This window comes from Liolophura sinensis, chromosome 8 (genome assembly GCF_032854445.1).
Source record: "Liolophura sinensis isolate JHLJ2023 chromosome 8, CUHK_Ljap_v2, whole genome shotgun sequence".
Lineage (NCBI taxonomy): Eukaryota > Metazoa > Mollusca > Polyplacophora > Chitonida > Chitonidae > Liolophura > Liolophura sinensis.
Genome location: NC_088302.1, coordinates 48,968,530 through 49,040,057, shown reverse-complemented (window position 1 = coordinate 49,040,057; position 71,528 = coordinate 48,968,530). Strand labels below are relative to the sequence as shown.

The window sequence follows — 71,528 nt, the reverse complement described above, 5'->3', positions numbered from 1 at the left end:
ACACTCACAAATTCCACACCAACCCATATAGCCTAAGAAAAAAAAATTAATGCCACACAGGCGAAGGGCGAAATAAGGAAGCGGGACGATCTGGGTAGCCCACTTCCTCTCGACGTCAGGGTTGCTAGTCAAGATTGATCGATCCATATCTGTGGATTTCAGCAGACATCCCAGAGAATGACCGGGCAATCTACCCCCAGGCTACAGCTCTTCATCGACCATCATTAGGGCTTCTTTACATCATCTAAAAACCACCCGGTTTACTTCGCCCGAGGTTCAGACCGGTACTCAGAACGGGTCAGTATTGGCATACTCCAAAATAACTGCGTTTCAGTGAGCGATAACTCAGTAATGGCGAAAGTTGCTTTGCGGAACGACAAAGAGCCATATTTTTTTCATTCTCCGGCCGTGGACGATAGCCGATAAAACGAACTAAACTGAAAGAACGATATGCGTCTATAGAACCTGGTTCCAAATATTAGATCTTTGAAAAGCTTATAGCTGCGTGTGAATTACATTATATGATTTTAACCGATAGTTTACGGTAAACCGGAAAGGTTACAAACCCTAGGTATAGCTGTTCTGAGATATATTTATATCTTATGCATGTATGCAATATCTATTAGTCTTTTTGCGCGAAATTTGTACAGAAATGACTTGGCTTGTTCAGGAAATGACGCCTGTAAAAACGTTTTCCTATGTTTTCAGAAGGCAATGATGTTATATCTGGCGCCTTCTCATCATAAAAACGCTACACATGTACGTACCAGCTGCTTGGGAATCGGAAACGATCGAATGTTTTCTTTACGAGTTGCATTACCAAATAGGCAAGTTTGAAAAGTTCCTTTCTGACACAACCCTTTACCAGTTTGTTACTGTTGTTTTTGTTGTGACAGTGCTATATGCCCTCGAAAGCGCGTGTGTGTTGGGTATGTGCTGGATGTGAATATCGTCTTTCCGGTGTTGGCCAAGCACAGCGACACCTTCTTCCGGTATGCATACTATATTTTTGTATGGGTGAGCGATACAGCACCAACTGGTGATAACATTTGATATACTGGTTATGGCTACAGATCAGGAAATAAATCATAAATATGTATGACTTTCACAGTTGCATCCTTTTGAACGCCAAATGGGGTAATTCTAACCTGAACACAGATGCCCACTTGCCGCGAAAACTCGACCATGTAATTGCTGCGTTTTTAATAAAAGAGCTTTTAACTCATATCTCCATGACCAATTAATCTATCAATCAATCAATCAGCCAGCCAATACATAAATCAGCCAATGAATTCATCAACCATCTATCCATCAACCAAGTCACCACTCAGCAATCATTTTCAGCCAATCAAAGTTAAACTGTACATATGCCACAAAATGATAATTTTGAGCTTTTCTAAATTCCATGGCAGACGGTCGAGGTCATAAATGCATGTGCATTGGTTGACCCCTCTCTCGCTGACCTCGGATAAAATGTCTGCCAGTAACACGATTTTCATCTGTGCATCACAGGAGCGTTTTTAGAAACCTTCATGCAATTCCATACCATAGTAAACAGGGAATGTGATCTAAATTATCCTAATGGAGTGACAAGCAGTATAATTTGATGTGATCAAATATCATGCAAGCTATAGAATGAAACTGAAATCTTGGAAATCCGCATGAAGGCGACACCCTCAGTCCTCTTGCGGCCACCCAAGACGAGTTTGCAAGCTGCCGGGTGCGACTGCAGCTGAGTAGCGTCACGTGACGTGCTGCTGTGTCAACTGATGTTCGTGAATCACCCCTAGACGCACAGTAAAAAGTAAGTCTTACGAGGTGTGATTTACACTGCTTCGTAATTAACCATACTTGCAAACATGAAGCATGATACGGCCTCACTTCCGGTTTAAAATAAGCCAGAATAATACGTTGCAGGCCCTGGAAATAAATTCAGAGAGATATATGAACACGTTTGGTGCTATATATTGCCACTGGAACACACAAGTATTACTTATTGTTAAAGGCCTATCCTATCAAGAAAGGAAACAGCAGCAACATCAGCATCGGTTAGTTCAAAATGCAACGCCTGCCGTGTAAGAATAACAGGGATTATATGATGGTAACAAAGATCGCAGTCTATGATTGCTGAAACAAGCACAATTTACTCTGGACCAGGACACGTGCAAGGTGCATCGGATTACAGGCTTGCACCGCTCTGTACACTCGCTGTATATCAATGTCACAACGAACAAATTTTGTGCAGAAATCTTGAACAACGCCATGTACATTGGGGGTCACGATGATGAGAAAGGAAATGATGTCCAAAAACCTCCGAAACCTTTGCTTGTAATAATACTTGATGAAAATAAGCATTATCTTTTTCTAAAAAAAGCACAAAATAGTGCACAAAACTAGACACATAGTGCAATTTTATTGATGAAAGTTGATTAAAGGTCCGCGTGAAGATATTATAGTAGTTAGGCTAAGCCTAAAGAAAGGTAGGTATGTCACATGGGATCTAGTGGTGACAGTGACGTAAGCAGAGAGGAGATAGCGGCGCATGCACTGTAAGTAATATTTGCCAGATTATGACTTGCAATAGTTCAACGATGTGGAGACACCACTGCGTACTAGAGCAGTAGCTTGGCGGCCATCTTTCTGTGGCATTATTATATTTTTTACATCAGCCATTTTTCAACATCGAGTGAGTGAATGCTTGGTGTTTAGCGTTGTATTTAACATTTTTTCAGTCATAAGTCATTCCACCGCGCTTTTATCTAGTTGTGCTTCGCTGAGACGAATTACTGAATCCCGTCTGGGCCATTATATTTACTAGACAGTTTTTGCACTATCCCCTTGCTGAACGCCAAGACCTTTTAAGGTGTGACTCGATCCAGGATTGACCCCGGATCCACCGCCGCCGAAGCGGGCGCTGTACCCACTGTGATATCGGGACGTTAATAAATATACGTTATTAATTTGGTACTATAATAAATGTAAAATTTCATGTTGCTCTGGTCCATATTTATTGGTTATATAAATGTTTAGATGAATTTTAATTCATTTCCTTTAATTTGCTGCATTAGGTAATAGAGAAAAGCAATATATCTCAATGTCCTTAAAATAAGTTGTCTCACTGTATTTATTTCTTTCTTCTTGTGGCAGGAAGATTTTGCGAGTGGAATAAATTTGGTTCAGCACTCATCGCTCTGTAAATCGGCTTCTCTCGCAAGTTTGGGTATCTTCATGGGAATAAATCATATTGGGTAAGTCCTCCAACCTGAGGCCGACTTTTCCATGGCTAATCCTCACGAATGGAATCTGTCTTGAGCACCAATCATGTCTGACAATCCCCTCCGACCCTAATTATACCTGGATTGTGAACTGGGAACCATCACGTCCATCCTACCAAGGTTGTAATGTCCCAAAGATAACTTTCTTCGCCAAATTAAGACAAACTTCCAATACATACAATACACTTCCAAACGTATCATGAAACATGTATTCCCGCAAGCTCAAGGAAAATACTTCTCCCCAGCTTAAAATATATTCTCAACATCACATACTCTGAAAATGCTCAACATCCAAAACAAAACTTCCCAATCTCACACAAAATATACCTGTTTAAAATATTCAACTGTAAGCTTCAAAAGCATATATACTTAGCTCCAAAAACACAACTTCCAAGAAAGTCGAAAATTCCAACCACACAAAGATCACTTGACGCCACAGATCTTAAATGCAAAGAAAACTGTAATGTCAACAGAAATAGTTTATTTTAGGCTGTTTCATCCTAGTTTTCATGCACCTGAAACTTGGGATTTACGGTGGTCTTTTCTGACCGATTTGTCACATAACACTCATAAAATGATTAATTTTATCATTAAAAGTCAGTATACATATATACCTATGGATACCTTAGTCGAATTAACCTTGAAACGAACCTTCATCGTGTACTATGTTAGTGTATAAGTTGTCGATAATAAAATATGTATCTCAGTTGCGCTTTAATTGTAAGTGTTCATAAATTCAACGTGGGGGATCTAATTCAACAGGGGCCTCCGTGGCTCAGTCGGTTAGCGCGCTAGCGCAGCTTAATGACCCAGAAGCCTCTCACCAATGCGGTCGCTGTGAGTTCAAGACCAGCCTATGCTGCCTTCCTCTCCGGCCGTACGTCGGAAGGTCTGTCAGCAACCTGCGGATGGTCGTGGGTTTCCCCCGGGCTCTGCCCGGTTTCCACCCACCATAATGCTGGCCGCCGTCGTAGAAGTGAAATATTCTTGAGTACGGCGTAAAACACCAATCAAAAAAAAAATCTAATTCAACACGATGAATGCACAGCACCTAGCCGCGGGTTAAGGGGAATCAGACACAACATGAAGCAGAGCGCCAGAGATTCTTGACGCTGTGTCCGTATTTACTTACTTATGCTCATTGTAAAAAACTTAAGAAACTTTGAGTGAAGACTTCTGATGGAATAACCTTGAGACACCAGGTCTACAGTTGTAACTTGGGACGTTGATTGAACACATAGGATATAACAAATGCTACAACACTAATAAACCCCAACTCCCACAATCACGTACTAAAACCCCACGCAAACAATAACGTGTTAAAAAAAGCCCCACAAAATATCCTACATAACTACAATCAATCAAGAATAAAGAAGCAACCCACCCAACCACGCTCAACAGATCACCTCACACAAATCACGTATGAAAAACCTCACATCACATTATTACCTACAGAAAATCTCATGAAATGACGTATGAAAACCCGAGTCACAAGATCACGAATAAAAACACCATGCATTACGTATAAACCCCTCCACTAAACTGCGTATAAAATTACCTCTCATATATGCAACATCGAAAAAAACCCCTCACTCAAATGTCTATAAAATCCCCTCTCACATATGCAACATCGAAAAAAAAAAACTCATTCAAATGTGTATTAAGTCCCCCTCTCACATATGCAACATCGAATAAAAAATCCACTCACACAACCAGGCTAACACCGTGCATGTTTTTGTATGTATAAATTCTTGGGGTTTTGAGTCATACTCCATAATTGTTCAGTCACATGGGAAGACCAGGAGTCATTAAATGTGCGTACATGTATTGTGCCTTCTTGTGGCCTGAATTATCATGCCGAAGACACCAGACTAAGGTACACCGTAGCATAGCCCAGCAATACAACACACAATTGGGAGAGGTGAGGAGGCATTACTGTCAAGTTCCCACCAGTACTGTGCACTCGTATACCAGCTGATCACAATCGCGAGTCTAGAAAGCCAAATTATGTCGTGAATGATCATATACTCTGACAAACAGGGCTATAGTAACTTTTTATGGCAGGGTACTAAAATTCTTATCCGTTCACTCATATATGCGGATCATAATACTGCTGTATATTTTCGAAAAAAGTTACTCTATCTATTTTCGTGAACATCCGTACAATATAAACATTTCTCAGTGCATGGAGGTTTATGTGGATAAGCAAGCTTCTAAATTTCAATAGATATAATCTCAGATAGCCGCAGCTGGGCTTGAAGCGGTGTTCCCCAGAAGTTTAGCGTAAATATGCTGGTTGCGTTTTTCTGGGCTTATACTGCTTTGGTGAAGATACCATGTGTGAACCTTGACAGTAGCATCCATGTGATAACCTGAAAACTAGGAAGCTTGCGTTAAGAGAATTATGGACAATAGGCCCTCCCACAGAGAACATCTTTGCACAATGACTTTAATAAAATAAATGGAACTGCCAACATTTTGAACACACTTCAGACTACATTTAACAGACGTATCGAAATTATTAACAATCATTATCTGTGACTTTTACGGTCATGATTTACTACCATTATAATAAGTAATGTGAGAAATCAAATGCATATGATGAATCCCAGAGTACCAGTATAAGTAACTGTGTTCATAATCAACATTGTACATACATAAGTAATACCCAACAAGTTGCGCATTCGTGACTTCATACTGGTTAGACTTCATACTCTAATTTGATTACAGAACTGCTATCATTTTGAAGCAATACTATCATATTGTGGCGAATCTCTTCGGTTGCAACTCTATATCGTGAAATCGATGGAGTAATTTGAGCAGTACTTCTCAGATAGACAAGATAAGTCCAGATTTTACTTTCACCACAGTCATTGCGGACGCCAATTTTAAGTTCGGTATATGCAATATAGTGTTATTATTGGATTTATTTTTCACGAAATACTTGAAATCAAACATGAAAATGTCACATTGGACACGAAAATCCACGGATGCAGATGGTAACATTTCTGACAAATAGTTTCAAAGAATTAACATCATTGTAATTATGAATAGCATTCTCCCTTATTTATACCTCTAGTATTAAATTATCTTACAACGTACATCAGGTAATGTGCAGGTATACAGAGCATGCGCATTAACACAGTCCGAGAGAACTTTCAACTTGCGAGTGAGACTAACTATGTACTACAAGCAGTTGAGTGCTAGATTTAGTATAGTATCCAAGTAAGTTTTTCTTTTATGCACACGTGCTCATAACATATGTATGAAAACACAAAAACTGCTTTAGGGAGATGGCGATATATCTCCTGTATCTAAAACTGTTAGTATAAACACCTCAGCAATTTCTCACACGGTCCCACAAGACGTAGTCTACTCCGCTTAACACATGGTAACTTAAGTATCACATGCCACTTGCAAGATATGATCAAAATTCATGCAACAGAGACGTTTAAACTAAAAAAAAAAGACCTCACAGTAATTACAGCCTCAAGATGTAATGTTCTTTTAGGTACGTTTTTGGAGAGGGTGGTATTTGGTAGACGAAAAGCCAACCTCAGTGAAACATTCTGTTGACTAAAATAGCCCTCAAAAAGTAGGATTTTCCTAGGAAAGACACTTAACTTATTCCTAACAAATTTTATGTGCTGTGAAATTTGATATTTAGCTCTTTCCAATATGTGACCTTCTTCCACCATACACGATAAGGTTTATCTCTAAGATTAAGAATTTATGAAACTTGGATATTTATATAAACCTATATATATATATATATATATATATATATATATATATATATATATATATATGTATATATATATATATATATTATATATATATATATAGATATATATATATATATATATATATATATATATATATATATATATATATATATATATATATCAGATCTTAAACATTATTTTATCTTTTATGAGTAAAAATTCAGTTATCTAGGATTTTGTTCAGATGGTTTCCTCTTTAGCAGTTGTAATTTAGATTTCTCTCTCCTCGGTCATCATTACATATGCATGCTAGTAACTAATGGAGGAGTGTTGGTGCGACAACAGATGTCAGCCAATCACCAGTCTCGTCACATATGTGGCAGGAACTTGTTAGATTCGCTTTGTATGGTTTATTTAAACGAGTGTTAGCGCTTACTTGTTGGCATTCACTTTTTACAATTCCTCGAAACGCCTTTGGCGGATCTTGTGCCAGAATAACAGAGAAAAATGTCACCGAAATTTGCGATGCAACGACTCGGTAATTGTGGATTAATTACCAGGCGTGATTGTAGGTTAAAACAGTGCACGGGAGTCTGCCGACCTGACACGTCTAACTGGGGAATGCCGAGCTGACATTCAGCCGATGCCGGTAGTATCGGATAGGCCGACAGCCAAATAGTGCCAACTAACATCTGCGTGTGAAAAAAGTCATGACATAGTTTGAGCGTAATTAATCCGTCCCCCCCTATCCTTCTAAGCTGACGTACCTACAGAATAGACGGCATGTGTCGGCAGCCCGACGTTTTCAACTGTACTTAATTGAAATAGACATAGACATATCGGGTTTCACTTCTGCCGCACTGCGCGCAAGGCACCGGTCTAAGCCTTGTGAGTATCCACAACACATGCGCGCGGCTGCGTTTTTTGTCCAACTTTCTCCCCGAGTTGTTTATTTGTTGCAGTCCACGACCGAGCCACTAGTCATCACAACCGTGTTCTAAAACAAAACAAATACAGGCCAAGGTGTTCTGACGTAGAACAAATACCACATAAAGTGGCGCTAAACAAAACAAATAGGAAACCAAGTGTTCGGTGATAAAACAGAGGCTATGCCATATAGAGGTCTTATTAAAGAAGTTTGATCACGCGCTACATGGAATATGAATTGCCACATACAGTTTCTGTCAGATTTCATCCACGGAAATTGTGTTTGTCAGTTTCCCTCTAAATACCGAGTTTAACAAATTGTTGCCGAAACTGATATTGTTTGGTAACCACCTCCTTGCGTTGGTAAACCAATGAGATGCGAGGACAGACAGCTAGGCGGTAAAGCTGTTGCCGGGTTAAACCAGTCCGCGCTGAAATATAGTCCAGATGTCAATTAACGCTAAATACAAATGAATAACTTGGCTAACTCTGCCGTCTTGATAAACTGTACGTGCCAGATGGGCGAGGAATGCGGGAGGGAGAGCGACAGCCTTTACTAATACTTCCTGACAGAGACAGAACCTTACTCAGTCTTAGTCCTTAGGAAAGGGTTCATTTACCGTCCCACTTCGCCCTCACAGTGCACAAGCTCCTACCCATCTTCAGCCACCTATGACGACAACGGCTTGTGTTTTTACCTCCCTCATTGCTGCATTATAACTGGAACATACAGTGAACACATTGTCAAATAACTGATTTAGTAAGAAATGGCAGATGTATGTTGAGGTTTGAATACCACCGTTTAAGCCAACGAAATCGAGTTCCCCAAAAGATAAAGTGTCACACTCAATTGAGATAACAGAAAAGTCTGAAGGCTAACAGTAACCGAAAGGACAGTTCATTCTTATGACAAAATAACCATTTCATTGTATATTGTTCAGTAAATCAATTCAATGCTTAATTTGCATATTACTGATTATCCGGGAAAAAGAACGTTTGTTTACTTGTTAATGCCGATAACATTAACTAGAGTTACTACAGTGTATCTTATTGGCGTTACACATGCCAATGGCACCTCGAATATTACCCTCCATCCATCATGATAAAATGGACAACTTAATTCTCATCACCGCCTTATCTAAGCCCAGCATGTCGATTCATTTAATTGCCAATTCTCCACAATCAATCTAAAACAGACGATAATATACTTTTGTTTAATCAAACATACGATATCTGCAAATTTCACCAACAAACGCTACAGATTACACACACTGCAATATTACGTAAATACGATGTCTTTTAACGAGAGGAAAATGTACACATATGACGTAAAGCTGCGGAAGATTTCGTCTAAGTCTGAGATGATTGCAGATAAAATCAATGGTCATGTAAGTTTGTCTCGATTTGATTTTACTAAGTTATATTTTCCAAAACAGAATTGCATCTTCATTACAAAGCCGAATAGCTGGTGATGGTGAAGGCAAAGATCGGCATATATCTTTGTGATAATACGTTGATGGAGCCTGCATGATATAGCTTATTTTTGTATTAAAAACATTGCCTGAAACATGGACAGACAAGACATAGCAATGTTTTAAATCTACAGTGATCAATAGTATGCTATTTTAATGGAGCTAGTGTTAATTATACACTTGGGGCCTTCGTGACCTAGTTGTTAACGTGTTAGTGTAGCACAGTGAATAAAGAGCCACTCACCAATGCGGTCGCTGTGAGTTCAAGTCCAGTTCATTCTGGTTACCATTCCAGTCGCACGTGGGAAGCCCTGCAAGCAACCTGGTCGTGGTATTCCCCCGGTCTCTGCCCAGTGTCCTCCCACCATGACGGTGGCTTCGGTCGTATAAGTGACATATTCTAAACCAATCAAACACAGTAAATAAGTACAGACATTCGCAACATTAATGTCAAATTGCTACGGTATCAATCTATTGATGAGATATGGAATGGATCAATAAATCTGCTCGTCATTAAGTGAGTCACCCAGTAAGTTTATGAATTTGTCAACTGAGGCGAAGCCATCAGCATAGCTTGTTTTAATACATTCAGAATCTGCGGTCACTAGTATTTAGTGATAGGTATAACTATAATGAGTAAAATTGACCCGAAATCTAAAGAGTTATGTCCCCTGAATACTGATTCGCCGAGGAAATGGACCAATCCTTTCAGTCGACAGCTCGCGCAGTGTCTAGGTAACGTAAACTCTGGCGCCTTTCCCGCCAACGTAATCAGAAAGTGTAGCTAATTCGGAGTGGTTCAGTCTGGCCAATCAATAATAGACTGGGGCAGCTCTTTGAAAACACTGTTCCTTATTTCGACTTCATTTCCGGCAAGTTATTCTTCTGGAAGCTGTCATTTTAGCCACCCCTGTATTTGTCCCACGTGTCTGATCCTTCACGGCACTTTTTTGCACGACCTAAAATAGATTTCATTCCCAGTGAATGAGCTTTTGGTGTATCTGTATCGGCGATCTTTTCAAATTAAAATCTACTAAAAATGTGACTGACGTCACTGTAATCTTAACGACGATGTGGGCATGAGGAATGTGTGGCGCTGAGATAGTAATTACATAACCATGCACTTAACAAGCCTTTTCAGTGTCCTCGTAAAATTCCCAATCTATATTTAAACATGACTCGCAATAAACCTGCAAGGAGCACTCAGATATTTCACTTGGACAATTCATGGATTTAATTTTGAAGAAATGTAATAAAAATATATTGCTAAGGATGAGGCATGTAGTTCAACGTTCGCACCTATATTTGAAATTATTGAAAGCCATGGACTATATACAGCCTGTACGACTCAAAGACACGATATCTAAAATACAAACATTATTTTACTTTTTTCATTTTGTATAGATCCATTTTTCTTTCAGGTACATTTCAGTCATCCATATATTCACTACACTCGTCTACAGCCGCGTACACACGCCAACTGATAAAGTTCTCACATCTCATGTCTGTCATTCAACTATTATCTTGTCTACCCTCTAACTCTAACTCTAAATGTTGTATATTATTTCTAAGCAGTGTTCAACATCCTAGTCAAGAATATTTCACTTTAACGACGTACGTCAGCTTTATGGATGTAGGAAACCGTAGTGTCCGAAAGAAACCACCACCCTTGGATTATTCCCTGACAAACCTCCTGATTTAAGGCTGCAACCGGACGTGTCACAAGCTGGATTAAAGCGTGCGATCACATCGGTCAGTGGTCAGATTACGGGTGGGAACAACAGCTTGAACAACCAAATGAAATTGTTAGATATTGTTATGTGAAAAAAAACTCCCCAGTCATAGATAATTCATCTTAGATAACAGTTCTTTTAGTACTCTACAACACAGTATTTTATCAGTTTCTTGGGGTTTTGACGGTCATTTTGTACTGAGCAGTACAGAATTTTGGGCCGGGTTCTTTTCGCGATGTACATCACAGGATTTTAACAGCCATTTTGTACTGTATGGATCAGGGTCTTAACGGTTCTTTGCGCTGTACATCACCGGACTGTGGCGGTTCTTTTGCGTTGTACAGCACAGTGATTTAACGGTTCTTTTGCGCTACACAGCACCGAACTTCGACGGTTTTTTTGTTCAGTACAGCACACTGTTTTAACGTTTTTTTTTGCGCTGTACAGCAGAGAGTTTTAATCGCTCTTTTTACCTATCTCGTTAACTTAATTTCATAGAGCTCCAAAGCGAGGGTTTTCCAGGTAATTCACTCGTAAGATCAAAGTATTTTCCGGACGCGCTCCGTAACGGTGAAGATCTCTACGGTGGTGGCGTAAACACAGCTGGCTGGTCGGGCCGACTGGCTTTTTATACCGCTGATAGCCGCAGACATTGTGGCCGGCCTCAGCCTATTCCTTCCAACCATGTAGTTTTCTTAGCATCGTCCTAGATTCTTTACATTCTCTCACACACCTCGACGTAGCGCTATGTCAACAGCGCTGGTTCACCCTGGCTCCAGACTGTCTACTTTACCTGCAGTCGCCAAATGAAAGCATTGTCACCTCGGGTTATTAACGGGGTTTACCTAAGGCCTCTCAGGGCTTCACAATTGCTCTGCTCTCCCTCCACGCACTCGGCACAACGCTCTCGCACCTGGGCTGCTAAACACCGAACAGACGGAGAAAAACACGCTGTTACCTCGGCCCTGAGGTCTCAGTAAACGTAAGGGTCAGAAAGTGTAGCCCGGGCCAGCGTTCACTTCATGCTCATTACACTTACATACAAAATGTCGGGTTAGGAGGTCGATATCTGCACGACACGATCATCGTGTCATTACAGGATCTGATTGGTCAAAGGTATTGATATCAAATATCCCATTACCAATACGTCTGGGCAACAGGTCTTTCAGGTGTTGCCTGTTGGTCTAATTGATAGTGTTTTAGGTTACTCCCAAGGATACTTCCTTTATACATAGGAGAGGTAAAGTTAATGGATGGAGAAAAGGTACATATCGTACAGAAAATAGCAGAAAACAGAAAATCAGCAAAACCTACAAAGTCATGCAAACAAAAGTATGAAGATAAAAAAAAAATAAAAAAAAAAATAGAGAAGATGCATCGATCAGTGCTCAGTTATGATTTGCTCATAGAGGTGACTGAGATGGCTTAACTAGGATGTCTTGGTTTGTCCTACACGTGTCTGGATTGGATCTTTACAAAGTGTAAAGAACAGAATAATACCTGTGACTGGTCGTGTAACTGGGAACATATAATTTACAACTAAACTTGGTTCAGGCCCAAACAATGAAGATGAAGGCAACTTGTCTGGAATGTCGTGTCACTAGGAAGACATAGCTTACAACTAAACTGGATTGAGGCCCAAACAATAAAGATGAAGGTAGCTTGTCTGGAATGTCGTGCCGCTGGGAGGTATATAGCTTACAACTAAACTTGGTTCAGGCCCAAACAATAAAGATGAAGGTAGCTTGTCTGGAATGTCGTGTCAATGGGAAGATATAACTTACAACTAAACTGGGTTCAGGCCCAAACAATAAAGATGAAGGCAGCTTGTCTGGAATGTCGTTTCAATGGGAAGACAAAGCTTACAACTAAACTGGGTAGAGGCCCAAACAATAAAGATGAAGGTAGCTTGTCTGGAATGTCGTGTCACTGGGAAGATATAGCTTACAACTAAATTTGGTTCAGGCCCAAACAATAAAGACGAAGGCAACTTGTCTGGAATGTCGTGTCAATGAGAGGTATATAGCTTACAACTAAACTTGTTTCAGGTCCAAGCAATAAAGATGAAGGTAGCTTGTCTGGAATGTCGTGTCACTGTGAGGTATATAGCTTACAACTAAACTGGGTTCAGGCCCAAACAATAAAGATGAAGGTAGCTTGTCTGGAGTGTCGTGTCAATGAGAGATATATAGCTTACAACTAAACTTGTTTCAGGTCCAAGCAATAAAGATGAAGGTAGCTTGTCTGGAATGTCGTGTCACTGGGAAGATATAACTTACAACTAAACTTGGTTCAGGTTTAAACAACAAGGATGAAGACAGCTTGTCTGGAATGTCGTGTCACTGGGAAGATATAACTTACAACTAAACTTGGTTCAGGCCCAAACAATAAAGATGAAGACAGCTTGTCTGGAATGTCGTGTCACTGGGAAGATATAGCTTACAACTAAACTGGGTTGAGGTCCATACAATAAAGATGAAGGTAGCTTGTCTGGAATGTCGTGTCACTGTGAGGTATATAGCTTACAACTAAACTGGGTTGAGGCCAAAGCAATAAGGATGAAGGTAGCTTGTCTGGAATGTCGTGTCAATGGGAAGACATAGCTTACAACTAAACTGGGTTGAGGCCCAAACAATGAAGATGAAGGCAGCTTGTCTGGAATGTCGTGCCACTGGGAACATATAGCTTACAACTAAATTTGGGACTTAGCCTAATGAATGAAGTAGAGATCTAACAAATAGAGTTGGGTTCAGGTCTCAAGAATTAAGAAGAGGGTAGCTTGTCTGGATTGTCATGTTACTGAGTAGACATGACGTACAGCTAAACTCGATATCCAGTTCAAAGGATAGAGTAGAGAGTGGCATGTACAGTTGACAAATAGAGTTGGGTCCATGTCCAAAGAATGAAGTATAATGATAGCTTGGCTGATGGCCGTGTTACTAGGGAGATATAGCTGTCAGCTAAAATTGGGCTCCAGTCAAAACAATGACGTAATGACGTAGAAATAGCTGGCAATTAAAGTCGAGATTGGCGCATCAGGACTGTAGAGTACCGTATAGCTGGTTAGATATAGCTGGCAGTGAAAGTTGTGTAGAGGGTGCCAGGTTAGCCGACGAGCTGGTTAGATAGAGCTGGCAAATAAAGCTTAGGATACCGTACCAGGGTCAAGTACTTTGGCTGATTAAATGTTGCTATCAATTAAAGCCGAGGATACCGTACCAAGATTGAGTACCGTGACTGGTTAAATGTTGCTATCAATTAAAGCCGAGGATACCGTGCCGAGGATGCCGAGGATAGCCATGCAAAAGCCGATGATCGTACCAGGATAGCTGAATTCGGTGGCGGGTTAAATGCAGCTGACAATTAAAACTGAGGATATGGTATGAGGATAATCATGCATTAGATAGATGCTGGTAATTACCGCTGAGGATACCGTGTCATAAGAGCCGAGTTGACGGTTAGACATAGCTGAAAATTGATCAGAGATAGCCGAGTAGCTGGTTAGTTTTATAAGGGAAATTAAGGATACCCTTTCAGATAGCCGGTAGCTGGTTGGATAGACCTGATAATTAACGTTTGGGAAAACGTTTCTGGTAGCGTAGTTGGGGATATACAGCAATTACGGTTGGGGTCCATCCCAAAGAGTGAAGTATAGCATTATGGATGTGAGATGAGTGTAATAAAGCAAAACAGGGAAAAATGACTAATGTTCAGAATAATGGGTAACATCAATTGTACCAGTTATTTATGAGCATTTGCCGAGCATATATCAAGCTTGACTGATGGATTTCGTCTGGCAGAAGAAACTCGATCCATGCAGGATATATAAATAATCTGTCTGTCATAAATATGGTTAAAAACCACGGACAGCTGAAGGGATGTGGAAGCGAGATTCGAAAATTGGAATTAATAGCTGCGAGAAAAATGCACATTTGTATGAAGTCGAACAGATTCAATTGAATAAGTTGCTCCTTTTTTATTGTCAATGACACTTTTTGTCTGGGCAAACGAAAGCCTTTCACAATGGTTTATATCAGATTAAATCAACATGTACAGAATCAGTCATCCTGCTATTTCTCGGCTTAATGAGAATTATGTTTTGGGCCATTTGCTGTGTCCGGTCGCAGCGTCTAAAATGTGATGAGTAAATCAGTGTGTGAGTAATTTAGTGCGGAGATTTGGACGGCCATTCCCTGTGGAGTGGAATCATGATCACAGAGCGCTGCGTATAAGACCGGGCTAACCAATAAATCTGGGCTGTACTTCAGCTACCTTATCTTGCTTCGACGAGTTGGACAGAAATAGGGAAGGGGGAAAGGTAGAGGGGTAGGCATATCCCCTAACCTCATTGGGTCAGCTTAGATAGATCGATTATACTCGCCTGGAAGCTAGTCTTTACCCAGGCCACTGCCTCTCTCGCCTATCATTATCTCTATCATTATTATTCAATGTTTCCGCCATGCTTAATAACTGTTATCAATTTCTTGGGACCAATTCTGAAGCATTTATTAGACATGTATTTTCTTCCTGCTTGATCCAGGCAGCCGGCTCAACTCGATTTATTGGTTGTGTAGTACCCTTTTTGACTTCACATGGGCCAAGCAATTCCTACAGCCTGTTTGATAAAGCATTTAGATCGAATTCTACCTACATGTATACATACAAGACGGAATTAAACGTACAGGTTATTGCATGAATGTGCTCAAGGCCGACCCGATACAGGGATATTTCATTGTGAGCTTAACCAGAAACAATTTGTTGCGCTTTGAAGATGTTTTACGATATTGGCTGCGCTTTGGAGATCTGTACAGTAAATCCCGAGAAAAGTACACCAGAGTTCACAAAAAGAATGACATAACTTCAAGAAGGAAAATAACAGGATCATGCGAAACCATTTAAACAGAAAACTAGCACTTCAGCAAAGGGAAAGCACACTTTCATGAATTGAATACAATAACGTTTGCAAATCACCTTGCAAAATATAAATGCACCGTCGGAAAGCCAAAAAATATCTTAGACAGGATACCGAACTTATGTGATGAGAGACATCTGTCTGTAGTGATAAAGTAACAAAGTAAAATTTCACTATGATTTGGGGGATAGATTGGATCCTCTGGGAGATAAACTCCGTGGTTTGAGGGTATCTCTGTCACGACAGCATGTGTATCGGGTCTCGAAGAAGTGATTCGGACAAAACGCTAACTTTTAGATGAGACATGCCAGTGGTTTATTGAAACTGACTCTGCCGTATCCCCAGGAGTTTATTTCCAAGAGAAGATCAGAGGTCCCGAGATGATAGAGTCGCCAACATGAGGGATGCTCTTTTACAGAAGACTAGGGTTATGTTGTCCACACCACTGCACCCCGAGGAGCTGTAAAACGCCGCACCAGAAAATAGGATTTGGCCGTTCAATCGATTCCCGCGGGTCTCCTGAGGAACACACTTGTCAAATTAGATTTGCTAATCCACCTTCAGCACAAGAAGAGAAAATATTGAACCAGGCGAGGTAGCTCTGCGTCCGCATCCCCAACACCATTTCTGCCGCTAGTGCTTCGGCAGAGGCCAATCATTTAGTGAAATGTGAAATGGAACTATCAAAGCAATGCCGTGCGGAAGGCTCTCTGGTGATTTATCCCGCCATTCCAATACACTGCGCGCAACAAACGGTGGTGAAGAATGCGTGCTCTAATGGAAATCACAGACTCCGTACCCGTTTTTATGACATCAATAACACTTTTCAATCCGGTTTCGAAAAACTACCAATTCAATCCGGGCAAACTAGAATAAGGCGTGGCTTAAAGTTGGTGCTTGGAGTCATGGCAAAAGGATCGGTAACCCCGGCTTCCTAGTTGCTTAGTCATCGGCACGGTCGCATGTGGATGAAGACGAAATATCACACCGGCTTTGGATCAATTTGCAATTCGCTTCAATCGTCCCTTGTCCCGCTGTAAAGAAGCAATCATTACAAAACGCAGCGGACCATGAAATGAAATGTCCACCCTTATTGGCTTGCCGCCGTCAGGTCAAGCTCGCTGGGACGGCAGACGAAATAACATTTTACTTCTGACCTAACATTACTGACGAATGGTTATTATGTCAGAGACGTTTATATGAAAGCAATGAAGGTCTTGGACAAGATATAAAGGTTCAGTCTGGCGAAGGCCAGGATTGCCAGATTATCACAGACATTGTCCCTAACATTGTCATGCCAGAAATAAATTGTTTTACACTGGAACATCATGATGACTATTGAATAACATAACCGGCTTTCAATGAACTGTCTGAAACGCTAGGAATCGGGTGTTTATCGCATATTGGAACATAGCCGGGTAGTCATTGTATGGATTCACATCCATTAAGCCTTCACTTCAATACCCTATAGAATCACAGCTCTGCTAAACGTAATCACCTATACAAACGTTGTTTTTATCTTTCAATGCATCATATCAGTAAACCTTATTCTTTTCAGTATACATTTGCTGGTGGAAAATATTGCTCCCTGATACTTCATGATTAGACTGGGTCAACTCTCGATAAAATGGTACATTATCCATCAAACGGCATCGATAAAATGACTTATTAATTCATTAATTACTTATTATTAATGTAACTGTGTTATGGTATATTTTAATACAAGGGGAGTATGATAATTAAGGTATCAAATTGAGGATATATGATCCACATACTAAGAACACTATTTTACATGTATCTTCCTGATTAAGAAAAAAATCTTTCTCCATTTTTGTTGACACCTGGTATAGGTTACACGTGTTCAGTTCTGGCAATTAGGCCCAATATTTGCCTCTGAATTGAAGAGTGAAGGAGCACTGATTGGGTAATACTGGCACACCGACATTTTAGGCTGTGGAGGCGCTATAAATTTCTGCACTGTTTGCACCTAGTTAAAACATATCAGAATTTTGCCTGCTTTGATTAGAACTGAACACTTTTTCCCAGTGTTACTCCCCCCACCCCCCCGGAGATTACGAAGGTAACAAAATGCTAGAGCTCAAAAAATGGTGGTCATAACGATGTTTTTCATATGTTGTAGTGAAAAGTGCAAGCTACAAGTGCTGATATAGCGTTGTACTACGGGGATATTACTGATGTTGAAGTTGAAACATTTACTACATAAATAGTAACGAAATTAAGTGCGCTCGTGTAACCTATACGGATGGCTGTTTCGAGATATAGATTCTATTCGATGAGTTCCGGTAAACAATCGTCAACTTCTGGAGAAAGTTAGGGACGTTATACAGTAAGAAGTGAAGCGGAACGTAAGTCCTACTGGGAGGTGGGCTAATGGATGTGGTCTGGTTGCAAGTGAAAGTCGTAACTGCATGGATGCTGTACATATGTACACTTATACTGAATGTGGGTAGAAAACGTGTGTGCCGTATTCAGATATATACACATCATATGGGACGCTACTCAGATTATCGTCTTGGTTTACGTCCTTGTAAAGGGTTGTTTCCCCTTAGCAAAAGAACAGTCAAAAGTTCTTTGCTATCTTATTCATTACACGTCTTATTATTGACGACCGCTTGTCTGGTAGACAGTAGTAGGACATCCTATGCTATTCTCTGCTTAAAGTTGACTTATTGACAGAGTGCATCGAAATCAATCAACCTCTTCTTGGGCAAATTACCAACCAGTTATTGTCATTCGTTCGATTTCTGGAGCAAAATGAATTATTGTGTGGTGGGCTCCATTCATGTGAACAATGATTTCAGTGATTATCTTGAATTCAACCGAACCTTCCTGGTCTGGTAAAATATTGGGTGAGAAAGGAGTGGTGTCCAGGGCCCTAATTATGAAGATTATAATCTGTTTAAACAGTATATCAGCGGGAGAGATTTTAGGTAACGTCAGAATGATTTCACCCCAACAGATTTACTGCCCTAGCTGATCTTCTGCCGGCCTCACGGTAGAGCTCAGCGGGTGACGTCAAAGATGGCCAACCAAAGTCTAGCTGGCCAAATTAACCTGTGAAATCCTACTAAAACGGTGTCATTTTCGACATGGATTCAATCTACACTGAAGCACATATACTGTATCAGTTTGAACCTGTAATTTCTTCCGATTTATGACACTGGCATCTCTGGGCAGACTTCAGATTCTGAGTTTTCATTCTTGAATTTGATCTTTGTCAAGGTATTTCCAACCGCACTGGCAATATGGTTTGGTAAACCCTAGCTTACACTGCACATTTCATGTATTTATCTTAGAATGCAATATTTATTTGCTATTCTTTCCCTCTGTCCGCTTCACCATAAGTATCATTCTATTTTCGATATATTCTAGGTGTAAGCGAAGACAACTGCCCGTTATTGTCCGAATAGCCTACATATATCGCTATAGAGCCGTGTACAATTTAAATGTTGTCAGTGTTGTTAGTGTGCAGAAATTTACTATCAGTTTTAAGTTCAGTTAAGCTTGAGGTACTAATCGGCAGCGGCTCAAGTAGTGGCCAGATTTTTCAAGTCCAACTTAATGTATTCCTCTCGTAGCCTCCAGATAAAATGGCAAGAGCGATATAGTGTCTAGCTTATTTCCCAAACTACCGAGGTAAATACACATACATGTGGCTCTAATACACCCACGTTACAAAAGAGACTCAAGTTTTGAGGCTGAAAAGGTTTCCCATGTCAGAAATGACCCCTTGGAGAAAAGACACACATGTAGTAAGGGTGTAATTAAAAGCAGGAATTGACGTGTAGTGGTTTCTTCATGTGCACTTCGCCATGGTGATATGCAAATTCCGTTATGCAGACATTGCTTGATTGCTTGATCATGGTCTAAACGCGTTATGACAGTCTCAATAAAGTTCGTGGAGTTACATTTACACTCCTTGAGTCCTATGATTTTTACGTCGTGACAACGAGTTTCCTCCATTTGCTAACATGATTCCTGTTCGAATGGTGAAACATGATGGTGAAACCTGGTGAAAAATGCTTTCGTCAGTCGTTATAACATCAAGAATGATGTCCGAAATGAATTGGTGTGAAGTGTGCAATAATAAATATCTAAGCTAACACATGGGATCGTGTATCTCATTTCTCAAGTTAAATAATAGATAAATGGCACTAAGGCGTCAACATGTCCGTATACATGCTGCTTTCAATGTGTGCCTTAGAAAAGCTATATTTTCGGATAAAATTTTCATCAACATTTTGTTTTAAAGCTATGGTGAGGACCGCCTACTTACGTCTGGTGGGGCGTCATGTCAGGTGTACGTTTGCTGTGTTGGGGTGGTACATCAAGTCTGGTGTACGTGTGCAATCATTGGGTGGTGCGTCATGTCAGGTGTACGTTTGCTATGTTTGGGTGGTGCATCATGTCAGGTGTACGTTTGCTGTGATTGGGTAGTGCGTCATGTCAGGTGTACGTATGCAGTGATTGGGTAGTGCGTCACGTCAGGTGTACGTTTGCTATGTTTGGGTGGCGCATCATGTCAGGTGTACATTTGCTATGTTTGGGTGGTGCATCACGTCTGGTGTACGTTTACTGTGATTGTGGGGTGCATCATGTCAGGTGTACGTTTGCTATGTTTGGGTGGTGCATCATGTCAGGTGTACGTTTGCAGTGATTGGGTAGTGCGTCATGTCAGGTGTACGTATGCAGTGATTGGGTAGTGCGTCATGTCAGGTGTACGTTTGCTATGTTTGGGTGGCGCATCATGTCAGGTGTACGCTTGCTGTGATTGGTAGTGCGTCATGTCAGGTGTACGTATGCAGTGATTGGGTAGTGCGTCATGTCAGGTGTACGTTTGCTATGTTTGGGTGGTGCATCATGTCAGGTGTACGTTTGCTGTGATTGGGTAGTGCGTCATGTCAGGTGTACGTATGCAGTGATTGGGTAGTGCGTCACCTCAGGTGTACGTTTGCTATGTTTGGGTGGCGCATCATGTCAGGTGTACGTGTGCAATGATTGGGTAGTGCGTCATGTCTGGTGTACGATTACTGTGATTGTGGGGTGCGTCATGTCAGGTGTACGTATGCAGTGATTGGGTGGTGCGTCACGTCTTTTGTACGCTTGGGTTGTGCCTTAATTTTTCTGCCGGGTGTTTAAATAAGGCAACACTATGTAGGTCCATAGAATTTAGGTTCGGTCTGCAAGAAGGAAAAAACATGTGAATGTATCTAAATCTGAATGACTACAGATATGTGGGCTAGAGGATGAAAAGATCTGAATCTGAAGCTCACTCTCATCCTCCGCCAATAAAGATGTTATAACACAAGCCAGCTGAACTAATGAATTTTCAGTGTAGCGGATTTATTTGTCTACTTGAGATACAAAAACAGAAGTCACAACATCCTTAACATTTCTGCTGTTTCAGTCGAGTTTAAAATAAGACATATCATCAGCCGAGTCTTCAAATCGGGCCGTTTTATCCACAAAATACCACACAGTTTAAGTTAAGACAAACCATGAAACTCTTAATGACATGAGGAGGGCGCTGCAAGGCCATTATGTACACCATTGGGCAGCCTTCGCGTCACGTGACGATAAGCCAGATATGCGTGGTAGTCATTTGCTGTCAATCTGCAAAAAAAAAAAAAAATCAACAACAACAACAACAAAAAAATTAAAACATATTTACGAATGTACATTATTAAACAAAAAGAAACAATTGTTTGAGAACATTATTACTCACTGTCCCGTGCAAAAATAAGAAAATGGAAGGAATGAAGTACTCACGATTTCCAAGCATGGTGAGAGCGAGTATCGATGGTATGGTAACTGTTCACGCCGATTTTGTCAACTGCCCGGATGTACGCCAGGTGAAGTTTGGGATCATAACCGTCGAGGACAAGGAACGAGTGCTCCGTTAGATGAAGATCAGGATAATGCTGTGAGTAAACAACATCAACAAGATTGAACGCAAATACGAGGGTGCATGCACAATATACAATGTACTAAACACGTACACATGTAAGACGTTTAAGTGCTGGGGCTGAAATCATATCGACTAAATATTTTTGACAAAACTTCACAACGGGAAAAGCGTTCTTAGTGCACTTTAGAGCGTCTAATACAAATTATTAAAATGTGTATATGTGAATTTTTGTAACGAAATGACATAAAGTCATAGTTTTTAATCATATATGTGGTGGCCAAACTTTGCCGCCTGTAACTGTGAGCGAGATGTTGTCGGCCTCTAAGATTTTCGTGGATAACAGAGGTCTGTCAAAACGGTAAAATATTTAACATATTTTATCTGATATCCATGTGTAACAAACTAATGCTTTACACCATATTTGTAGCTAAATTTACCGCTTTCAATGAATGTTCCTTGTGTCAACGTTAAATGCGGAAATGTACTCTGAAGCGAGAGGTACAAGTGAAGGGAGATAACTCCATATGAGTTGCTGAATTGTATTTATTTGATTGATGTTTTACGCCATGCTCAAGAATATATACGACGGCGGCCAGCATTATGGTGGTAGGAAACCGGGTGCTGAAATGTAAAGCAGCGTTCTTGTTAGATTCTAAAACTTATCTTGTTTCTTGATTTCAAACAGTTTGACACGCATTCTGATTTGGATAGTGCTACAAAAGATACTGATTCGTATTAAACTGTGGTTTTCAAGACAAAAGGATGGTGTAAATATATGTATCACTGGGAATACAGTAAAGACTATTGGTATCTCTATCAGCATTGGCGAGCACCCTCGTTAGTGAATCTACGGTATCTTAACATTATAGAAATTGTCTTCCATTGACATATGATTGTCATGAAGACAGTCAGCTATTTTGGACTCTACAACTTCCTATAAGTTAAAAAGATTATTTTAGGTGATTGTTGAATTATTCTATGCCATTGTATTGTGAAGTTTGCTGGTTATTACCTCCCAGATAATCGGAATTTGTTTCATATTTAATGTCATTCATTATCATTAAACCTATGTTAGGTTGTTGTGGTTGTACTTTATGAGATGTGATGAATATTTCTAATTTCGTTAGTTTTAGGAAGTATTGTTGTTACAGAAGTTGTTGAAGAAGTTAAAATGGGTGGTTTTAGCTTACCCACCGGTTAATCATTAGGATCAATTAACATGATCAAATAAATTACATTCTGACCGATAAACACACATTTCATGACATTTGAACCGTCAGCGGATGTAAACTAACTACGTTTGCGTCGGGATTTTCACACTAGCATCAATAAGAGCAAACTGACATTGTATTTTAAGCACTGATTTATTGAATTCACACATTTAACTGTATCTTTAGTGTAAAGTATTTGCACCTTGGCACAGTTTTTCAGAGGGACTGAGCTAATATTTTCCTTTTGTCACCCTCACGATCTGACGAAACTGACAACTGTCATAAAATTCGAGCCTCTTAAATGCACATTTTGGCAGGAAAATTTGAAACATCATCAACCATCTGCCGCCTTAAAATAAACTTTGAACATCGGGAAATTTGTGGATAAGACTTAATTTATGACCTAAACAAGGATCCAGGATCTATAGTAATGTATATATGTTGAAAGTTGGTGTTGTGTTTTACAACAAACAACTCCACCTTCCCGATGATCTTGAGCAATCGTTGAGTGTAATCATACAGCTCGGATTATACAAATCGTCAAGATCACTACCGGATTCAGATACTCATTTTCGTTTCTCTGACATATGGTTTCTAGTAGCCTACTCGTCTACAGAGAATCGTTAGGATTTATTTAGAGACGGCTGCTCTACAGCGGTATTTAATTACTCCTGGTTTCCAACGTTTACGAGTAACCCGCTACAAACTGTATCTACATAAGTGCAGTATACGTGTTGGTATACCCTACATGTATCACTTCATAAATAAACATGTACATTTTAGTTTGCTCGTACACATATTGGTGTACTCCAATATTTACGAATAAGTGAACTCGTACATCTTCTCAGTTTATTCTATTAGTTACATGGTAACCTAGTGATAGGATATCAACATTATATATATCAGCAACCGTCATGACGCCCAGGCCAATATGCGGGTTACTGACACCACATATTTCCGTATCCTGTCACTGAGTAACCATCTAACGAATTGGTCCTCCAAAAACGCCCATAACTTCAGTGCAGTAGGCCGATGTATAGGCAAATCTGTGTTGAACGCAGTGAATCAGAAATAGCATATAGGTGTACGTCCATGTCGACAAATGTTGTGCCTAAGTGTATAGTCATATGAACAGATACAATTAAAATGCAACTGAAATATACATTCTAATTATCGACAACTAACAAGGTTCATTCCTTTGTGTTTCTCAAACATCAATGCAAACTGACTGCTTCTCTTTGTATGAATCCGTCTTAATGTCACACTTTATATATTCTCTTTGATGCTTTGGGTTGAGCGTTGTTTTGGAAATTGGCCTTGCGTTTATTGAAATGGAACGTTTATTTTGGTTGAGGTGTGGTATACGAATGTCTGTTTTGACACCTAGATTCGATGAAAAGTTCTGTTGGTAAACCCCAATTAGCTGTCAAACTTACCGCCCAGCTTCTGCCCGACGTGTCCGACTGGCCGCACTGAAACTTATTCCCTTGTTGGAAGCAACCGAACCACAGGGCGCCATCTTTGACGAAGCTACAACGAGGCCCGAGTGGATTGTTTGGGAAATGGTCAGTTATGTAACGCTGGACTCCCCTATATTTTGGGACAGTGGATGGGTCTTGTCCAGTGTACTGCAGCATTCCCCAACTACCATATTTGCTAGGCGCTCCAGTGCTGGCGAAATAGTTGAACAGCCCTCCTGGAAAACTGTTGCCTGGTGCTTTGGCGATGACGTCATTCCATTTGTTTAGGAGCTCGTAAACAGCCGTTTCGATGTGACTGTCTTTGTTAAAAGCGATCGCCTTATTGGTCACCTCCTCCTTGTTAGCTCCGTTTACAATTGCTCCCCCTTCAGAGACGGACGGTCCAGCTTCGTATGTCAGTAACTTTAAACCATGATCCTTGAAAGTCAAGCATAACGTCACATATGCAAAAGGATGCATTATCTTTAAAACAGAGGATTATTATGTAGTGCATTTCCGCTGAATAAATAATTCGTGTCCTAAGACGTTCATAAGTCGGGAATTCACGTAGCAGCTTTGTATCAGTGGATCAAACCTTAGGCCCTATTTCCTAAAATCCAAAACGGCCACAGTCTATACCTTCAGCAAGGAAGGTATACTTAACAAATTTAGTTACGTCGTTAATGTATGTCACTAGGGATACTCAGATTCAGTATTAAGAATACAAATGTTGTTTTAATTCACTGCGCGGTACCAGCGACGTGCCTTAAAAGGTCATTTGGAGCCTCCGAGGTTCAGTTGGTTAGTGCGCTGGCGCCGTGAGTGTAAGTCCAGCTTACGCTGGCTTCCTCTCCGGCCGTACGCGGGAAGGTCTGTCAGCACCCTGCGGATAGTCGTGGGTTTCCCCCGGGCTCAGCGCGATTTTCTCCCACCATAATGCTCGCCGCCGTCGTATAAGTGAAATATTCTGGAGTGCGGCGATAAACACCAATCAAATAAATAATTAAATAAAAGGTGATTTGCAACTATATTTACTATTACCTTCCGTTACACGTTACAAATATGCACTAATATCTTGGAACTAACATTTTCTAAAGTGTTAAGTCAACGCTAAGTATTCCACCTACACTGGACATGTTGAGGAATTTCCCCCACGTCTTCGGGTAATTGTTATTGATGTCGCTCTGACAATGCTGTAGAATCTCAGCCATGGACATGTCAACGAAATTAGGCTGGGGAAAATAAAATTTAAATCGTTTCAAGACATAAATCGCTCAAATAAACATTTTCATAATTGGAATACTGTTTAAGTTAAACGAAATGAAAATGCAATAATTTTAATGTAGCTTTGAACATTGAGAAAGAAAAAGTGAAAAGGGCCAGTTATTTAGAAGCGTCATAAGTACTTACATGTACACCGCATTTGGGCGCTTACTGCTGTTTAGCAAAAATAAATTTTATGAAACAGAAGAAACCTTACCATTGAAGAGGTGGATGTTTTCTCCTGTGGTCGATAATTTTCACTACATTTATACGTTTTAACAGAGTCTTAACAATCTTCAATCTCACATCTTTGTCAGCGATTTTTCCACAGCTCATGTATCCGGTCACTGCCACGGCCCTAAACTTCTTGGTATTCTCCCCAAGGTGGTTCATGACTTGTCTGCTGTAATCGAAGTATCCCGTCTGCCATGCCCATATAGTGACCAGTTTCTCACTATCTCCGTATACCTAAAACAATGAGGTGAGATGCATGGATTATTGAACAGTTTAAGAATAATCACACGTGTACAACAAATATGGAAACAAATACAGTCTGACAGTTCTTCTTGTTTTATGTTGAGCATCCATGACACTTCCTGACACTTCCAACAATCACTGTGGTTGAAAATCGCCATTGTCGTGTAGATTCAATGCCATTTTAAAGCGGTACCAGTGACTGTTTCCAAAGAGCAATTTTCGCACCAAGTGTTGTAAAACCACCATAGCTACTTTTTGTACGTACGCTGCTCCAGATATCCGCCACTTCACCGGCACGTTTGTTGTAGAACTTGTAACCCGCCTTCCACTTTTCAGTGTCGAGATGAAGCTTGACGCCTTGTTCCTGGGAATACTTAGCCTGGCGGAAGATGCCATTCCAAACTTCGTTAGAGTACTCCACGTAAACCTGAAAGTAGGCGATGAAATCTATTTAAGATGGTATACAAGTATAAATAGTATAATACACATGTGTATAAACGATTTCCAATATTTTGAGGGAATATCAGACCAAAAATCATTTGTTTTCCACTTGTTCATATATTCGACTGGTTTTCAGTACTGTGTTTTAACAAATCGGAATTAATTTGATGGGTTCAGACGCACAGATTTACCTATATACTTGCAATTTGTAATGACGAAGCAATTTGTAGCAAATGTATCTTTGAATTAAGGCCCCTAGTCCTTTCTGTCATATAGGGTTCATCATCATATCATGCAGATATAGATTTGTATAAACATAAACGATTAGAACTATTTTGAAGGAATATCAGACCAAAAAGCATTTGTTCATTTATTTGATTGGTCTGCAGTGTTTTAGTATATATACAATATTTATTTATTTGAAATATTTGATTTGTGTTTTACATCGTGTTCAAGAATATTTCACTTATACCACGTCGGCCAACATTATGGCGGGAGGAAAGCGGGCAAACCCGGGGAAACCCACGACCACGCGCAGGTTGGTGGCAGCCCTTCTATATCTAGATTAACTTTCCGGATTGAACTATACATTTTTAACCATATGAGCGGAATGAGAAATGACGATGCAATTTGTGACAAATGCATCCCTGAAATAGGACACCTAGTTTTTTCTTTCATGCAGGGTTCATCACACTAAAGTCATGTATTTCAGTTACGTTTATGTCTGTACCAAAAGGATAACTGCTGTAACGTATTAAAGCCATAAAAGTAAATTGGTATACTTTAGACACTCACATTTAATGTAAGCAAGTGCTCCACCATGTGGCATCCATAACATCGTCATTATTCAAATGTGAACAGGGTACGTCTCTTATTGGTATAAATCAGAATGATATAGACCAAGGGTTTGTAATAAAATGTCATAATAACTACAGACCTCGTTGTTTTCGGAAGTGTTGACATTTGCCATGAAATTTGAAATAATAATACAATTTGCCAAAAAAAGAAATTGGATAGTTGTGTTGAGCAATAACCGTTGTCATATGTAGTATGTTGTGGAAGAGTACTGTAGTAATACGGTGCATACCTAAATGAGCACTTTATTACAAAAACTGACGATATAGTTTGCAATTTACAAAAACCCTCAATGGCTTTTGATGATGACTGTTAGCAAATTTCGTTGTCATTACAAATTCCATTGTATTTATATCTCTAACGCTACCGTAGATATTGCAGGTATTACGTTTCTAAAATTACCAGAAATTCGGGGAATGTTACTTTAGAAGTATACCTACATGTAGATCCGGTCTGAGACTTTTTTTCACTTCCTGTGCGAATTTCCTGACGAAGTCATCGTCGGCGGCATGAGGCATGTTAAACCAAGGACTGATCCCCATAGTATTACATAGCTGAATCATGTACTCCAGGGCACCCCCGGAATTGCCTTGTTGGGTGTGGAAGTCTGGCTTCCGACGAGTAGCCCATGTCGTGGGCTCAGGCTGTTGAAGAGATAGGTGAGTTTATAACTATTTGACTTCTTCATTCATTCATTGATTTATTAATGGTTCCTTTGCCCTTACACAGCTTGTGAATTTAGTTTATCTTATCAATGATTCCAACGACTTTGATAAAGTAGATTAATCCTTTATGTTTTTTTTTAAAAAAACACGAACATAGTTTGATATGTGCCAACTTAGAAAAGTAACATACAAGCTCTAGCATCTTATGACTTTCGCACACTGTGGTATCCACTATTCAAGGGGGGAATAACTCTAACTATATTCCGTGGCACTGTCTGTCACGTGATTGAAAATGAGAGCTGCCGCTATGTTGTTGACTTTAGAATCCCCGTCCTGTCTCTCTCCTAATTTACAGAGTTGTTCTTCCCTAAAAACAGCCATCTGTATGTGTAAATAGGCCAATGTCGGCTACAAATTGTAGTCCATAAAAACCTACGAGCGAGTAAAAAGTAAGCATTTATTAGAAGAGATTAGATTGTTAAAAGTGTCTGGTGCAGATAATTCTCAACGGCTGTAGATATGTCTTTAAACCCACCAGTCAGCAAACAGTTATCCCATATCTTTGTCACACAAAGCCAAGTTGACAAAAATGGCAAATAAACAAAACTATAAAACAAAGAAAACTGCAAAACTGAACAAAATGGTCCCATCCAAACAACGGAATTTATTTAGGCAACACTCATCGCATCAGCCTTTAAAAATTTCTTGCATGTTAACGTGTAAGCAAACACATTATTTCTACTGCAACCAGGCCTATTTCTTATATAACGAGAACATCTTATTTGCCGATTAGATATGAGCTCAAGATGTTATATGGCACTTAACTTTAGAATAAACATAATTAGGTAAAAGTGTGGAATAGGTCACCAGTTGATCACTTATGATCACTCGTTTTCAGCCATAATTTCACCTTTATGATCGTACTGTTACTAGGAGGGGGCCAATGTGGATCAGTTGGTTAGCGCGCAAGCGCAGCGAAATGACCCAGAAGCCTCTCACCAATGCGGTCGCTGTGGGTTCAAGTCCAGCTCATGCTGGCTTGTGGGTTTCTCCCAAGCTCTGCATGGTTTCCTCCCACCACAATGCTGGCCGCCGTAATATAAGTGAAATATTCCTGAGTACGGCGTAAAACACCAATAAAATAAATAAATAAATAAATATATGATACTATGAGGCACATTACTCACGCCGTGGCCATTAGTGTGCAAGAAGTCCATAAATCGGATGACAGAGTATCGCCTGAGCGGCTCCTGAAATACAGGGTTAAAGGGGAATTTCTCATATCGGTCCTCAAAACCAGGCAGCACAATTCTCACATTCCGCAGAGGGTTTTGCGGATTAGTTTTAGTGATGCTAAAAAAAATCCCCCCATGTCCCGGCTCAAAATGGATCAGCCATCGACCTGTAAAACAAACAAGCGAAATATCCATTATAATCACTATTTCACACACAAACACAATGAAGTTACTTCCCTTGAATATATTAAACTGACATCGTTGTTACGCGGGAAATGTATTTTTGCGTCACTGAGGATCCTTTTCATATTATTTGCTATCTTACTTTAGTTTCTAAGGGAAATTGAGAAATATGTTGAAATTCTAATTTGACTAACGCATGGATAAGCCCAAATTTCCATTTGCCTGGCACTGAGATTTTAAAACACAAAGGAAATTTTCACCTTTGAACTGCTTGAGTATTTTGTGGTTGACAAGTTTGAAGACGATATGTCCCTCTCCGTCATACAACAGTGTGTAATTGCTGTGGGGCTGATAATCGCCTACATTGCGGAAAAAGAGCTTTCCCACGACCAAAGTGCCTAAAATGAGGTTAACCGTGATTGAGGAAAGTATATGCATCATCGACAAGAACAGAAACAAAAAACTAGTTTCGATGTGAAATTTAAGATACATATAAGCAGCAGTTGCAATTAGATAAAGCAGGAGAGCTGTGCACAGTCTGACTGGTACCCTCCCTCTGACGCCAAATGGCGGTAATTGCTTCACATTCCAGGTACGCAGAAAACGTCAGGGAACCAGACTATGCACGATGTCTTTGAAAAGAACATTACATATTAGTTTTCCTGAGCCACAATTTGTTTAGCGTTTTATTAAACTCGAACAAATACACTGTTTTTTTTATGAGTGAAGATATAAGCCCTATCATGTTATTTCCAGGAAACTTAATATACAGTAGTCGTGAATCGTATCGTGAATATTTATTAACAAACGGACGTGACGTTAGGCACGTATTACATGACGTCATGATGGCGTACCATCCAAACTGGCCGGATAGCCGTCTGGTCGCAGGTGTAGTTTGCCCTGTTCTTGGGTGTTCCATTCATGGCGGTCTGTTCTCTGGGTAACCCATTCAGCCGATTCCTTCAGGGCGTCCACAAACTTTATCTCAGACGAATAGTAGTTTATCCCACCAAGGTTCATTCCCACGTTGACTCCCTTGTTCATCATTCTATTAGAGACGTAGATGAGTTTAAAGTTTTTAAAAGATTTCCATGTATTGCATGGCTGGCTGTGAACAACTGGACGAATCATAAAACATGGTGAGCATGTTTACAAAGTTGATATATTATAGTGCAAAATTTAAAAGGTGAATTAGTACAATTTATCCCAAGAACACCATCTTGCACACGGGTCCAGGTTATATGCCTATGTCTTGCACTGCTCAAGATTTAACATTATTAAGCCACGTGTCTTACGTGACAGGCCCATGCTTCCCAGCCAAAGGCGGTGTAGTTCCATTTTTTTCTTAGTTGCCAATACTCTCGCGATCAATCAATGAATAAAGCTGAACATCTGTCAGTGAGTTAACAGAAGAACTGCTATTTTTGTCGTACACATGATTAATATTTCAATTATATTTCAGCTGTCAATTTCCTGGGTGCAAGAAACATGTTATCTTCATTAATCTTTACGTGCCATGACCTATAAACGACGCAGGTTATCTACCGCGTATCATGATTATCTTTGTTTTGTATAATTTCCTTGTGTAGACACTTTAAATTGGTTTTTGTTTTCAGGATACCACCTTGTGAGAGAAAAGCCTATTGTAAATTTAATCATGACACTCGTGGGCCTCCGTAAAATACCTAAGTATTTACACATTCTTCTTGAAATGGCAATTATATGTGATTTGCGAAAGTTACCTTCTGGTATCCTACTTACGAATTTGGGTCAAAGGTCGCACACGTGGCTCCCTTGTAACCTTCCCAGCACTCACACTGGCCATTCCAGCAGTCTCCGTGGACACAGTGTGATTTACACCCACATACTCCCGGTCCAATACATTTCGCTCCTTCAAATACATACAATGCAAGTAATTCCTAAACTTAAGGCACACACGCGTGTGCACCCAAGCGAGGAGCTCTATCCTGACTTTGAACAAGGGATTTGGGAACAGAATTTCCCCTTCTCACAGTTCCTGAAGATCGTCAGTAATTTGCCAAAGGGCAGACGTTTATCCCAGACATTCCATTTACTTCCACCATAAAACTGATCGCCATCATCGATATAAGTAAACATAAATCACGTTAAATATACTAGTTGTCACAGACCACCAGGTGTTTTTACTGTTTTGTTATTGATATAGTTTATCCTGGAAGCCGTATAACTATATAACCTCTTGGTGATAAGAAAAACAGGTTCAGAAAAATCAGGGTCATTCACTAGCAAAAGTGTATTTGTTTCTAGCATCATTCAGAAACATGCTACTATAAATGTCAATTTTATTGTCTTATACAAAAATTGGAAACATCTGGAAAGCGTTTAGTGTAATTTTACTTACTTGAGTCCCTCTACCATTGCTTTACACATTTCCGTTCAGGGAACTATTCAACATCTGCCCATATATATCATGATATTCCCTTGCTTGTTCTCCAAGTTGCTACTTCTTTGCCAAGTCACTACTCCTCATCTTCAAAATTGAGATTCCCATACACATTTCCGTTCCGTACAATACTTACAGTTTGTACAATGGCAATCCTTTACACATTTCCGGTTGTCGCACCACTCGTTATCTAGACACATTTTCGTTCAGTACACAACTCTGCATCTGTACTGTGACAATCCTATACACATTTCCGTTAAGTGCACTGCCCGTCATCTGCACACTGATAGTCCCGTATACATTTCTGTTCCGTGCACTACTCACCATCTGCACAGTGACAATCCCATACACACTTCCGCTCCATGCACTACCTGTCCTCCATACAAATTTCTGTTTCGTACTCTACTAACCATCCCTACAGTGGCAATCCTATACACAATTCCGTTGTATGCATTGCTCATCATCTGAACAGTGACAATCTCATACACGTTTTCGTTTCATTCACTACTCACCATCTGTACAGTGACAACAGTATACACATTTCCCTTCCTTACACTACTCACCATCTGCTTAGTGACAGTTTTATACACACTTCCGTACACGACTCATAATCTGTTCTGTGACAATCCTGTACATATTTCCCTTCCGTACAGCGCTTAACATCTGAGCAGTAACAGTCCCACACACTCCCGTTCCGTACACTGCTCAACATCTGTACAGTGACATTCCTATACACATGTCCGTTCCGTACACTACTGGTTATTCCGCTACGTACACTACTCACCATCTGCACAGTGACAATCCCATACACCTTTTCGTTCCATACACTAATCACCATCTGCACAGTGACAGTCTCATACAGATTTCCGTTTCGTACACTACTCACCATCTGCACAGTGACAATCCCATACACATTTCCGTTCCGTGCTTGACCATTTCCAGCCTTCTTCACACTCACATGTATGGTCTAAAATGAAAATTATTCGTTGCTTTACATACACCTCCGTAATAAAACTGATGGAAAAATTATTAACAACTTTCTTTTGAAATTATCTTACGTCACAAATATGTAATTTTATGCATTATAGCTACATGTTCGTGTTGTAAAGAGATAAAGCCCATTCTCGGCAAGACACCTATTTGTCAACTCTCTGAGCAAATAAGATTCAGGGATGTGGTGCAGATGTGTATAACGAAACTACAAAACAGCGTACCAGACAAACCTGTTGATATATAGACGACGATGCATGGCTGCCAAGAGAAGGAAAAGAACTTGCCTTATCATATGCAGAATAAATTGTTGATCCTTTTATGCCTAGATGACTCATTGTTGGGTTTGAGTGATTCATTGCTAGGTTTAGAGGGTGTATTGCTTGAACGATTTATTACCTGAATGATTCATTGATCGAGTTGGCCATTTCCAACCATAATTTATTAATCGAATGGTGCATTTGTTGAATGTGTTATTCTTCATTCCTTGAGTGAATGATTCCTTGGGTGAATGATTAATTCACTCATCAATGCTCTTTTTATTCACTTGCCCTGTCATTTACTGGCTTAAGCTGTACATTGTACTTGATGACGGAACGAAGCTTAGCTTACATCTACATACAGCCACACTCCTGCTAATAGAAGCTCTGCTGAAGTATTTCCGATGTAGCATGACGGCTTTAAGCACATCACGTGTCTATATTACCTGTTTTACAAGTGCCATACCCGTTGCACCCACAATCGCCGGAACAGTCACTTCTGTAAAATCCAGAGAAACACTGGCAATGGCCCTTGGTCATTTGTCCATTCCAGTGACATTCTTCGTCAGCCAGCACGGCGGCCCTGGCGACAAATAATAATGTTAGGTCTTGCTGATATCCCCAGATCCATCACAAACGCTGGCGTGATAACACATAGAAACGCATTAGTGTATACAAATGTACATTAGCTGCGGAAACGAGGAGTGAAGTGGACAGCGATGAACATGGAAACAAAAGTTGCCGTAGGACGAAGTTCTTCTCGTTTTTCTCCACACTCCTGACGAAATAATTTATAGTAATTAAAAGTAATGAATAATTAAATGCTAGATAATATGTTACATTTCTGTTTTGTTATTGTTTTTCTAATTACTGAAAAATATAGCTTACAGGCCATCTCCGTGATGTGAATGCGACACCATACTTACGTCAACATAGCCGTAACGAATATTACTAGGGACCCAACCATGGTGCAGAGACGTCGTCGGGACGTTTGGGAGTTTGGCAGTGATATAATCAACTTTATCTAAAACTTTTCCCTAGCGTCCTTGATCCCGACACAAAATAAAATTCGCACCTGCAGAATGACTCGAGGCCTTGTGATAAGGAAATATCAGTTTCATACTGGCGCGGTAAATAATACCGCAAAGACTTGATAGTGGACACACAACGTTTCTCACCATTGTTAACCCTCTAAACAGTATCTTCGATTTTTTTTTGTGGATGTCACCATTCCCACTGTTTGTTGGGCTTTGTTGATAATACGCTGCCGACCAAACTTATGTGACCTTTAGCGCAGTATTACGTTCGTTTAGCACCTATTGTATCCCACTAATACTGTAAGGTGTGAATATCTGTACGTCACACGATGGGGACATTGGTCATTAACTTGCTGCAAGACGGTTGTCTACCCCGGGACTCAAATTTCCACCATTTAAAAAATGGCCAGTCATCGTCTAAATCAACAATTCGTGAATACATACACCAATAAATCGAATAATAAACATGCGTTTCTATCAAATAACTATATAAAGAAAACTTTTGTAATAAAAAAATAATACTTCATTTATCACCCCCCTCTCCCCCCACCCACACCTGGGAACATTAGGGCGTTATGGAAATTTCTCCCTCGAGGTCAGTCTCCCATATATTGAATGACGCGTTGCAGTTATCAGAGGTCTGTGAAAATGGCCAGTCACATTATAGCAAGTTTTGAAGATAAAACCAGGTTGAGGACCTACATTGAAGATAGATAAGTGCCGGTTCGCACGTACCCTATATAGGCCTAAATGAGTTGAATCAGCCGTTGAAGTCTTTTCTTATTATCTAGCCATAAGGGAAATAGTTAAGAAAATCCTTCGACGATATCCGAACTCCTTTTTACAGAAAACAGATAAATCCATTTTATCCTTGTAAACAGATTTTGGAAGGTTAGGAGTTTTTTTTATTTTGTGATGTTTGTAAGAGAAACAGTGAAGATAATTTCTGTCAATAAATTTGAATTAATTCCCATAAAATTTTTTTCAGGGGTATTCCAAAAATGTTTTAAAGCTCTACATCAAGAATCATCAGAACAAATAAAGTGACGTCACATGACATTAAAGCTCTCTTGTAACATCGGTACTAAAAAAATGTCACATTTAAGGAAACATGATGGGGCAAAACAAACTGGTAGAGAAAAATACAAATAAAAAGCCTGATACCCCACGAGTTTTAGCTCTGTTACATTTTGAAACACACGAAGTTTTTAGTTTAGCAGTCTGTGAGTGCGAGTTTTCGTTGGCACAGCATTATCTTTCAGTGGTTCTTCGTTCCCGTCAGCATGGATGTCAACATTAGGTGCCTGCAGACACAAGGGAATGTAGAGAACATTTCAGGGCCTTCTCACTTGGAACAGATTCTTTTCTTCTGATGTTGTGAAGACATTTCCGTATTAAATCTGGCTTCGCTAGGGGCAAGTTTTCCAACGAAAGGCTAACAAATGCGCAACAAGTATCCCTTGGCATTGTGGCACAGGTGGCTGTTATCAATTCCACATAAATGTACGCCAGTTGGACGAAAAGGCTTCAGTGTAACACATAAAATATCCCCAAAATAGGATTTTTTGCACTGATGTTTGTCATCAATCAAGAGCTGATATATTTATTTATTTCTTTGCTGTTTTGCGCCGTACTCAAGAATATTTCACTTATGTGACAGCGGCCAGCACTATGGTGGGAGGAAACCATGCAGAGCCCGGTGGAAACCCACGTTTGCTGACAGACCTTCCCACGTACGGCCGGAGAGGAAACCAGGGTGAGCTGGACTTGAACTCATAGCGACCGCATTGGTGAGAGGCTCCTCGGTCATTACGCTTCGCTAGCGTGCTAACCGACTGAGACACGGAGGCCCTCAGAAGAGCTGATAAGTGTGTTGATGGTTGATGTGATGCTTTCAGTGCTAGTGATTGGCCAAGTCCATGGCGGATTCTACAACATGGCTACTCGGAGTGAATCGTCCCTCAGTGCTATGTCTGAAGTATTTCATTTTCACGGCTTCCAAACCTTTACTGAACTTTTAAAAATATTTTGAACGATACATGTGGCTTACAGACAGTTTGAGTGACCTGTATGTAATGGGTACTGTCTCTCTGAGCAGAAATATAGACTTCATCGAAGATGTCTTTACATTTGCGCGAATCTCACTGGCAAATGTCGTGTTTTTTCACCCTGTTACCTATAAAATGGTTGTGTTACCTACACACTGCATTGTAGGCTTAACTAAAGGTGGCCCCAATCTCGTAGTTTCACGTGTTAAATATGAATGAATCCCACTCATGTGAAAGGAAGTAACTCAGAAGAGGCTGATTAAATGACGTTATACTTCCTGTTCAGCGATTGAGAACATGCAATTTCCCAATAAGATACACAAAAGTAGATTCAGAATTATTCGCTGAGGCAGTATGAAGCTGATATTTCCTTATCACAAAATCTCGTGTTATTCTACAGGTGCGAATTTTATTTTGCGTCGGATCAAGGACGCTCGGGTAATGATTTAGATAAAGCTGACCACAAAACTGTCAAATTCCCAAACGTCCCGACGACGTCTCTGCACCATGGTTGGGTCTCTAGTGATAATCGTTACGGGTATGTTGACGTAAGTATGGTGTCGCTTTCACATAACGGAGATGGCCTGTAAACTATATTTTTCAGTGGTCGGAGAAACAATAACAAAACAGAAATGTAAGATACTATCAAGTATTAAATCATTCATTACTTGTAAATTCGTTATTTCGCTAGAAAAAAAATAACGAAAGAAAGAACCTGCTATGTTAAGACCGGAAATCGGCCCCAGAGCGAAAAACTGTCGACCTCGAGTAGCGAAACTGATTATAGCTGGGAGTGACAGCTGCTGACACACTCGTAACGTTACTTGTTTTTTCAGTTCTGTATTACTGAAGCGATGCATAGCTCATAAAATGGAAAAATTGTAACCGTCTCCAAGCACACTGTAATATGTTTTTTTGCACGAGACACTGTTGAGTTATAAAAATCACTGCTGTAACTTTCTGAAAAATCCTTGAACACGCAGTCACGTACCATTCTAATTCATGATAACACTTATTTAATGCTAGACGACCTTTATCTTTACTCACACAAAAGCATGTTTCCAAAAAAAAAAAAAAAAAAGAAAAGAAAAAAGAAAAGAAAAGTGTCACAAAGATTCAAACATTTCCGCGATATGTAAATTTTTCTCCGCAGCGCCTCCGCAGCACCAGAACAAAATTTGATATTTTAAAAGATATTTTCTGGTTAACGTTGATCTTCATACTGTAGTTTAAAAACACAGTACCTCGTTTGAACGAAAAATTAGTGTTTTTGATGGAGAGGGTTTTGGAGGGTTATTACTAGGCAACCATCTCTTTTATGGCATTATAACTTTCATGAGTGCTTCGGCCAAGTTTTGTACTTCTGATTTTGAAATTTACAGAATTGTGGTTGGATTTTGAAATTTGAACTTTCTTAGCATACCTCTGGGGCCGATTCTCCTCCTTACCGTACCAGGCCCTTTTATCATTGGTCAACGTTTCTTTCCGTGTTTGTTACTCCATGTTAGTATACCAGCGTCAATGCGTTAACCATGTAACGAATATATGAATTATAACGTTAACAAAACGAAACTATGACAGCATGTAGAAATGCACACATGAAGGTTTCGTAAAAAGATATTTTTCTGGTTAAGGTTGATCTTCATACTGTGATTTAAAAACACAGTGCCTCGTTTAAAAGAAAAATTAGTGTTTTTGATCGAGAGTGCATTTTTGGCGGGTTATTATAAAGCAGCCATCTCTTATATTTCATATAACTTAACTTTCATGAGCGTTTCGACCAAGTTTTATACTTCTGATTTTGAAATTTACGGAATTGGGCTGTAAATTGGGCTCATTCTCCTCCTTACCGTACCAGGTCCTTTCCTCATTGGTCGCAATTTGTTTCCTTGTTTATCGCTGTCCACTTAACTCCTCGTTTCCGCAGCTAATGTGCATTTGTATACACTAATGCGTTTCTATGTGTTATTACGCCAGCGTTTGTGATGGATCTGGGGATATCAGCAATACCTAACATTATTATTTGTCGCCAGGGCCGCCGTGCTGGCTGACGAAGAATGTCACTGGAATGGACAAATGACCAAGGGCCATTGTCAGTGTTTCTCTGGATTTTACAGAAGTGACTGTTCCGGCGATTGTGGGTGCAACGGGTATGGCACTTGTAAAACAGGTAAATATAGACACGTGATGTGCTTAAAGCCGTCATGCTACATCGGAAATACTTCAGCAGAGCTTCTATTAGCAGGAGTGTGGCTGTGGTATGTAGATGTAAACTAAGCTTCGTTCCGTCATCAAGTACACTGTACAACTCAAGCAGTAAATGACAGGGCAAGTGAATAAAAAGATAAGAGCATTGATGAATGAATTAATCATTCACCCAAGGAATCATTCACTCAAGGAATGAAGAATAACACATTCAACAAATGCACCATTCGATTAATAAATTATGGTTGGAAATGGCCAACTCGATCAATGAATCATTCAGGTAATAAATCGTTCAAGCAATACACCCTCTAAACCTAGCAATGAATCACTCCAACCCAACAATGAGTCATCTAGGCATAAAAGGATCAACAATTTATTCTGCATATGATAAGGCAAGTTCTATTCCTTCTCTTGGCAGCCATGCATCGTCGTCTATATATCAACAGGTTTGTCTGGTACGCTGTTTTGTAGTTTCGTTATACACATCTGCACCACATCCCTGAATCTTATTTGCGCAGAGAGTTGACAAATAGGTGTCTTGCCGAGAATGGGCTTTATCTCTTTACAACACGAACATGTAGCTATAATGCATAAAATTACATATTTGTGACGTAAGATAATTTCACTCAAGGAATGAAGAATAACACATTCAACAAATGGAATAATTCTATTCCTGCTCTTGGCAGCTAGCAACGTCGTCTATATATCAACAGGTTTGTTTGCCCAGAATGGTGACAAACAGGTATCTTGCCTACAACTGGCCTTATCTCTTTACAACACGAACATGTGATTATAATGCGTGAAAATCCATAATTGTATCATGAGATAAAAAAAGATTCTTAAAAATTTTTCCATCAGTTTTATTACGGAGGTATAAGTAAAGCAACGAATAATTTTCATTTTAGACCATACATGTGAGTGTGAAGAAGGCTGGAAATGGTCAAGCACGGAACGGAAATGTGTATGGGATTGTCACTGTGCAGATGGTGAGTAGTGTACGAAACGGAAATCTGTATGAGACTGTCACTGAGCAGATGGTGATTAGTGTATGGAACGAAAAGGTGTATGGGATTGTCACTGTGCAGATGGTTATTAGTGTACGGAACGGAAATCTGTATGAGACTGTCACTGTGCAGATGGTGAGTAGTGTATGGAAAGGAAATGTGAATAGAAATATCACTGTGCAGATGACGAGTTGTGTAAGGAACGGAAACGTGTATGGGATTGTAAGTGTACAGATAGTGACTAGTGTACAGAACCATCACTCTGTATAGGGGCTATCACTGTACACATGATGAGTTGTGTACATGGTGAATACATAACGGAAATGTGTATTTGACTGTCACTGTCAGATGGTCATTAGTGTATGGAAAGGAAATGTGTATGGGACTGTCACTGTACACATGGTGAGTATTGGTTCAGTCGGTTAGCGCGCTAGAGAAGCGTTTTTACCTAGGAGCCTCTCACCAATGCAGTCGCTGTGAGTTCAAGACCAGCTCATGCTGACTTCCTCTCCGGCCGTAAGTCGGAAGGTCTCTCAGCAGCCTGCGGATGGTCTCCCGGGCTCTGCCCGGTTTCCTCCCACCATAATGATGGCCGCCGTCGTATAAGTGGAATTTTCTTGAGTACGGCGAAAAAACCAATCAAATAAATAAATAAATAAATAAATTGTACAGAACGGAAATGTGTAAGGGACTGTCACTGCCCCGGTGTGAGTAGTGCACCGAACAGAAGTGTGTATGTGGCTGTCTCTGTGGAGATGACTAGTACTGCAGAAAACGGAAATGTGTATAAGATGCTCACTGTGCAGATGATGAGAGGTGCACGGAACGGAAATGTGTTTGGAGCCACCTATGTATGGATGACGGGTACTGCACGGAAGGCAAATGTTTATATGATTGTCACTGTGCCAAGTGGTGAATAGTGCCACGTCATGGACATATGCATGGGGCTGTCAGTGCTTAGATGAGATGTAGTGTGCGGAATGGAAATGTGTAGAGGATTGTCACTGCACAGATGGTGAGTGAGTGAGTGCTTGGGGTTTAACGTCGTACTCAACAATTTTTCAGTCATATGACGAAGGAATCTTTAAGGTGCATGTACGTGTAACGTGCCTCCTTGTAGCAGGACGGATTTCCACCGCTCTTTTATTTAGTTGCTGCTTCACTGAGACGACTTACCGAAGGTAAGTAAGCCGCCCCGCCCGAGCCATTATACTGATACGGGTCAACCAGTCGTTGCACTATCCCCTTCATGCTGAACGCCAAAAGTCTTAGGTGTGACTCGATCAAGGATTGATCCTGGATCTACCGGTCCCGAAGCGGACGCTCTACCAACTGTGCTATCCGGGCCGGTTGTACAGATGGTGAGTAGTGTATGGAACGGAAATGTAAATAAGATTGTCCCTGTGCAGGTAATGCGTAGTGCATGGGACGGAAATATGTATGGGGCTATCTGTGTACAGACTGTGAGTAGTGATCGGAACGGAAAATCGTATGGACCGTCATTATGCAGGTGATGGGTAGCGACTTGGAAGAGAAACATGGGAATGTCATGATATGTGTATGACCTGTAGTGCCCAAACGAAGCCGTGTCACTGTACACTGTGCAGTCCCCAGGTTGGAAATTATCTCGATTGTTGAAAACGCAATTGTGTATGGGAGTGTAGTTATACATACCATGTGTACAGTGATCTGAATGGATCTGTATGTTGAGCCACGTGTATAACTGTGCAAATGCTCTATTATGCATGTAATGTCAATGTGCAAATGACGAATAGCACCATGAACGGAAGTGTGTAAAGGAATGGTACAAGGACTCAAGTAAGTAAAATTACTCTAAACGCTTAGCAGATGACTTCAATTTTTTTTGTAAGATAATAAAGTTTACATTTATAGAAGCATTTTTTTCAATAATGCTGAAAAAATAAAAATTTAAATAAGTGACTTAAAGTTCCATTGGCACAGTGTGTACTAAACTTTCATCCCGGGACGAAAGCAGCAAGCAAAGTTGGGTGTTGAAATATCCTGATTTGAGTTTCCTGTTGGATGACCCTGATAACCTGTTTTTCTTATCACCAAGCGGTTATATAGTCATATGGCTTCCAGGATAAACTATATCAATAACAAAACATTAAAAATACCTGGTGGTCTGTAACAACTAGTGTATTTTATGTGATTTATGTTTACTTATATCAATGATGGCGATCAGTTTTATTGTGGAAGTAAATGGAATGTCTGGGATAAACGTCTGACCTTTGGCAAATTACTGACGATCTTCAGGAAATGTGAGAAGGGGAAATTCTGTTCCCAAATCCCTTGTTCAAAGTCAGGATAGAGCTCCTCGCTTGGGTGCACACGCGTGTGTGCCTTAAGTTTATGAATTACTTGCATTGTATGTATTTGAAGGAGCGAAATGTATTGGACCGGGAGTATGTGGGTGTAAATCACACTGTGTCCACGGAGACTGCTGGAATGGCCAGTGTGAGTGCTGGGAAGGTTACAAGGGAGCCACGTGTGCGACCTTTGACCCAAATTCGTAAGTAGGATACCAGAAGGTAACTTTCGCAAATCACATATAATTGCCATTTCAAGAAGAATGTGTAAATACTTAGGTATTTTACGGAGGCCCACAAGTGTCAGAATTAAATTTATAATAGGCTTTCCTCTCACAAGGTGGTATCCTGAAAACAAAAAAAAATTTAAAGTGTCTACACAAGCAAATTATACAAAGCAGAGATAATCATGATACACGGCCTCGCTTATAGGTCACCTTACGTAAAGATAACATGTTTCTTGCACCCAAGAAATTGACATGTGTAATATAATTAAAATATTAATCATGAGTACCACAAAAATAGCAGTTCTTCTGTTAACTCACTGACAGATGTTCAAGTTTAATCAGTGATTGATAAAGTCCCGGGAGTAGCGGTATTTAAGAAAAAAATGGAAATACACTGCCCTGCGCTGGGAGCATGCGTTTGTCATGTAAGACACATGGGTATTTCGCTATTTGATTTATTTCACGTGTGCACAATGCACCACAGTGGTGTTAATGATAAGATAAATGTTAAACCTTGAGCAGTATAAGACATAGGCATATAAGTGGCATTATCTATATACAAAAAACCTGGACTCGTGTGCAAGATGGTGTTCTTGGGATAAATTTACACTAATTCATCGTTTGATTTTGAACTGTAATATATCAACTTCGTGGACATGCTCACCATGCTTTATGATTCGTCCAGTTGTTCACAGACAGTCATGCAATAAATGGAAATCTTTTAAAAACTTTAAACTCATCTACGTTGATAATAGAATGATGAACAAGGGAGTTAACGTGGGAATGAACCTTGGTGGGATAACCTACTATTCGTCTGAGATAAAATTTGTTGACGTCCTGAAGGAATCGGCTGAATGGATTACCCAGAGAACAGACGGGCATGAATGGAACACCCAAGAACAGAACAAACTGCACCTGCGACCAGACGGCTATCCGGCTAGTTTGGATGGTAAGCCATCAAGACGTCACGTAATACGCGCCTATCTTCACGTCTGTTTGTTAATAAATACACACGATACGATTCACGACTACTGTATATTAAGTTTCCTGGAAATAACATGATAGGGCTTATATCTTCACTCATAAATAAAAACAGTGTATTTGTTCGAGTTTAATAAAACGCTAAACAAATTGTGGCTCAGGAAAACTAATATGTAATGTTCTTTTCAAAGACATCGTGCATAGTCTGGTTCCCTGACGTTTTCTGCGTACCTGGAATGTGAAGCAATTACCGCCATTTGACGTCAGAGGGAGGGTACCAGTCAGACTGTGCACAGCTCTCCTGCTTTATCTAATTACAACTGCTGCTTATATGTATCTTAAATTTCACATCGAAACTAGTTTTTTGTTTCTGTTTTTGTCACGACACCGTTAGAGTACTGCTGATTCATTTCCCTGGGTTAGGGCCTATATCTTCACTCATAAATAAAAACAATGCATTTGTTTAAGTTTAATAAAGTGCTAAAACTTGTGGCTCAGGAAAACTGATATGTAATGTTCTTTTCAAAGGAAGCGATTACCGCCATCTGGCGTCAGGGGAGGGAACCAGTCAGATTGTGCACAGCTCTCCTGCTTTATCTAATTTTAGCTGCTGCTTCTGTTTCTGTTCTTATCGATAATGCATATACTTTCCTCAACCATGGTTACCCTCATTTTAGGTACTTTGGTCGTGGGGAAGCTATTTTTCCGCGGTGTAGGCAATTATCAGCCCCACAGCGATTACACATTGTTGTATGACGGAGAGGGACATATCGTCTTCAAACTTGTCAACCACAAAATACTCAAGCAGTTCAAAGGTGAAAATTTCCTTTGTGTTTTAAAATCTCAATGACAGGCAGATGTAAACTTGAGCTTCTTTATGCTTTAGTCTAAATTTCAGCATATTTTTCAGTTTCCCCTACAACTTTAATAAAACAGCAAATAATATGAAAGCGACCCTTATTAACGCAAAAATGCGTTTCCCACATAACAACGTTGTCAGCTTATTATATTCAAGGGAGGTAACTTTAATTCATGATGTTTGTGCCTAAAATAGTTATTATAATGGTTATTTCCCTTGTTTGTTTTACAGGTCGATGGCTGATCCATTTTGAGCCGGGACATGGGGGGATTTTTTTCAGCATCACTAAAACTAATCCGCACAATCCTCTGCGGAATGTGAGAATTGTGCTGCCTGGTTTTGAGGACCGATATGAGAAATTCCCCTTTAACCCTGTGTTCCAGGAGCCACTTAGGCGATACTCTGTCATCCGATTTATGGACTTCTTGCACACTAATGGCCACGGCGTGAGTAATGTGCCTCATAGTATCAGTACGATCGTAAAGCTGAAATCATTGCTAAAAACGAAGTTTTGATTTGGCAAAAACCATGAGTGGTCAAGAAAGTGGTCAACTGGTCACTTACTCCACACTTGTACTTGTTTGTGTTTATTCTGAAGTTAGGTGCCGTATAACATCTCATATCAAATGGAGAAATTAGATGTTTAGGCTATATAAGAATTAGGCCTGCCAGCAGTAGAAATAATAGGTCTGCTTGCACGATTTCATGTATGGAATTAATATAGGCTGATGCGATGAGTGGTTTGCATGCCCATGTGAAAATGCATCATATGCAATTATCATGCATATACTGTGACGTAAACACAGGGAGCTACAGGGTCGACTTAACTAATGGGCCGAAAGTTGGCTCGTCACATCTTCTCGATATTGTTAGTCTAGGTAGCCTAAGTACATTCTTTTGTTTTGATGTGACTATTTTGCTAATTTTTGCAATTTTTTGTATTGGCCATTTTTATCAATTTCGCTTTGAGTGACAAAATTATAGGATAACTGTTTGCTGACTCGTGGGTTAAAAGATATATCGAGAGCCGTTGAGAATTATCTGTACCAGATACTTTTCAGAATGTAATCTCTTCAAATCAAGGCTTTCTTTTTATTTCATCGCACGTTTTCAGGAACTACAATTTGTAGCCGACACTTGTCTTTCTTGAAGATGCAAGAGTTTGTATGTTACTTTTCTAAGCTGACATATATCAACCTCTGTTCCTGGTTTTAGAAAAAACAAAAACAATAACTCTACTTTATCAAAGTCGTTGAAATCACTGATACGATAAACTAAATTCACAAGCTTCATGAGCGCGAAGGACCCATTAATAAACCAATGAGTGAATGAAGAAGTCAACAGTTATAAACTCAGCTATCTTTTCAACAGCCTGAACCCACGACATGGGCTACTCGTCGGAAGCCAGACTTCCACACCCAGCAAGGCAATTCCGGGGGTGCCCTGGAGTACATGATTCAGCTATGTAATACTATGGGGATCAGTCCTTGGTTTAACATGCCTCATGCCGCCGACGATGACTTCGTCAGGAAATTCGCACAGGAAGTGAAGAAAAGTCTCAGACCGGATCTACATGTAGGTATACTTCTAAAGTAACATTCGCTGAATTTTGCCGGTAATTTAGGAAAGTAATGCTTGCAATATCTAAAGTATCGTTAGAGATATCAATACAGTGCAGTTTGTAATAACAACGACATTTGTTATAGTCATTATAAAAAGCCATTAGTATGGATGCCACATAGTGTAGCATTTACTGTAAATTTGAGCGTCTATTTACAAATTTACGTATATATCTTAAATGCGTTACATTAGTTATCCTTTAGGTGCGAGGATAAACGTATCGGAAATATTTGACATTATTCTGAAGAAAAGGTGATGAACCCTGCAGGAAATGGTGAAATGGTGAACCCCGTATGATATGATGATGAACCCTACATGGTATAGAGATGAACCATACATGATATGGTGGTGAACCATATATGACATGGTAATGAACCCTGCATGAAATGGTGATGAACCTTGCATGAAATGGTGATGAACCCTGCATGATATGATGATGAACCCTGCATGATATGGTGCTGAACCCTGCATGATACGATGCTGAAGCCTGCATGATATGACCATGAACCCTGCATGAAATGGAGATGAATCCTGCATGATATGGTGGTGAACCATATATGACATGGTGATGAACCCTGCATGAAATGGTGATGAACCTTGCATGAAATGGTGATGAACCCTGCATGATATGATGATGAACCCTGCATGATATGGTGCTGAACCCTGCATAATACGATGCTGAAGCCTGCATGATATGACCATGAACCCTGCATGAAATGGAGATGAATCCTGCATGATATGGTGATGAACCCTGCATGATATGATGATGAAGCCTGCGTGATATGACCATGAACCCTATATGACAGAAAAGACTAGGGGTCTTAGATACATTTCTAAGATACATTTGCTACAAATTGCTTCGTCATTACAAATTGCAATTATATAGGTAAATCTGTGCGTCTGAACCCATCAAATTAATTCCGGTATGTTAAAACACAGTACTGAAAACCAGTCGAATATATGAACAAGTGGAAAACAAATGATTTTTGGTCTGATATTCCCTCAAAATATTGGAAATCGTTTATAAACATGTGTATTATACTATTTATACTTGTATACCATCTTAAATAGATTTCATCGCCTACTTTCAGGTTTACGTGGAGTACTCTAACGAAGTTTGGAATGGCATCTTCCGCCAGGCTAAGTATTCCCAGGAACAAGGCGTCAAGCTTCATCTCGACTCTGAAAAGTGGAAGGCGGGTTACAAATTCTACAACAAACGTGCCGGTGAAGTGGCGGATATCTGGAGCAGCGTACGTACAAAAAGTAGCTATGGTGGTTTTACAACACTTGGTGCGGAAATTGCTCTTTGGAAACAGTCACTGGTATGGCTTTAAAATGGCACTGAATCTACACGACAATGGCGATTTTCAACCACAGTGATTGTTGGAAGTGTCAGGAAGTGTCATGGATGCTCAACACAAAACAAGAAGAACTGTCAGACTGTATTTGTTTCTATCTTTGTTGTACACGTGTGATTATTCTTAAACTGTTCAATAATCCATGCATATCACCTGATTGCTTTAGGTATATGGACATAGTGAGAAGCTGGTCACTATATGGGCATGGCAGACTGGGAACTTCGATTACAGTAGACAAGTCATGAGCCACCTTGGGGAGAATACCAAGAAGTTTAAGGCTGTGGCTGTGACTGGGTACATGGATTGTGGAAGAGTCGCGGACAAAGATGTGAGATTGAAGATTGTTAATATTAAATGTAGTGAAAATAACCGATCACTGGAGAAAACCATCAATCTCTGCATTAGTTTCTGGAAGGTTTCTTCTGTTTCATAGAATTTAATTTTGCCAAAAAAGCGGTAAATGTCCAAATCCGATGTACACGTGACATGCTACATTAAAATTCTTGCACTTTAACTTCGTTTAACTTAAACAGTATTCCATCTATTAAAACTTTTATTTGAGCAATTTATGTCTTTTGGAAACTTTATATTTTACTTTTCCCAGCCCAAATTCGTTGACATGTCCATGGCTGAGATTCTACAGCATTGCCAGAACGACATCAATAACAATTACCCGAAGACGTGGGGAAAATTCCTCAACATGGCCAAGGTAGGTGGAATACTTAGCATTGACATAACACTTTAGAGAACGTTAGTTGCATGATATAAGTGCATATTTGTAACATGTAAAAGAAGAAAATAGTAAATAGAGTTGCAAATGACCTTTTGAACCGCTTCTCTGGTATTCTTAAAGCTGAATCTTGCTGAGTATTCTCACTTGCATGGACTGATGAACATAAACAATATTTCTTAAGTGAGTGAGTGAGTGATTGGGGTTTAACGTCGTACTCAACAATATTTCAGTCACATGACGACGAAGGAATTCTTAGGGATATTTCTTAAGTATACCTTCCTTGCTGAGATAATCTGTGGCTGTTTTGGATTTTATGGATTTTTAGGGCCTAAGTTTTGGTCCACTGATACAAAGCTGCTACGTGAATTCTCGACTTATGAATGTCTTACGAAAGGGATTATTTATTCAGCGGAAATGCACTACATAATAATTCTCTGTTTTAAAGATAATGCATCCTTTTGCATCTGTGACGTTATGCTTGACTTTCAAGGATCATGGTTTAAAACTACTGACATACGAAGCTGGACCGTCCGTCTCTGAAGGGGGAGCAATTGTAAACGGAGCTAACAAGGAGGAGGTGACCAATAAGGCGATCGCTTTTAACAAAGACAGTCACATCGAAACGGCTGTTTACGAGCTCCTAAACAAATGGAATGGCGTCATTGCCAAAGCACCAGGCAACAGTTTTCCAGGAGGGTTGTTCAACTATTTCGCCAGCACTGGAGAGCCTAGCAAATATGGTAGTTGGGGCATGCTGCAGTACACTGGACAAGATCCGTCCACGGTTCCCAAATATAGGGGAGTCCAGCGTTACATAACTAACCATTTCCCAAATAATCCACTCGGACCTCGCTGTAGCTTCGTCAAAGATGGCGCCCTGTGGTTCGGTTGCTTCCAACAAGGGAATAAGTTTCAGTGCGGCCAGTCGGACACGTCGGGCAGAAGCTGGGCGGTAAGTTTGACAGCTAATTGGGGTTTACCAGAAGAGCTCTTCATCGAATCTAGGTGTCAAAACAGACCTTTGTATACTAGCCGTTAACCAAAACAGACTGTCGATGTCAATAATCGCAAGGCCAATTTCCAAAACAACGTTCACCACAAAGCATCAAAGAGAATACATATGAATATTTCAGTTGCGTTTTACCAACAAACCAACACTTGTCGAGATAGAGGTACATGTATATGCTATTTCTAATTCACTTTACTCAACATACATGTGCCTATATATTGGTATTCTGCACTGAAGTGATGGGCATTTGCGGAGGATAAGTTCGTTACATGGTTGTTCAGTGACAGATACGTAAATATATGGTGTCAGTAACCCGCATATTGAGCTAGGCGTCATGAAGGTTACTGACATCATATATGTACGTATTCTGTCAGTGAGTAACCGTGTAAGTAATAGAATAAACTCCAAAGATGTACGAATTTACTTATCACTAAATATAGGGTTACATAAATACGTATACTTACATGTAGATACAATTTGTACCTCTTCGGTCGTACGTGGGAAGGTCTGTCAACAACCTGCGGATGCTCGTGGATTTCCCCCGAGCTCTGCCCGGGTTTCCACCCACCATAATGCTGAACGCCGTCGTATAAGTGAAATATTCTAGAGGAAAGCACCAATCAAATAAATAAATAAATAAATACAATTTGTAGCCAATTTTTCTATTACTGGTAAATGTTGTAAACGAGGAGTAATCTAATACTGCTGCAGAGCAATCGCCTCTAGAAAAACTCTTATGGATCTCTATAGACGAGCAAACTACTAGAAACCATATGTCAGAGAGATTGAAATGAGCCTTGCTGTGATCTTGACGATTTGCATCATTCATTACTCAAGATCTTTCGATAGATGGAGACACCACTATATGTGGGTTACATCCTCTAGGTATTCAAACCATGAAAACAAGGTCCATACAGAATTTTAACAGGAATCGTGAATGGTGAATTCATTGTAAGATGAAACATATGAATCCTTGTTTTAGATGGTAAATTAAAAGCTCTCAAAAGCTTTAGTTTTAGAGTTACGAGCAGTTCAGTTCAGTAAATCCTATTGTGTTTTAGTTTGCGTCATGAAGTCCGTTAAAAAGGAATCAGAGCCATCGTTCAGAATTTAATCCCAGCAAGATTGTCAGTTGTACGCGGAGTCCAGTCAAACAATGATCCTTGTCAGTGATCATTGTCAAGTTCAGAATACTAGCCTCAGTTCAGTTTTTCTATTTACAATGAAAGTATTGTGCAGAAACTGTACGGTCCCCTAAACATTCATCAGAAGCTGAATGATCCCAAACTTAGTTTGGTAAACTTTAAACTGATTGATCACTCGATCACAGTTTAGGATTTCCAAGCTGAAGGTCTTCACAATCTAAATGATTTCAGAATTCTTAGGCTAGCCACAGTTCAGCTTTTAATTCACTCAAAGTCATTCTTAAAAAACTGGAGGTTCCCAAAATGTTGCTTAAAAACTGGATGATTCGCAGGAATAGTTTAGAAAAATCCAAATCTAAATGTTTTGGAAGTCCTCTGGCGAGCCACAATCCAACTTTGAATTCACAGTGGAATGATTCCCCGGATGGTCCCCAAAACGTTTTTAAAAACTGATTGATCCCCAGAGCTAGTTTAGCGAATATTGGTTACAAGAATAAATGTCACCAGCCCCTTTTTAATCTTCGGAGCGGAACAGAGAAAGATTTGATTTGAGACGGGAAAGCTGCTCTGATAGTAATGGGGAAATCTTTTTTAACATAAATATTTTCTGCTGAAAAAATAAATTATTCCCCGATATTCAAAGTTTATTTTAAGATGGCAGATGCTTGATAAGGTTTCAAATTTCCTTCCCAAAAGTACAGCAAAGAGGTTCGAGTTTTACGACAGTTGTCAGTTTCGTCAACATGGCTGTTTACACCGTGAGAGTGACAAGGTGAAAATATTAGCTCAGTCCCTCGGGAAAACTGTTCGACGATGTCAATGTTTTACTCTAGAGGTCGAGTAAACATGCTGAATTCAATAGTTCAGTGGTGAAAATACGATATACTCTGTTCTTGGTGCTAGAGTAAAAATATCGACGCAAACGTGGTTAGTTTACATCCACTATGTCTGCTGATGGTTCAAATGTCATGAAGTGTCCAGATATCGTTAGCTGTTTATCGATGCTAACAATATTTCCTTAAATTAACGAATTTAGAAATATTCATCACATCTCATAAAGTGCAATGACGACAGCCTAACATGGTCTAACCTATAGTGAATGACATTAAATACTAAAGAATTCCAACTATCTGGGAGGTAATAACCATCAAACTTCACAATTCAATGGCATGGAATAATGTCACAATCACCCAAAATAATATCCTCCACTTACAAGAATTTGCAGAATCAAATAATGGCTGACTGTGTTTATGACAATCATATGTTCACAGGTGACAATTTAATATAATAATAGTTAATATATGATTAAAACCGATGACTTTTCGTTACAAAATTAATATGTACATTATTAAAGAAGTAATTTGTTTTACACGCACTAAAGTAACTAAGAAAAGTTCAGAAGTTATGTCAAAAATATGTACTCTATATGATTTCAGCTCCATTACTTAAACGTCTTACATGTGTACGTGATTAGTACATTGTATATTGTGCATGCACCCTCGTATTTGCGTTCAACCTTGTTGATGTTGTTTACTCACAGCATTATCCTGATCTTCATCTAACGGAGCACTCGTTCCTTGTCCTAGACGGTTATGATCTCAAACTTCACCTGGCGTACATCCGGGCAGTTGACAAAATCGGCGTGAACAGTTACCATACCATCGATACTCGCTCTCACCATGCTTGGAAATCGTGAGTACTTCATTCCTTCCATTTTCTTATTTTGCACGGGACAGTGAGTAATAATGTTCTCAAACAATTGTTTCTTTTTGTTTAATAATGTACATTCGTAAATATGTTTTAATTTTTTTTTTGCAGATTGACAGCAAATGACTACCACGCATATTTGGCTTATCGTCACGTGACGCGAAGGCTGCCCAATGGTGTACATAATGGCCTTGCAGCGCCCTCCTCATGTCATTAAGAGTTTTATGGTTTGTCTTAACTTAAACTGTGTGGTATTTTGTGGATAAAATGACTCGGTTTGCAAACTATGTCTTATGTTATAGACTCTAATAAAATAGCAGAAATGTTAAGGAAGTGGTGACTTCTGTTTTTGTATCTCAAGTAGAAAAATAAATCCGCTATACTGAAGATTCATTTGTTCAGCTGGCTTGTGTTATAACATCTTTATCGGCGGAGGATGAGAGTGAGCTTCAGATTTGGGTCTTTACATCCTTAAGCCCACAGACCTATTGTCATTCAGACAGAGATTCACAGGTTATGTACACTAGACGTAACACATCACCTAATCACAGCATGCGTACGCCTGACACTGCATACGTACAACAGGCTTGACACACAACCAATCGCAGAATACGTTCAAGTGGGTTGACGCACAATCAATCGCAGAATACGTACAACAGGCTTGACACACAATCAATCGCAGAATACGTACAACAGGCTTGACACACAACCAGTCGCAGAATACGTACAACAGGCTTGACGCACAAAGAGGAGCAGAATACGTACAACAGGCTTGACACACAACCAATCGCAGAATACGTTCAAGTGGGTTGACGCACAATCAATCGCAGAATACGTACAACAGGCTTGACACACAACCAGTCGCAGAATACGTACAACAGGCTTGACGCACGTCCAATCGCAGAATACGTACAACAGGCTTGACGCACAATCAATCGCAGAATACGTACAAAAGACATGACGCCCCCCACCCTTCCCCAGTGACAGCAAACGTACAGCAGACGTGACGCACCCCACAATCATTGTATACATGTACATACACCAGACGTGACGCACCCCTTGATCCCTACAAACCGTTCAACACGCATGACGCAACACCCAAATCACAGCCGGCGTGCACCAGGCATAAACACCGCCCAGTTGCACCATGCGTACCCCAGCATTTATTCACTGAAATAAAATCCTAAAAATAAAAGTGAACTTTTTGTAGAGTCGGCTTTCATCGACTTTTCTCCTCGTCTTCAGTTCTTCTTAATGCGATATATTACTTTATTTATTTATCTATCTGATTGGTGTTTTACGCCGTACTCAAGAATATTTTACTTATACGACGGCGGCCAGCATTATGGTGGGTGGAAACCGGGTAGAGCACGGGGGAAACCCACGACCATCCGCAGGCTGCTGGAAGACCTTCCCGCGTACGGCCGGAGAAGAAGCCAGCATGAGCTGGACTTGAACTCGCTAGCGCGCTAATCAACTGAGCCACGGAGGCCCCCAACATTACTGGAGGTGCCTTCGGTCTGGAGGTCACTTAACGTCAAAACCCGAGGACTGAGTTTTTAACGCCCAGCACTGACTTGGAACTTCATTGCTAAACATTAACCAAGGGAAATGTGACCAGTTTTCACCTGGATTCTAATGTTATGTTTCACTTTTGTTGAATTCACGAGGAACTGTGGATTTACCTATTTCACTGGACAGAGACTTGAGACTACGTGTGTCTTGACAGGAATTGTGTTAGATTTACATTTGTTACATTGTTCATATAGATGTATTGAATTTATCTTAGTGCGTTCGTGGTCCTTGGATTTATCTTGTGTGAGGCTTATCACTGTAGAACAAGCCATTTCTTTACAGTTTGACCTCGTTTGTATAATGATATCTTGACGTTGAATCCCAACCCACGCTGACCTAGTTTTTTAATAGACCTCGTATCGCCATAATTAAGAGAGACTATCTTAGGCAGAATACGAAGGCAGTTATTCATCACCTGAGCACCATGAGTGTTATGCTGCACTTTGAAATTGTAAACATGTGTCGTTTTGCTCCTACATTATTTTGTGATACCTGTTTTCGATGCTGTGTCATAACATGGAATTTATGTCGCTCCTTAACGTAAGGTTTTGTGTGCGCCACATTTTACAGGTTAAATGATTGCGTGAGCAGGCGAGAAACTTAGGCTGATGTAGGGTTTAAAGCTTACATTAGTATGTGTGAAACTCATTGGGGTGTGTCATCGCACGTGCAGCTATGGCTTAGACTATGACACCCAGACAACCTTTGCCTTGGTCAATATAATCCGCGAGACTTTGACACTGTGGTATTGATATAGATATGAAGATTCGATCTACTAACAGAGCCACGAAAAAATCGCAGAACACCTTTTTTATGTTTTTGTTTAAGTTTTAATTATTTAATTGAATAATGTATGAAAATATTTAGAAAATTAAATATCTATATACATACAGTTTTTTAACGCGACAGTTTTTGACCTACCTGTAGAAAGTTGAAAAATGTACTAAAAAGTTTGCCTTTTACGGATACTTGGGAACATGTACCATTTCCTACTAAATTTTGTCGGGGAGATTTAGTGTGAGTAACCCGCCTGCCTGTGGATGCTTAACATTATTACAACACAAGTCAATGAAACCTTCGCTGCAAGTTCTACTGTGTATGCTCAACACTAGCCGCTTTGAAGATCACAACCATTATGTTTTCATGCTGATAAAAACCAGAGCAGGTTGGATGAGGTTGGATTATTGTGGAGGACACAAACAGACAAATCGTGTCCATTTATGAAATACTTAGATCGATTTAAACAAGGCCTTGTGTGACCAATATAAACACAACTATGTTGTACATATAAGCTTAATTAAGTTTAGTAAACCCACTCAGCAGTACATACACACCCTGGCTAAATGATACGAGGATTCAGAAACATTGGCGAAACAAAGTGTACTTTGGATTCAAAAGGTGTCACATGTCTGTATGAATAGTGATTCAATACATGTAAGTGCATGATAACACGCCATCTTTGCTCATCTAGCTATTCGCTCAGTTGGCAAAACGATGGCATAAGGCACATGAAGTCTCAAGAAGGCTGTTTTTTTGCACTGGTATCAAGATTCACAAAGTTCACTTATCACATATATCACTAGAGCTATACACTTTGTGTACATAACATACATCGATTATACCAGTCAGTCAGAAGTCAAGTTGACATATTTATACAAACTTTAAGCAGTTTTTCTGCCTTCAGGGCGTCTCTCAGGGCAAAAAATGCCCTTCACTCTATATTTCCCACCAGAATATTGCAGTACTAGGATTTACTAACTGTTCACCTACTCCACACAACAACAGCTGTCCCTTCGCCTTGCATGGGCTTAGACACTAATTCAAAACAATCGGCACAACCACAAGATTCAGATGACTTGGTCACCTTGGGTGGTTATAGGCACTAGTCCAAAGCAACACCGCTTCCCAGGCATTGCTCAACACTTCTATCACCCCGGCCTGATCACTGTACTCTTTGGATTAACACTTCCCCAAAGTAAAACAACTCCTAGTCCAATCTGACCGTCAATGGTTTAAATGTACTTATTTTATTGGAGTTTTACGCCGTGTCCGAGAATATTCCACTTATACGACGACAGCTAGCATTATGGTGGGAAGAAACTAGTCAGAGCCCTGTGGAATCCAACTGCCAACCACAGGATGCTGGCAGGCCTTCTCATGTACGACGGGAAAGGAAGCCAGAATGAGCTGGATTTAAACTCACTGCGGCCGCGATGGCAAAGGGGCAATGCGCGGCGCTGCCACGCTAACCACCTCGGCCACGGAGGTCCTTTGGATGGGTAGTCCAGTACCATTGCAGCCTGATGACTGTACATTTTGGGTGAGCTTAGGCACTAGTCCAAAAACAACATCAGTTCAACACTAGTCTGATGACTGTACATCATGGATAGGTATAGGCGCTAGTCCAAGAACAACACCACTACAACACGATTCTGATGACTGTACACCTTAGGTAAGTATAGGCACTAGTCCAAAAACAACATCACTACAACACCAGTCTAATGAGTGTACACCTTGGATAAATATAGGCACTAGTCCAAAAACAACATCACTACAACACGAGCCTGATGACTGTACACCTTGGATAAGTATAGGCGCTAGTCCAAAAACAACATCACTACAACACGAGCCTGGTGACTGTACACCTTGGATAAGTATAGGCACTAGTCCAAAGACAACATCACTACGACACCAGTCTAACGACTGTACACCTTGGATAAGTATAGGCACTAGTCCAAAAATAACATCACTAAAACATGACACCTAATGACTGGGATAGGCATAGGCACTAGTCCAAAACAACACCACTACATCACGAGTCTGATGACTGTACACCTTGGATAAGTATAGGCGCTAGTCCAAAAACAACACCACTACAACACGAGTCTAATGACTGCACACCTTGGATAAGTATAGGCACTAGTCCAAAAACAACACCACTACAACATGAGTCTAATGACTGCACACCTTGGATAAGTATAGGCACTAGTCCAAAAACAACATCACTAAAACATGACACCTAATGACTGGGATAGGCATGGGCACTAGTCCAAAGCAACACCACTGCAGCACCAGTCTGATGACTGTCCATCTTGGATAGGCATAGAACTACCACCATGCAACACCACTACAACACCAGTCTGAGAATTGACACCTTGAGCAAGTATAGACACTAGTTCAAAACAACACTACTACATCTTGGGTAGGTATACGCACTAGTCCAAAAAACAACATCACTACAACAACAGTCTGTGATTGTACACCTTGGGCAAGTATAGGCACTAGTCCAAAACAACATCACTACACCTTGGGTAAGTATAGGCACTAGTAAAAACAGCACCACTACTACCCCAGTCAGAACATTGCCCATCTTGGATGGGTATAGGCACTAGTACAGGACATCATCACCACCAACCCAGTCTGATGATTGTCCATCTTGAATGGGCATAGGCACTAGTTAAAAAAAACACCATCACCCGCAGCAGCATGACAGTTTAAAATGTCATTTTGGCGAATTAGCCAAGGTATTTAAACACCTTTCAAGGCAAAGCTCCTAAATTATTATTCTGACAAAACGTCGCTTTAAATTCGGCATCGGTTGGTTGACTCTAAGTGTAAGGGTACATGCAAGTACTGTTCGACAAAGCGTCAATGTAATGCGACTGACGATGTGGGTACTTGTGGCTGGAGAACCAGTATAGAAATTCTCCTCCGCTCTACCTCCTGCTCGGACAATCTGTTCACGGATTTACTAGTGTGACTTGTGTCAGTTCAAACGGCAGGTATCATACTGTTGTAATGTAAATAAACGCGACACGGCCCGATCACATTTCTCATGGAAGTGCTATTCTGGGGAGTCGTAGTCAGGGAAGCTTTTTGTATTCTCACAACGCATGTGGAAACCGAGAATAGCCGCTTACGACCCACTTACACATACGTCGATTGGAACAATACTTTAAAAGCAGGCTTATGTTTTAATTTATGTTAAACATGTAGGGCTATAAATTAGCATTTATGCCGATCCAAGTGAACAGACTAAGCATTTACGAACTAGTCCTTGGATGAACAGATACCCTAGTTTGCTACAGACATATATAGGGGTACGCATGCACAGTCATCTTAAATACTATCCCATGTTTTATGTTAATAAATTGTGTATATTTTGTCCTTTTTGTTTTTATCTTTTCCTGGACAAGAGATATACATTGAATTAGCTGTTTATTTCTTGTCACCTTGTTCCTTTTTTCCGTGAATCCCCCCCCCCAGCTGACCCCGGTATTTGACTGCAACCCGTGAATTCTGAACAACAGCGAATGATGTTTGAACCTTGTTTTTAACTCTGGAGTGGAGTACTTGTCTGCTGTCACTGAAGAGGTCTGATGTGTGAATTTGACATATGTGGGCCAGAGTTCTGTAGTTAAGGGGCTGAGAGATTATCAGATGTGCCAGACTGAGTCATCTGGTAATTTTCTTGTTGAAGCAGTTCATCGAGCAGTCAATCTTTGAGTGAGGTGTTTAACCTGATCGCAAGACCCCACAATGAATTTCACCGGTCTTTAGATTAACTATAGTTATGCTGGAAAAGCTACCAGCTCGTTTTTAGATTAGTTGTAATGATAATTTGGACGTCTGGGATAGACAGTACACTGGTTTCTATTGGCACTCCCAGATTTTGTTAATTAGGTATCCTTAGGTAAGTGACGTATCTCGGCAAGATTTACAGCAAATTTCGACTGGTAATTTGCCATTTCATGAACGGTTTCGAGTTCAGCTTGGTTTTTGAGCTGCTCCATGTTCTCAATTGTATCAATTTTCCCCGGTGTGGTTTTATGCGACCAAAGGTAAGGATTTAACGGCAAACGGAACTGGGCGAAAGCGATACCCACCAAAAGGTGTAATGAACGTTTTCAAAAGGTGTATTGAACCTGATAACCGTGGAAGTGAACACTTCGGATAATGTGGTTTCTTGATTGCTCAGGTCTTGTGGATCTAATGTTATGTGAACAACTGCCGTTAGCTTCTAAATTTAGCTTGCCCCTGTTTACATATGCTGAGTTCAGGGCCTGCTGTCTGCCTAAGCCTTAGAATGTTCCAGAATAAACTCAGTTCGGGGCCTGTTAATTTACAACAAGTGATCAAGAATTTTCTTATTCTAGAAAATTCCACCAGTCTATATAAGACCTATGAAAGCAGGTCAGAGGAAGAGAAAGGAGAATTTTTGAGAGTTTTGGATGCTTTCGCTGTGTGTTACTTTAGTAGGCCTTTTGTGCTGAATTTTGGTGTCTTTATAGCCTCTGGCTTTGTTATATCATATCTCTACTGAGCGCTTGTTTCAGTCTGAACTTGTATATTTAATTTGCGCTCTTGTATACACAGTGCTTATTAGTACACGGACCCTGTTTGTGGAATTTTGTGTATATTTTGTCATACACTCAGTTATACTGTGGATTTTCCCTATTATTAATATTGCCTCTGTGCATTTATGCCTGTGTGGTATATATTGTAGAATATATGCGTCCGTTTGGACTTGACACCGTCGTGCATGTAAGTACTTTAGTATTTGTACAGATATTGCTATCCTATCTTGTTAAAATTAAGTACTTTAGTGTTTGCATAAGTCTTGATATCTGTAAACCTAATAAATTGTTGAGAAATAAAATCTGCTGGTTTTGGTTACATTTTTGTGCGGTTAAACTGTCGTGTATTTCGAACAAGCCATCTCTTTATAATACAGACAGTTTGGGTCGTAACACTAAGCACACACGAAGTTTGCCACTGTCTGGCGTTTTGACAAGAACGAAATAATTTAGCCGTTCAGATGGCTGTTCTACCTTTGTGATTTCCTCTGAGTTTCCATTCAAATAAATTCGTCACGTAGTTATTCGAGATGGGTGAAATACAGGTGCTTCACTGGGATCTAATTGTATGTTACATTCAACTGGTACATTGCATATGCCTGTGAATGCATCAGTGTATTCATCATCCTTTTGTATAAGGGCTTGTGATCATTTGTCACTGATTTTACTGGCAAATTTGACTCATCCGCTGAAAACACCAGTTTAATATAACCAAATCATGAGTTCATCAATGCATGGTTTCATGCCCAAAATTGAAGACTGGGTGTCCAGGATAAAGGAACATGTCCTGTTTACTCCCTAAGTAGTTGTGACCCTTTGTTTTAAGGACATTACCATTATAAGATGAGGGCTTCAATGTGTCTGATATAGCAAATTGTTAACTTGTGAATTTGTGAATTTAAGAGGGGTGTTACACCCATCAATTCAGGAAATGCTTGATCATCAATAGTATCAATGGTTTATGACATGGCTATCCTCATTATGCGGAATATTGATTTAATGCGCACAGATGAGAAGTGGTTCCATTTTTGCACACATCACACTGGCGGCCTTTGGCTGGATAGTTGTCTCTGGCTGTGTGAAAGTATTCACATTCAGAACATACCGTCTTCTGCTTTGAATTGGTATTCGTTTGTTTGTTTGGCCTGTCCTATCCCTGTTTGAAATTTCTTCGTCCACGTCTGTTTGTAGAACGACCATAACGGCAGCTGTTGTTACTCCTACGGTCTGCAGCATGAATATGAACTGCAGAGGATCGCTCGGTTTTAGCAGGCTGCTTCATGGACTTAAGCTGCTCTTGAGCATATTTAAAGTTTTGGTTGATTTGAATAGCGTCGGAATGTGTAAATTTCTTTCCCTCATTAATGATTTTTGTCTCTTAACTTGTGAACCGATGCAGAACACAATCTCTGATCCTGTCATCTTTTTCACTGAATGCACAATCCTGTGCCAGTAGTTTTAGTCGAGACAAATTGCTCAATTGAGTCATCGCATTGTACATGTCTGTCAAATTCATATCTGGCAAAAATGGGATTGAGCTTGGGCTGGACGTATGTAAAGTATGCATCATTGTAAATTTTTAGTCTTCTCCCCATAAATATCTGCTCATGTATTGTAAATGTCACGCACATTGTCACCTACCCAAAGTAAGTCTGATGAGATGCTAGAAAAATTAAAGAGCGACACGAAGAGCGAATGAATGGTTAACACGTTTCAATGTTGAAGTGAATGATGACCTATTTTCTCAAGGGATTATCTTTCCCGTTTTGGGGGTGAGAGGCTCGTGCGTCATTGCGCCGTGCTGGCGTGTTAGTTCCCTCTATTGGGAATGGCAAAAATGTCCATATAATGACCAGAACGTCTTCCGTGTTCAGTTTAGGCCTTAAATGATTAGGCACAACAATTCTTGAGAAAATGTCTTAAATACTAACTGTTAATTCTTCTTGTTTCTTATCTGATTACACAGACCGTTGACAATGGTGAGTGAATATCCACAACGCCGGTACGGTCGCTGGAAGGAGTGTGGTATCGTTTGTGGACTTTTGGTTGTCGGCTTAGCAGTGGCTCTAGCTGTAGTTCTGGTCCTTAAAAACAAGGAGCTGGAGGAGAAATTCGCTCCTCCATGTGCTTCTGGTGATGAAAACATAGACATCAGAGAGCAGGACAGTCCGAGCGTGTTTTCAGACCTAACAACAGCAGAACTGCGTGCTGTTGTTGACTACCTCTATCAACAATCCGATTTGAACGTGGTGCAATCTTTAGATGCGTCACTGAACACCAGCTACATTTATTTTGTCGAATTAAACGTCGCGAACAAAACGGCCGTGTTGAATCACCTGGATAACCAGGCTGATGCTCCGGAACGCCGTGCCAAAGTAGTGATATTTCGGGGAGATTTGGATGTGCCCAGGATCGAGGAATGCGAAGTGGGTCCTCTGCCCAATCCAACTTTTCATACAATCATCTACAGGAATGGCAAAGATTCAGTGCCTTTCACATACAGACCAATTACGTTAAAAGAATTCGAAGGGATTGTTAAGTATGTATTTGTAGGAGAAATTGAGCAAAAAGGTAGAAGAATTTTATTGGAGAGTTTTGACGCCAGTTTCTCTGATTGCGGCATCAAATGCTTGACGTTTTACATAACTCCTGTCTCCGCCTCGAACTACGGCAAATTGACACGCAACATGTGGTTTTGGATTAATCATGATGTAAAGTACTATGCTTTGCATCCGTTGGACTTTAAGGTTTTGGTCAATCTAGACGGTGCGGACCCGTCAAAATTCAAAATAACAAAAGTATGGTACAATCAACAGTTGTTCAACAGCATGGACGACCTTGTCAGTGCTTATGAGAACAATAAAGTGGAAAAAATTGTTATGAAATTTCCCCAAGTAGATGAAAGTACATTTTCGACTTCAAATCAGCGCGGAGAACCCTTTCCCAGTAAACCTTTGCGGAGTCCAATTCAGGTTGAGCCTGACGGAAAGCGTTACACAATCAAAGGGCAGCACGTGGAGTATATGGGTTGGGCGTTTGAATATCGTATGTCTACAAATACAGGTCCGATGTTGTTTGATGTCAGATATCGTGGAGAAAGAATTGCATGCGAAATTAGTCTGCAGGAAATAGTCGTGTTCTACTCGGCTAATAGCCCGTCACACAGATTTGCCGACTTTGTGGACAGCGTTGCTCTGATCGGCTCCTTGTCAAAAGCTCTAATCCCAGGCGCGGATTGTCCGGATCACTCGACTTTTCTGCCTTCCCGCCACGTATTGGAGGCATCTTCTGAACCAGTCGTGTATGAGAACTCCCTATGTTTGTTCGAACAAGCCACGGGAGTCCCATTGAGGAGACATCACTCCTACGGCAAACACGCTGGATGGTTCTCTGGAAGCATGATGGACAATGTGCTCATTCTTAGAACTGTTCTGACTGTTGCAAACTACGACTATATCTTTGACTTTATTTTTCGCGGAAATTACCAGGGCATTGACCGCTAAGTTTTATAGGTTTGAATCAGCTCCACTTGCTATGATTGCGGTTTGACATGATAATCTTGGGGGTCAAGAGTTTTATCTGGGCACTCCGGTTTTCTTCACCCATATACCATTTTCTCGCAGACAAGACAAATCTTGACCATGGCGTTCAACACCCATGAATGAATAAAATGAAAGCTCTTCAATTCAATTTATGTTAGATGAGTAAGATAAGTTGATATTCGTCGATTATATTCTTCATTTTAACACGCTCTTCATAGATACGTATTATTTGTTGCTTTGTTGTTAATTTCTTCCTATGTCTTGAGAATAAGCGATAAGACAATTGGAACGGTTTCTTAAAATGTTCGGCGTTTTTTGTCCAGCTTAAATCTGTTCAATATGGTATGAAGCCTAACAACATAGTAGGTCACGCACTGTGTGATGAGGGGAGATAACTCTCAAGGAAAAAGATACACTGACCGAATGCATGGTTGATGAACTATCGAAGAGAAGCAGACACGAACAAAGCGTCGAGGAAACATCCACTGTAATTGGCTTTGTGTAGCCGTACTAGTTGTTGGCAGTTTTCCATAGTAACGACAATGAATATGTGATTGAGTCTGACAGGTTACATTTTGTATTTGTTGCAGGATCTTGTGGCTTGGCTCACAATGGGCATTCATCACATCCCTCATACCGAGGATCTGCCAATTACACCGACGCCGGGAGGACAACTACAGTTCTTCCTGCTTCCATACAACTACTTCACGGAGGACCCGTCATCAGGCTCTAAGAACGCCATCTACACGGAGCTGAAATATGCCTCTGACAACTCAGCGCCTACAGTGGACATTAACCGTTATGGATATGGTGGAGAGCCTCAATGTGTTCCGCAAAAATCAAAATTTGACCAACAAGTGGCAGAAGATCCCGATTTGGTGTTTTCAACAGGCCGGACATTCGGATAATGGCCTTCTGTGTAGGCCTATATATCACTTTTTCGTTCCTGACATGCCGTATTTGGCTAAACTAGATATCTATTTACTTATGACATAACATTTTACTTAGGCATTTTATGGTTGATTCTCTACCAATAATCTTGAGATGGATACGTTTTATGGTGTGTGAATTATCGACTGCCTTATGAGAAACCTTCCCTTGTATCGTGACTTTTACGTCAGATCTTTTATTATTAACGATTACTATCGTTGAAAACAATGTAAACTAGGCCTGTTAATTTAATGCTTTAATTGTGTTAATCCGTCATCAATGTCTGTTTTATAGTCGTAATAGGCAACGTCTGCATTAGTTTTTGTATGTCATGTCCCAAAATATTTGTGCACGGTATGTAAGCCATTTAAAAACTACAGAATGGCTATAATGCTTTTGCGTGACACATCAGTCACAATGCAACTTTTTGTGTATATGCGTGTATATTACATTAGCCTGGATTACTAGAATTGTTGTTTCACATTTACTTTTTACATAAACTACTTTAGTTTTAGAAACATGCGTGCCAAGGTTGGTTTTAATATTTATTGATTCAAACTTGGCCACAACCTCAGTACATTTTATGCTTTCTATTATATGATAACAATAACCGGAAGCCAAATGAATCGTTTTGGGTCATCGAGTATGTTTAGTGCTTTTAGTTAATTATTTATTTATCTCATTAGTGTTTTACACCGCAATCACGAATTTTTCACTCATATGAAGATGGTTTGTATCAAAGTGGCTGGAAACCAAACAGAGCAGAGAATAATAATTTTCTCATACAACTGTTTTTTTTTTGTTTAATAATGTACAATCATAAATTTATTTACATTTTTGTTTTTTTTTTGCAGATTGAATGAAAGTGACTACTACGCATATTTGGCTTATCGTCACGTGACGCGAAGGCTGCCCAGTGGTGTGCATAATGGTCTTGCCACGCCCTCCTCATGACGTTAAGAGTTTCATGGCTTGTCTTAACTTATGCAGTGTGGTATTTTGTGGCTAAAACAGCCCGATTTTAAAATTATGTCTTATGTTAGACTCAAATAAAATAGCAAAAATGTTAAAGAAATGGTGACTTCTGTTTTTGTACAAGTAGAAAAATAAATCCGCTAAACTGAAGATTCATTTGTTCAGCTGGCTTGTGTTATAACATCTTTATTGCCGGAGGATGAAGGTGAGCTTCGGATTTGGATCTTTACATCCTTAAGCCCACAGACCTATTGTCATTCAGACTGAGATTCACAGGTTATGTACACTAGACGTAACAGATCACCCACACCACAGCGTGCGTACGCCTGACATGGCGCACCTCACAGTCACTGCATACATACAAGAGGCTTGACGCACAACCAATCGCAGAATACGTACACCAGACATGACGACCCCATTCGCCAATGACAACAAACGTACACCAAACATGACGCAGCACCCAAATCACAGCCTGCGTGCACAAGACAAAAACACTTCAGACTTCAGTTCTCGTTTTCAGTTCTTCTTTATGCGATATATTGCTTTATTTATTTATTTATTTATTTGATTGGTGTTTTACGCCGTACACAAGAATATTTCACTTATACGACGGCGGCCAGCATAATTTTGGGAGGAAACTGGGCAGAGCCCGGGGTAATCCCACGACCATCAGCAGCTTGCTGACAGATCTTTCCAGTTACGGTCGGAGAGGAAGTCAGCATGAGCTGGACTTGAACTCACAGCGATCGCAGATATATTGTTTTAAAAGCTCTTGTTAACTTGAACTTCAGTGAGTCGGTGTTTCGGTAACCAGGCAGTTGTGGCTGTTAGATAACACATCAGTGCAGCCGTGATAAAAGCCTATAGTTTATCTACAGAGGGAAAATGAACTATAAAGACATAGTGGGACGGCAAGATTCTGTTAACAGCATCCCAAGATAGAAAACGGGCAGGCCAAGGTGATGGATAGATAAGGAAAAGTGGGTGGTTCTCTTCATAGCTTAAATACAATATGTTGATGTAAATCTTGTCCGAAACTATAGCTTTTCTAGGGTACACATGGAAAGCAGCATGTATACAGACATCCGATATTTATTTGACTGGTAGCCTGTCACAAAGTTTAAAGCAAAAGGAAACCGGAGTTCCAACATCTTAGTCATTTACGCCTACTGAGAAATGAGATACACGATCCCATGTGTTAGCTTAGATATTTATTATTGCACACTTCACACCAATTCATTTCGGACATCATTCTTGATGTTATAACGACTGACGAAAGCATTTTTCACCAGGTTTCACCATCATGTTTCACCATTCGAACAGGAATCATGTTAACAAATGGAGGAAACTCGTTGTCACGACGTAAAGATCATAGGACTTAAGGAGTGCAAATGTAGAATATAAAAATGTACGTTGTTTCAGGTATACAACAGAACTACGGCTCAAAAAGTACAGAAATAACGAAACAATGTTCATAGAGCAAAAGAAAAGATAATCTGCTTTACACTCGTTTCTATCCACGAGCATTATTTGGCCTGCCATAACACGTTCAGACCTCATCGACAATCTAGCAGGGTGTACATAATACAGTAAAGGTCACATTAACAAAACGACTTTTGGTAAAATATCCAGTGATGAGATGAAGCTAGAATTTGTATATCACCATGGCGAAGTGCACATGAAGTAATCACTACGCATTGTCAATTTCATCGTATAATTATACCCACACTACATGTGTGTCTTGTCTTCAAGAGGTCATTTCTGGCATGGGAAATATTTTTAGCCGCAAAACGCGAGTCTCTTTTGTACTGAGCTTGGTAAAGTTGTCACAAGATTCCAACACAACACTCAACACCATGTGCGCCAGAATGCAGCTCGTCCAGCTGCGAATATGGAGCTGAATTGTGTTGCAATGATTTGTCAGCTTTACTTTGTAACACACCACTCAGATGGTTTTAGGTACAAAATGTACATGAAAGTTCCATGGATAATAGTTGTGCATAATTGTGGTCAGGAAAAAAGGAGTCACAAGAAATGCAACGCAAATCGCAGACGTCCAGTAATGGGCAATAAAGGACAGTATCTTGCTTAATCTTTATATCCATTGCCATCTTAGCCCGTCGCCAACATGACTAGGTGTAAAAAAACATCTTCTAAAAATTCATTCAGAAGGGTAATTAAACAACAGTATTTTGTTCATTCGTAATATTCAACAGCTCGATAAAGCTGGCACAAGACTCCAACACAACATTCAACACCATGTTCGCCACAATGCAGCTCGTGCAGCTGCGAATATCTGGAACTGAATGTTGTGTTGCAATATTTGAAATGGGTGTTCCTTTACCTATAACCGGACCTAGGGGTACATTTCTATGGCCAGTTAAAATACAGTCTAAATCCTATAGGCTCTGAAGTAAAATATGGATCAAATCAGCAACTTGTCAAAGCGACAGTGTCAAAGGGCATTTCGTTTGCGACTTAACTCAAACTGTACATGTTTGTAAAGGTGCCTAGTTGTGGTCAGGAAACCAGGAGTCACAACAGATGCAACGCAAGTCGCAGACGTTCAATAATAGGTAATAAAGGATAGCATCTTGTTTACTCTTTATATTTAATGCCATCTTAGACTGCCGCCAACATGCGTAGGTATCAAAAATGCCCTCTAGAATTCATTTTACGAGAAAGATACCTAAGTGAAAGGTATAATTTTATAGGCAGAGAACATAGAGTGCAAGTGGCAGACGCCCTGGAAAGGCGATAAAACAGCAGTAAGTTGTTCATTTGTAATATTCAACGCAATCTCAAACCATCTCCAATGGTGTCAAAGCTATCTTCTTCAAAGTGCAAATGGCTTAATTTACAACTAACCATATAGTATAATTTTAAGGTTAGAAAGCATACAGTATAAGGCGGAGACGCCCTAAAATGGGGATTAAACGATAGTATGCTGTTCATTCTTAATATTCAATGTCATCTTAGACCAACATGCCTAGGTGTCAAAAATGTCCTTTAAAAATTTTTTTTACGAGAAAGATACATGACTAAAACCTTGATTTTTATAGTCAAAAACATACAGTGCATGTCGAAGACGCCCTGAAAAGGCAATTAAACGACAGCATGGTGTTCGTTCCTTGTATTTAATGCCATCTTAAACCGTCTGCTACTTGCTATGATGTCAAAAATGCCTTCTCAAAAATGAAATTTGCTTAGTTTAAAACAGGCTTCATTGGGCCACTTCTAGGATCAGGGAACATATAGAGCAAGTCGCAGACGCCCTGGAAAGGCGATTAAACGACAGCATGTTGTTCATTCTTAATATTTAATGCCATCTTTGACCGTCTGCTAATGACTACTTTGTCAAATATGCCTTCACATAAATGTCATTTGCTTAGTTTAAAACAGGCTTCATAGGGTCACTTATAGGATCAGGGAACATATAGAGCAAGTCGCAGGCGACATGGAAAGGCGATTAAACGACACCATATTGTTCATTCATAATATTTAATGCCAGCTTAGACCATCTGCTACTTGCTACGGTGTCAAGAATGCCTTCTCAAAAATGAAATTTGCTTAGTTTAAAACAGACTTCATTGGACCACTTATAAGGTCAGAAAACATGCAGTGCAAGTCGCAGACGCCCTGCAAAGGAAATTAAACGACAGTATTTTGTTCAGTTTTGTTCAAAAATGCCTTCTTAAGAATGCCATTTTCTTAGTTTGAAAGAGGCTTATAAGGATCACCTATAAGATCACAAAGCATACAGTGCAATTTTCAGACGCCCTTTTAAAGGCGATTCGGATGACTAAGGAGTTTAATCTTAATATCCATCACCTTCATATTAAATTGAATTCTTGAAAAAGCATTTTTGACAAAGTAGCAAGTAGTAGACGATCTAAGATGGCAATAAAAAAGAAAAATGAACAACATACAGTCGTTTAATCGCCATTCATGACCGTCTGCGACTTACAGTGTATGTTTACTGACCATATACGTGGCCCTATAAAGCTTGTTTTGAACGAAGTAAATGGCATTTTTGAGAAAGCATTTTTGACACCATAGCATGTTGGGCACGGTTTAAGATGGCACTGGATATAAAGATACAACATACTGCCCTTTATTGCCCATTACTGGACGTTTACGACTTGTGTTACATCTGTTGTGACTGTTTGTTTATTGGCCACAACTTTGCACCTTTACATACATGCACAGTTTCAGTTATGATGCAAACGAAATGCCCTTTGACACTGTAGCAAGTTACTGACTTGATGAATATTTACTAAAGGACCTTTAGGGCTTGAGCTGTATGTTAACTGACCGTAGAAATGCACCTCTAGGGCCGGTTATAGTTTAAAAAATGACCATTTCAAGAAGGTATTTTGGATACTAAAATCGTTCGATATGTGAAAATATATGTTATGTCTTCAGTAATAATGAAATTTTTGTCTTTTTGGATGAACTTTTAAATACCTAACTATACATGTAACATTCATGTACAATATTCCTTATTATGAATAATCATCTGAATGTTGTTTTACAAAGTAAAGCTGACACAATATTGTAACACAACATTCAATTCCCTATATTCGCAGCTGCGCGAGCCGCATTGTGGCGAATATGGTGTTGAATGTTGTGTTGGAATATTGCGCCATCTTTACCGAGCCACGAAAACAGGTACACAGGTCAACCGAAATGGGGTACGCAAGTCGTACTCATCGGAATACCTGTTAGTATATTGGTTTCCGGAATTATAATAGATGTTACTACTAGGAAAGTTAAGCAGCTCGATAAATCTCGAAACATTCCATGAATGGTAACCCTTGTAGGTAGTGGAAGTGAAGAAGGCTTCCTTGTCTTTGACGTTAACATAACAGCGAACCGTTTTATTAAACACCGAAACAAATGGGTGATGAAATTCTATCTATTAAATGTTTACAAGGAATAGTAGTATAGAGAATGGAGAAATCTCAGGTAGATATGTCCTTATACGGTATGTGTATTTGAGCGTCTAGTTCTTCACTATGAAAACATCAACTCGCTTTATAATGTCTAATTTCTCAGTAATTATAATCGCTACTCTGTCAAAATGGACTTTCCAACAGGAGAACTTCCAGGTTAAACGCTGACCCGGTTAGCATCAAGCCGGCCAAATCCATTCCAAACACATAACAATGACATAAACACAGTGTATTACAGACCGGGTCACACCAGCCTAAACAAGCAGTTTCAATCTTGATGTGACAGATATGGGAGGCGGAAAAGCAACACAACAACTTACAAGTACTATTGTGGACTTGTAAACAACTCAGTCGTCAACTGCATGTGCATTCTTAAAAACTCCGGGTCAGCGTTTAACCTAGAACTTGGCTCTTACATAAAAAAGCCAACTATGTGTGTCAGTACATTTTTCCCAAGCAATCTGTCGGGGTACCCACTGTCAATGTATATGCTTTCTCTATATAATAAATAGATCGTCATCTGGAGAATCAACTATGAATTGTTGTAAACATGTTTATTGAAGGATTTTATCGAGTTGTTCGAGAGTATATATTGTGCAGCTCGCTATGGTTAGCCTGCAGTCTATCGGCGTCAGACGACAGCAGTCTATAAAGTCAGTTCACCTGTTTTAAAGGTCATTTTGACAAAGTAGCGATTATAATTACTGAGAGAAATTAGACATTGTAAGGCCAGTTGATACTTTCATTGTAAAAGCTCTCTTTCACTGGTCTTCCAGTGAGCTTTTCATCGGCCGCTATTCTTGTGTTTGAGGGTTCTGCTTGGAACTTAAAATATGTCCCATTGTCTGCTTGTGTTGTGACGTACATTTATCCCAACTTTACTGGAGGTGGGTACCCTCTGGAGGTCACTTTGCGTCAAGACTCGGAAATTGGATTCTTAGCGCCCGGCACTGACTTGGGACTTTATTGTTAAACATTAACCACAGGAAGATAAAATCATTTTGTCTGTCTTGAGGACAACCAGGTTTCACTTGCTAATGTTATGTTTCACTTTTGTTGAATTTACGAAGAACTGTGGATTTACCTATTTCTCTGTAGGAAACTGTATATTTTATTGTTTTTTACAATAATAATAATAATAATAATAATAATAGTAATAATAATAATAATTTGACCTCCTTTTTATAGTGACACTTTGACACTGCCTCTCAAACCACGCTGACCTAGTTTTAAAAAGCCTCGAGTCGTGATCAGTTATAGACACTAGCTTAGGCAGAGAACGAAGGCAGTCGTTCATCTCCTCAGCACTGTGAGTATTATGTTGTACTTTCAAATTGTAACACGTATTCTTGATGTGTCGCTTTGCTCCTACATTATTTTGTAATACATGTTTTCGATGCTGTGTCATAACATGTAATTGATGTCGCTCCTTAACCCAACGTCTTGTGTGCGCTACATTTTACAGGTTAAATGATTGCGTGAGCAGGTGAAAAACGTAGGCTAATGCAGGGTTTAAAGCTTACATTAGTATGTGTGACACTCAATGGACTGTGTCATCGCACGTGCAGCTATCGCTTAGACTATGACACCCAGACAACCTTTGCCTTAGTCAACATAATCAACGAGACTTTGACATTGTGGTATTGATATAGATATGAAGATTCGATTTACTAACAGAGCCACGGAAAAGTCGCAGAACACGACATTGAACACATTATTTTATTTAATTGAATAATGTATGAAAATATTCAGTAAGTTAAATATCTATATACCTGCAGTTTTTCAATGAACTTTCAAAATGTTTTAGAAGAAGCTGTAAAAGCGTAAAAAGGCATGGGACAGTTATTGATATACCTGAAGAAAGCTAAAGAATGTACTCTTTTGTTAAGGAAAACAAAATTAAGAATTACAGCGATGAAAAAAATGATGGATAATAGCTGTGACGTCTTTTGTGTTTTCACGTACCCAAATAATCTTCAAAGAACTCAAGATGTCTTCTTACGAACAAGATGTGTTAAGAAACAATATCTCTTTATTACGAAAAAAATATGCCTTTTTCGGATACATGAGAACATGTGCCATAAAGTGTGAGTAACCCGCCTGCCTGTGAATGCTTAACATTATTACAACACAAGTCAATGAAACCTTCGCTGGGGGCTGCAAGTTCTACTGTATATGCTCAACACTAGCCGCTTTGAAGATAACAGTGACACAGTCAGTACGTAGTGTGTACTTCACATTTCCGTGATACCGGGCCTGTGTTTGCAGCCTTATTTTGATAGAAGAGAGAGGAAAGGGTTGAGACAAACACATTATCGGGATTCGGAGGGCAACCATGATGTTTTCATGCTGATAAAAACCAGAGTGGGTTGGATTATTCAGGCAGACACTAACAGACAAGCGACTTATATAAGGCCTTGTGTGACCTATATAAACACAACTATGTTGTACAAATAAGCTAAATTAACTTTAGTAAACCCAAAAAGCAGTAGG

The 71,528-nt window shown here is 39.9% G+C and overlaps 4 protein-coding genes across 4 annotated transcripts in view; 3 read left to right on the top strand and 1 right to left on the bottom strand.

The window, feature by feature from the left end:
- Window positions 1-21,401: 21,401 nt before the first annotated feature.
- LOC135473936 (uncharacterized) lies at window positions 21,402-34,410 on the bottom strand. The gene is made up of 14 exons (XM_064753892.1): window positions 34,362-34,410; window positions 33,882-34,018; window positions 33,072-33,152; window positions 31,525-31,654; window positions 30,618-30,811; window positions 30,024-30,161; window positions 29,533-29,747; window positions 28,121-28,324; window positions 26,650-26,811; window positions 26,214-26,375; window positions 25,772-25,876; window positions 24,621-25,082; window positions 21,835-21,986; window positions 21,402-21,678 (listed from the first exon to the last, which is right to left on the bottom strand). The coding sequence occupies exons 1-14, from the start codon at window positions 34,400-34,402 to the stop codon at window positions 21,573-21,575; spliced, it is 2,289 nt and encodes a 762-aa protein (XP_064609962.1). The 5' UTR covers window positions 34,403-34,410; the 3' UTR covers window positions 21,402-21,572.
- Window positions 34,411-37,035: 2,625 nt separating this feature from the next.
- Window positions 37,036-52,033, top strand: LOC135474001 (uncharacterized). The gene is made up of 14 exons (XM_064753977.1): window positions 37,036-37,068; window positions 38,554-38,690; window positions 39,631-39,711; window positions 42,133-42,262; window positions 43,042-43,235; window positions 43,945-44,082; window positions 44,358-44,572; window positions 45,498-45,701; window positions 46,838-46,999; window positions 47,274-47,435; window positions 47,712-47,816; window positions 48,331-48,792; window positions 51,535-51,686; window positions 51,813-52,033. Exons 1-14 carry the CDS (start codon window positions 37,061-37,063, stop codon window positions 51,916-51,918), a joined length of 2,256 nt encoding a protein of 751 aa, XP_064610047.1. The 5' UTR covers window positions 37,036-37,060; the 3' UTR covers window positions 51,919-52,033.
- An 8,576-nt stretch (window positions 52,034-60,609) lies between these two features.
- Window positions 60,610-63,083, top strand: LOC135473628 (putative amine oxidase [copper-containing]). The gene is made up of 2 exons (XM_064753488.1): window positions 60,610-62,122; window positions 62,743-63,083. The coding sequence occupies exons 1-2, from the start codon at window positions 60,610-60,612 to the stop codon at window positions 63,081-63,083; spliced, it is 1,854 nt and encodes a 617-aa protein (XP_064609558.1).
- Window positions 63,084-70,296: 7,213 nt separating this feature from the next.
- Window positions 70,297-71,528, top strand: part of LOC135472821 (putative amine oxidase [copper-containing]) — a 9,650-nt gene continuing 8,418 nt past the window's right edge. The window contains exon 1 of the mRNA XM_064752506.1: window positions 70,297-70,344. The gene's annotated coding sequence lies outside the window, so the exon portion shown is untranslated. The remainder of the gene's footprint in view (window positions 70,345-71,528) is intronic.

Excerpts from the sequence above, each read along its gene's own strand:
- LOC135474001 (XM_064753977.1), top strand. Across the intron at positions 43,236-43,944 it reads CTATCCGGCTAGTTTGGATG|GTACTTTGGTCGTGGGGAAG; the intron begins GTAAGCCATCAA and ends CCCTCATTTTAG. Across the intron at positions 47,436-47,711 it reads GAAGAGTCGCGGACAAAGAT|CCCAAATTCGTTGACATGTC; the intron begins GTGAGATTGAAG and ends TACTTTTCCCAG.
- LOC135473936 (XM_064753892.1), bottom strand. The coding sequence starts at position 34,402 with ATGGTTGGGTCCCTAGTAATATTCGTTACGGCTATGTTGAC. Across the intron at positions 31,655-33,071 it reads GGATTGTCACTGTGCAGATG|GAGCGAAATGTATTGGACCG; the intron begins GTGAGTAGTGTA and ends ATGTATTTGAAG. Across the intron at positions 29,748-30,023 it reads AATACTCAAGCAGTTCAAAG|GTCGATGGCTGATCCATTTT; the intron begins GTGAAAATTTCC and ends TTTGTTTTACAG.
- LOC135473628 (XM_064753488.1), top strand. The coding sequence starts at position 60,610 with ATGGTGAGTGAATATCCACAACGCCGGTACGGTCGCTGGAAGGAGTGT. Across the intron at positions 62,123-62,742 it reads TTTTCGCGGAAATTACCAGG|GTTACATTTTGTATTTGTTG; the intron begins GCATTGACCGCT and ends TGAGTCTGACAG.